The sequence below is a fragment of the Pan paniscus genome, chromosome 1 (assembly GCF_029289425.2).
Source record: "Pan paniscus chromosome 1, NHGRI_mPanPan1-v2.0_pri, whole genome shotgun sequence".
Classification (NCBI taxonomy): Eukaryota; Metazoa; Chordata; class Mammalia; order Primates; family Hominidae; genus Pan; species Pan paniscus.
The window spans coordinates 97,079,829-97,151,917 of NC_073249.2; the positions used below are offsets into that span (position 1 = coordinate 97,079,829).

At 42.0% G+C, this 72,089-nt stretch overlaps 4 protein-coding genes across 4 annotated transcripts; all 4 read right to left on the minus strand.

The window, feature by feature from the left end:
• Positions 1-2,786: 2,786 nt before the first annotated feature.
• Positions 2,787-6,818, minus strand: KPRP (keratinocyte proline rich protein). The gene is made up of 2 exons (XM_003817208.5): positions 6,784-6,818; positions 2,787-5,282 (listed from the first exon to the last, which is right to left on the minus strand). Exon 2 carries the CDS (start codon positions 5,252-5,254, stop codon positions 3,515-3,517), a length of 1,740 nt encoding a protein of 579 aa, XP_003817256.1. The 5' UTR covers positions 5,255-5,282; positions 6,784-6,818; the 3' UTR covers positions 2,787-3,514.
• A 37,494-nt stretch (positions 6,819-44,312) lies between these two features.
• KPLCE (KPRP N-terminal and LCE C-terminal like protein) lies at positions 44,313-45,261 on the minus strand. Its single transcript, XM_003817209.6, has one exon. The coding sequence runs from the start codon at positions 45,259-45,261 to the stop codon at positions 44,509-44,511; it is 753 nt and encodes a 250-aa protein (XP_003817257.1). The 3' UTR covers positions 44,313-44,508.
• Positions 45,262-55,424: 10,163 nt separating this feature from the next.
• On the minus strand, positions 55,425-55,735 carry LCE4A (late cornified envelope 4A). The gene is given in 2 exon segments (XM_014347089.3): positions 55,425-55,630; positions 55,633-55,735. Coding segments are annotated over 2 exon segments (309 nt in total).
• A 9,955-nt stretch (positions 55,736-65,690) lies between these two features.
• LOC130541086 (late cornified envelope protein 2A) lies at positions 65,691-66,788 on the minus strand. The gene is made up of 2 exons (XM_057300903.1): positions 66,739-66,788; positions 65,691-66,251 (listed from the first exon to the last, which is right to left on the minus strand). The coding sequence occupies exon 2, from the start codon at positions 66,229-66,231 to the stop codon at positions 65,911-65,913; it is 321 nt and encodes a 106-aa protein (XP_057156886.1). The 5' UTR covers positions 66,232-66,251; positions 66,739-66,788; the 3' UTR covers positions 65,691-65,910.
• Positions 66,789-72,089: the final 5,301 nt, after the last annotated feature.

Here is a 72,089-nt window from a genome sequence, read left to right on the forward strand (position 1 = left end):
CCCTGCCCTCCTCACTCCCACCCAGAGGCCTGGGTGATGGAAACCTGGAGATGCTCTATGGGGCCAAATTCAGGCCCTGCCAAGCCCCTGGGGGATGTGCCACACAGCAAATTCAACTCTAGAGTAGCTTGGATTTTAAGAGAGGAGGCAGATGTGGAACTGAAATAACCCACTCAGTGATTGAGAGAACTCCAAGATTGTGTTAGGAAAATAATTGGGTTAAAACAGGAAAGATCTTTGGAAGAGGCAGGGACTGTGACTAAGATCAAAGGTTCCATGTGTGGTAGAAAACAGTGCAGACTGGGAGTCACGAGTGGCCCTATGGCTTGGGCAAGTGCTTAAACCCTGAGTGCTTAGGTTTTTAATTCTGCAAAAGGGCAAAATTATAATGCCTGCCTGACCAAATATTATGGGAATTAGAGGATGGATAGATATGTAGATATGTGTCTGTATACACACACACAGATATACACATACTATATATGTATATTAATATTCTATCTGCATATGGCATTTCACCAAACCAGTGATGACCAAATGTTCCTGGGCATCAGCAGCACTAGGAGAGCTGGTTAAAACACAGCTTGCTGGGCCTTGCTCTCAGTCTTTACTTCATTAGGTCTGGGGTGATGCATTTCATTTGCATTGCTAACAAGTTCCTAGGTGTTGCCGATGCTGCTGGTTCAGGTACCATATTTTGAGAACCAGTATACGAGGTTATGCACTGACAGTAAACAAGGTTATGTCTGTCTCTCTAACCAGGACCATCCTAGCAGACGAGCAATAAATATTGCCCAACAAATACATGAATGAATGGATTTCACATGAAGGGCCTCAGTTTTCCTTTATATGACACAGGGTTCTACTAGTTGGTTTCTGAAGTCTCCACCATCAGCCTGGCAGAACTAGATCCCTTGGGCAAGGGAGACACATACTCACAGCCAGGCCCTGGATCTGTTTCCCAACTATGGCTCTGTAGCTGTGAGGTCCTCTGGGTCATGGACTGTGAGGAGCAGGACAATGGATCAGACGTTCAGAAGCCCGGGCCAGAGCTGCCCTCCGCTGTCCTCCTAAGTGGAGCTTTTTCTTTCTCTCTCCCTGAGGGAGGTCCTGTCCTCCAGCACCCTCATCCTCCAGAGCCACATCCCCACCCAGCATTCATCTCACCTGCAAGGACTGAGAGGAGAGTCACTTCTGTCTCTTCTTCCCCTCCAGCCCTTACCTTCATGCTGCCAAGACCACCCATGCCTAATGGAATCTGGGAGCAGTTGAGGAATGCAGAGTCAGACTCAAATGCTTCCATAAAAGAAAACAGAAAGAAAAGTAAATAATTTAGTTCTTTTTTTTTTTTTGAGATGGAGTCTTGCTCTGTTGCCCAGGCTGGAGAGCAGTGGCATGATCCCGGCTCACTGCAACCTCTGCCTCCTGGGTTCAAGCAATTCTCTTGCCTCAACCTCCTGAGTAGCTGGGATTATAGGTGCACGTCACCACGCCCAGATAATTTTTGTATTTTTAATAGAGAGACGGGATTTCACCATGTTGGTCAGGCTGGACTCGAATTATTGACCTCAGGTGATCAGCCCTCCTCAGCCTCCCAAAGTGCTGGGATTACAGGCATGAGCCACCATGCCCGGCCTAGTTCTGGAAGAAGAGGAGTATCCCCAGAGAGCCTCCAGGTGCTTCATTCTTCCCTTCCTCTGGTTCCAGAGGCAACAGGCCTGTGACTGTGGCCCTAGAGCTGGGCAAAACCCAGTTAACCAAAGCCAGGCCTGAAGTCCTTTACTCCTAGACCAGGGGGCAGAGTTATTCTCCCTGTTCCCTCATCCCCTTGTCTTTTTCTTCATCCTTTCCATCTGGGGCCAAGGACACTGAGGGAAGATTGAAAACTCACAAGACAACCCACTTGGTCTAGGCTTAAAAAGCTCACACCATGGGTACAATAAACTAAAGAAGAAAGGTAATAAATTAAAATGAAAATTCATACTATGTCATATCCATCAAGATGGCTATTACAAAAACAAGACAATGAACAGAAAATAACACATGTTGACAAGGATGTGGAGAAATTAGGACTTGTACCCTGTTGGTGGGAATGTAAAATGATGTAGTCACTATGAAAGATAGTATAGCAGTTCCTCAAAAAACTAAAAATAAAATTACCTACGATCCAGTGATCCCACTTCCAGGTATCTATCCATAAGAATTGAAATCAGGGATTCACAGAAATATTTGTATACCCATGTTCATTGCAACACTATTTACTACAAGAAAAAAGGTGAAAGCAACCTAAGTGCCCATCCATCCACTGATGAATAAATAAACAAAATGTAGTATGTACATTCCATGGAATATCAGTCAGCCTTGAAGAGGAAGGAGATTATGGCACATGCTACAACTTGGATAAACCTTGAGAACATTATGCTAAGTGGAGTAAGCCAGTCATAAAAGGACAGATAATGTCTTTTTCTACTTATATGAGCTGCCTAGAATTGTCAAATTGATAGAGACAGAAATGGTGGTTGCTAGGGGCTAGAAGGAGCAAGGAATGAGGAGTTATTATTTAATGGATGAAGATTTAATTCAGCGAGATGAGTTCTGTGGACAGATGGTGGTGCTGGTAGCACAACAATGTGAATGTACTTAATGCCATTGAACTGAATGCTTAAATATGGTGAAGATGGTAAATTTTATGTTACATGTGTTTTACTATCATAATTAAAATAGCAACAATAAAAACCTCATCTCAGCAAATCAAGGAATAAAAGCAGGAATGACTCAGGACTCAGGCAGTGAGTACATAATGATCTTTATTGTCACGTGGCCTCCTCTCACCTCAGTTCCTGCAGTTGAGCATCAGGACAGAACATGGTTCAAGCTGCCAACCCACAAGCCTTGCTAAGCAACAGCCAGCCCCAGGATAGACACTGAGATTTAGAGATTCTCTGACTCCACTCAGTTGGGAGTTTACAACCTAGTTGGGCAGATAAGGAAGACATGCCTGCAAAGTGAAATAACAATTCAAGAGATGTCACCAGGCAGTTACCAAGTAGTGCGGAGGATGCAGTGAGTTCTAGGAAGTCGGCACAGGTTCTTGTGAGTGGGAACAAGCAAAGAAGGCTCCAAGGGAGAGGCACTGAAAGATGGGGTGGATTTCAGAAGCTGGGGAGGAGGAGAGAAGTGGTCCAGGCAGAGTGGGGAAGAGTGAGCAGAGGCTTGGAGGCAGGGACATCTAAAGTATGGCCTGGGGAACACCCAAGCTGTGCCCAGTGGCCAGACTGGTCTGGCTAGAGCTGAGGATGTGTACGGGCGAGGAGTGACACGTGAGGCTGGAGAGGCATCTGAGACCCAGGTGTGGATCTTTGGATGATAGGCAAAGGAGTTTGGACATCACCTTCATAATAGGGAGTCTCTGAATATCTTTGTAGAGATTCAAACAAGAGCGCACTGGAAATTGTGGAATAGGAGGAACAACATTTTCAGAGTAGGAGAGAGGGTTATCTCAGTCACCTTTCCTTTAAAAATAAGCACTCTTTGCTTCCCCTTTCACTCCAGCAAAGGCATTGCCTTGGTCTCCATGGCCATCCTGACCCCTCCGCTCTGGAAACACATCACCAGGCCCACAGCCAGCACCACTCTCTTGCCCCTGGTTATAACTGGATGGGCCACAGTAGGGAGCTTCGGTGTCTAGGCGGTGTGGACTAGACTCATGACAGCCTAGGTCTCCTGGGTATGGAACTGGATTTGGGCCCCAGCATGGACTGGGGCTGCGCCAAGGCTCCCTGCAGGGCTCCGGGCTTGGGCAGGGCGCCGGCAGGGGAATTGGCTCTGGTCGTGGACAAGGCTCTGGGTGCTCACAGGGCTGCAGGCGTGGACGTGGCTCTGGAATCTCACACTGCCCTGGGCGAGGAAGGGGAACTGGCAGCGGTGTTGGACGTGGTGCTGGAAGTGGTTCTGGATACAAACAAGGTTCTGAAAGTTGTCGTGGTAGAGGACGCGGGCGTGGTTCTAGACTTATGCATGGTTCTGGGCGCAGACGTGGACGTGGAGCAGGAGGTGGACATCGCTGCAGTGGTGACTCTGGACACTGGTCAAGACGCCGTGGTGGACAGAAGCTTGGGAGCGGACGTGGCTCTACGCGTGGCCTCAGCTCGGGGCCGGAGGCGCCCCAGGAGGGCTGCGGGCCACAGCTCTGGGAGCGGCGTCTGATGGGAGGAATCTCAACAGGACACCTCTGTGGGGGAACCTGCCTGGGGCAGCACGGGGAGGAAATCTCGATTCGGCACTTGGGGCCACGTCTCTGAGAGCAGCTTGAAATGGGGCGGCGAGGACAGCGACTGTTATATATGGGTTCAGAGCGGCGGGGTGGGGTGCAGTAGTTAGGGAAACCTTCAGAGGGTCTTAGTGGCAGGTAGCTGCTGGAGCAGGGCTCAAAACGTCTTGGTGGGGAACAGCTGCGGGGAAAAAGCTGCAGCCGCCGAGGAGGAGGAAGGCATCTGCTGGTGCTCCGAGAGCGGTGCTGTTCAGTGAAGCTCCCATAGGAGCCCTGGGTCTGGCACTGGGGCACACAGGGGCTAAATGAAGCCCGGGACCGATACCGAGGGAAACAGTTGCTGTAGGAAGGCCTCAACTGGAACTGGGGGGTGTAGTTGTTGCAGGTAGCCCTTGACTGAAACTGGGGGCCACAACTGCTATAGGAGCCTTGATACTGGCACTGGGTGGAGAATCTTCCCTGAGTCTGGCACACTGCAGGACGCCCTCTATACATCTGGACAGGCTGAGGAGCTGGACAGGGTACATAGTTCTGGACTGGGCATTCTACATAACAAGTTTCTGTATAACAAACTGGAGCACATTCTACGAAGCAAGTCTGAACAGGTTGTGAGGCTTCGCACTGCACGTAGGACACCTCAGATTGGCATGGAGCCTGGCTTTGAACAGAGGAAGTTTGAGATTGGGATGCAGCCTGGCCCTTCACCTGGGTGGTCTTAGACTGACATTGAGCCTGGCCCTTCACCTGCTTGGTCTTAGACTGGCACTTCACCTGTGTGGTCTGAGACTGGCATGGAGCCTGGTCTGACACCTGGCAAACCTGAACTGGGCATGATGCAGGGCAGTCCACAATTTGCATCTCACAAGGGGCTTGAACCACCACTTGGCTCTGGGCAAAGGGGGATTGAGAGGAGCAGAAGGAGGGACCCTTGACGCAGCACTGTTGGAGCGGCAGGCGGCACTGGATCTGCTGCTGGTCACACATGGTCCTGATGCAGCCAGTCAAGAGTGACCTGAGGGCAGAGAGACCAGGGTCAGGAGGGTGAGAGTTGGAGAGGGGGTGCCAGGACCTAGAGGAAGACACCCTGCATCTTCCCTAGCTTTTCTTCCTCCACCCTCAACTTTCATCCAAGTGTCCTGACTTAGTTCGACCCAGGATTAATCTGTTAGACCTGCCCTGGGTCTGTCAAAGGGCACATCCAGGGTTGCAGATGTCCAGGATCTCCCTGGGGGTGGACCTACCAATGCCCAGAAAAGAGGGCACTGATGACAAAAGGATTCTCCTTTCGTGTCCACACTTTCTCACATCCAATGTGGTCTGAGCAGCCCTACAGGAAGTAGAGATAACAACTTGCTCCTAAGGCTATAGCCCAAAGTGGAAACTCCATTCCCACAGGAGCTTGGATTTACTCACACATGTGCACTGGCAGTACACATAAATGTGCAAACATATAAGAACGTACATATGAGAATAAGCACTCAGCACCATCTGCATTCACAAAATGTCAAAGCATTCACTGGAAAGCGGGCAGCTCAAACCCAACATTAAATGTTTGTTTCTCTATATTCAATGTTTTTAGATAAATTCATTTAAACATGACACAATGTTTTGAAATAAATTCATTTAAACATGACACAATGTTTTGAAATAAATTCATTTAAACATGACACGTGCAAAGTGTGCCCATGCAAAACACACCAGCCTTGGAAAGACTCTGACCACCATGGCAACTTGCCCAGTCAGGTTGCTGTTGCTAATCACCTGAAGTGTGACAGTCTGCAGGCCTCAGAAATGTTTTTCCCCAGCTCTTCTTAGAGGCAAGGTGGAGTTACCTAAGATGGAGTAAACCAGAAAGTCCAAGGTTCTTAATCAGAAGATGGACATTCTGCCATACTTAAAAATCTACGCAGCTGGGGCATTGCAAACATAACGTGAGGGCTGTAGGCATACACCCTGACACCATGCTTAGCTGGGGAGAGCACAGGGCAGCCTCACTCGTCTGCTTGTGTCAGATCCACGTGTTTATGTGCAGGCAGCCCACTGACCAGCAAAACAAGATCATTTGACAACAGTCTCATCCAACAAACCGTCTTTCAATAAGCTCCCCAAATGCTCCTGATGAGGGTTCAAACCTTCTATTTTCAATTTATAGAGAATACCTACATATCTATTTCCCTGGGGAAGGTAACCCTTCCACACACAACTTTGCTCATAAGGTGTAAATTGCTAATGTGGCTTTTCCAGAAAGATCATGAGGGAAAATAGTGCCTGAGGATAAGGTCAGGGTTATCAAAGGCAAATACACTAGCTTCACAGCCCTAGCTCATCTCATAAACTCTGTAGCTATGCTTCTGTCTCCCAAAAGCTCACCAGACTTTTCTCCTCAGGTTAATGCACCCCTCGCCCTCCCTGGTGCCTAGCTTCTCCCTTCTTTGTGCCTCACCACTGTGAACCTGGGCTCTCTCCTTAACATCACACCCACCCCAATCCCAGGATCCAGTTCCTAGACTCACCCTCCTCACAGGTAAGCAGTCCTTCAGGCTGAGGCATCTGGGAAGAGGGCTGTCTTTATATAAAGGGTTCTGGGTCTGGCTTGGGCCATGAGACAGCTGGTTGGCATCTGCCTGGTGCATCAACCGGGCTGGCATTCCAGCAGCTGGTTCCCTCCCTGTGTGCCTGCCCTTGCCGTCACCTACAGAGTGTGGGAGTGTCTTGTCTTAGTGTTGAAGCCTCAGGACTATGAATAGCAGATTCTTATTTTCTTCCTCCTTCATTGCCCTAACAGTTTCTTCTCCATCCCTAGAAGACCTGATGGTTGGGAGATGAGGAGTGGCAAAGGTATCTTCTCTCCTAAAAGATGATTGTATCTGCCAACTTCCACTTTGCTTCAGATTCTTACCACAGTGACATAAAAGAGGAAGTGTTTTCTAACCTGAAGTAATTTAAGTTACTTCAAAGATAGAGGCAACTCTATAGAAGGATGAGTCCATGGGGCCAAAGGTGAGTGTAACATCCCAGGCCGTGTACTTATAGCTATGCAACCTTTATAAACAATCTGAGTATCAAATTACTCTTCTGCAAAATACAGATAATTAAATCTTCCTTCCTGATTGTTGTGAGGATTAAGGCAAAAAACCAAACACCGCGTGTTCTCACTCATAGGTGGGAATTGAACAATGAGAACACATGGACACAGGAAGGGGAACATCACACACTGGGGATGGTTGTGGGGTGGGGGGAGGGGGGAGGGATAGCATTAGGAGATATACCTAATGCTAAATGACGAGTTAATGGGTGCAGCACACCAACATGGCATGTGTATACATATGTAACAAACCTGCACGTTGTGCATATGTACCCTAAAACTTAAAGTATAATAAAAAAAATTCATCCAAGAATGATGTTTAAACTATCCCAAATCCGCTCAGGGTAAATGCTGGCCATAAGCCACAGGCACTGCTGAGTCATGGGTGCCTGCTGCCTCCCCATCCTGAGCTGAGCAAGTGGATGCCTGCACAACAGGTGCTCAGTCAATGCTGCAGAGCAGTATTTGAAGGCAGCACCAGGCAGGTAGTGCTGTGGAGTAGCCCTTAAAGGCAGCACAGTGCAGGGCAGAAATAATAATCTGGCACTCTGTGAGCCACATAGAGTCAAAATGGACAGCTCTTTATGTTTTCCCTCATAATACTGTCATTAATTGTTAGTATTTAAAAATAGGCAGATTTTATTAAAGATTCCAGAAATTCAGATTTTCTTCTGAAATAAAAAGATCTAGCATAGTTGAACATACCTTCCATTATCCTGATTAGCAGCTGCCCACCTTAGATAGGGCATTGCTATAGTTTGCGTGTTTATCCCTTCCAAACCTCATGCTGAAATTTGACCCCCAGTGTTGGAGATGGAGCCTAATAGCAGAAGTTTGGGTTATGGGGGAGGATACCGCATGAATAGATTAATGCTCTCTCTGGTAGGGGTGGGGGTTAAGGTCTCTCTCTATTTGTTCCTGCAAGAGCTGGTTGTTAAAAAGAGCCTGGCACCTCCCTCACCCCTCTCGTGCTTCTTCTCTCTTCATGTGATGTCTGCACAGCCTGCTCCCCTTCACTTTCTACCATGAGTGGAGGTGGCCTGAGTCCCTCACTAGAAGCCGATGCTGATGCCATGCTTCTTGTTCAGCCTACAGAAATGTGAGCCCAATAAGCCTCTTTTTTTTTTCTTTTCTAAATTATCCGGCCTCACATACTCCTTTATAGTGACACATTTGGACTACGACAGGTAAATATTTTGCCGTTCTATAATTTTCCATTATTCTTTTCTATATCTACAATGTAATTCAGTGTAAGTTTCCTTATGTTATTTTACTTGTGCTTTTATTTTCCTCTGGTAAAATTAAAAGTGAAATAATCCTTCTACCTGGATTATTTCACTTGTTTATATCACCCTTCAACCCCTTTCAATAGAATCTTAAAAGATTCTGACCAAGCTTATGAGCGGAGACTTTATTTGGATTTAGACATATTTTGGGTTGAATCTGAGCTCTAGTAACTTACTAATGGTATGAAAGCTACTTAGTCTCCATGAGCCTCAGATTCATTATCTACTTCTAAAATGGAAAGGAGGAGGAGGAGGAAGAAGAGGGGAGATAACAGCAGGAGAAGAGAAGGAATTAGAAAATATTTTCTCCTACACAGTGGGACAAAATCTTCACACTGGGGATCAAATATCAACATGAGGTCTGGAAGGCATAAACACCCAAACTATAGCAATGCCCTATTAAAGGTGGGCAGCTGCTGGCAAGGATGATGGAAGGTACGTTCAACTATGCTAGATTTTTTGATTTTAGAAGGAAAGCTGAATTTCTGGAATCTTAAATAAAATCTCCACATTTTTAAATGCTAATGATTAATGACAATATTGTGAAGGCAAAACATAAAGAGCTGTCCATCTTGACTCTATGTGGCTCACATAATGCTCATTTATTACTTCTGCCCTGCCCTGTGCTGCCTTTAAGGGCTACTCCACAGCACTACCTGCCTGGTGCTGTCTTCAAGCACTGCTCTGCAGCACTGGCTGAGCACCTGCTGTGCAGCCATCCACTCGCTCAGCTCAGGATGGAGAGGGAGCAGGCACCCATGACCCAGCTGTGCATGTGGCTTATGGCCTTAGGTTTGTTGTGTTAATTAAATGAGAAAACTAATCTAAAGTACTTAAAACTTAATTAGCCACTTCAGCAGAGTAAACAGACAACCCACAGAGTGGGAGAAAATCTTCACAACTTATATATCCGACAAAGGAATAATATCCAGAATCTATAAGGAACTCAAACAAATTAGCAAGAAAAAAAACAAACAATCCCATCAAAGACTTGGTTGAGGACATGAATAGACAATTCTCAAAAGAAGACATGCAAATGACCAGCATACATGAAAAAATGCTCAACATCACTAATGACCAGGGAAATGACCACAAAACCACAATGTGATACCACCTTACTCCTGCAAGAATGGCAATAATAAAAAAAAGCAAAAAATAATAGATGTTGGCATGGATGCGGTTAAAAGGGAACACTTCTACACTCCTGGTCGGAATGTAAACTAGTACAGCCACTATGGGAAACAGTGTGGAGATTCCTTAAAGAATTAAAAGTAGAACTACCATTTGATCCAGTAATCCCATTGTTGGGTAACTACCCAGAGGAAAAGAAGTCATTATACGAACAAGATACTTGCTCATGTGTGTTTATAGCAGCTCAATTTGCAACTGAAAAAATATGGAACCAACCCAAATGCCCATTCATCAACAAATGAATAAAGACTCTGTAGTATATGTATATGATGGAATACTACTCAGCCATAAAAAGGAATGAACTAATGGCATTCGCAGTAACCTGGAGGGAATTGGAGACTATTATTCTAGGTGAAGTAACTCAGGAATGTAAAACCGAACATTGTATGTTCTCAGCCATAAGTGGAAGCTAAGGTATGATGATGCAAAGGCATAAGAATGATACAATTGACTTTGGGGACTCAGGGGAAAGATGGGAAGGGGGTGGGGGATAAAAGACTACAACTTGGGTTCAATGTATACTGCTTGGGTGATGGGTGCACCAAAATCTCACATATCATCACTAAAGAACTTACTCATGTAATCAAATACTTCCTATTTCCCAAAAACGTATGGAAATAAAAAATTTAAAAAATATAATAAATAAATCTGACACCTCACAGTTAAAACAAACTTAATTAGCCACTTAGCTGTCTGGACTTTATTTTCCTCATATGACGATAAAAGTGATAATACTGACTTTACCAGGTTCCCACAAAGAAACAATCAGATAATGGGTATGAAGGTGCTTTGTAACTCACAGTACATATGCCAACTATGTGCATGGAATCTGTCCCAGGGGGATGTCTGCCCAACTCAACATGATTTTGGATTCCTAGTTCTGAATCCCGTCACTCATTCCAGAGGGGTCTCCAGATACCATTTAAAACTTGAGTAGGATCATAGATTTTCAGAATGTCATGGCAACAAGAACCCCCAGGAATTATCTGGCCCCACCTTGTCATTCTACAGATGAAGACTATAAATCTCAGAGAGAGGAACCTATCTAGGGACCTGAAGCTAATGGCTGCCTTGAAGGGACTAGATTTCAGGAAGCCCAAGTCCCAGATCAGGACTCTTTCGACTTCCAAAGTGATTTCTCTGATCACACACTTTGGCCAAGGTGCTATGAACTTGAATAGCCCTAGGACTATGTTCACTAAGAGGGTGGTCAGGAAAGCAGTGAACAACGAAAACTGAGAGCATAGATCAGCTGGCCTCAAGAGAATACAAATTATTGAATCCTAATGGCTATGTCTCTCTGTATCCTGACATATAAGCCTGTTGATGGATAGATAGATGAGTGGAAGGAAGGGTATAAAATTAGGCTTGGTTCATGTATCCTAAATCACCAGAGAATGACTTGGCATTGTCTCATCTAGAGATCAGAGTACTGCAACCCTTGTTACTTTTTGCTTCTTGCTTCTTATGAAGAGAAATAAAGGATAGGGGTGGGAGTAGAAAGAGCCTGAAAGTTAAGTCTTAGAGACGACAATGAGGTTAGCTCTTAGAGTTTTCAACAATATTTTAGAGACTGATTGTTAAGCTAGAAGCAAATGATTTGACTCCTGAAATTCTTCCTTCTCTTGTGTGTAAGGCTCTAGAATTAAAAAGTTGTCATTGCTTAAATAACTGGAACAAGTAATGAGATTGTCTAAAGGCAGGGTTAAATATGGCGTATTCTCTTTTTCTCCGGTGAAGTTTAGAACTCTTTTAAAGGGCATTCTAATTTGGTGATTTATTCAAACTAAATCATTTCTTTAGCTAGGCATCAGTGTGGTCTTTTAATCTCTGTGATTATGTATATATTTATAGGTGTTTCAATTTTGGCTCAACCAACTCAATGTGGACAAAAATAAGTTTTCATCTCCTCCTATACATTTTCTTTTTCCAAGGTCCAGTTTCTGACAATGATCCATTCACACCATTTTTCATTCACCCTGGATGCTGGTTCCACCTTAACTTAACATACAGTCACCACATTCTTCATTCTGCTTTGTACTTGCTTTCAAATACACCCCTACTCTTCCCCCCTCTGCCCCTGCTGCATCTCAGGTCTTCATGACTTCCTACATGGTGCAATGATCTCTTAACTGTTTTTTTCTGAGTCCAGTCTTTTCTTCTTTCGTTTAACTTACAAATAGCCACAAGAGTGATCATCCTAAAAATTAAATAAAATTAAAAACAAAGCTGATTATGTTATTCCCTTTGCTTCCCATTGTCTAGTGGAAAATGTTCAAACTCCTAAGCAAGACATACAAATCCTTTCATAAGCTGCCTCAGGTCTACCCTTCCAGCTTTACATCCTCTCATCATCACTACCTCCCAACCCCCCTACCACTCCAGAAAGCATCAAAGGTGGCATGCATAGTGGCTTTCATTCTCTATGCATGCCTTGATATTTCACTATGTCAGATCTTTGCAAACGCTGTTTCTTCTGCCTGAAATGCCCTTTCATCTCCTACCCACATGTGGAACTATTGCTCAACATCTGAGACAACTACAATGTCACTTCCTTTGCAGTGTTCTCTGTCCACTAAGCCATGACTCAACTCTGAGCTCCGGCAGCAATTCATACACACCCCTCATTGAAGTGATCATGTGTTTTGTGATTATTTACATTCCTGTCTTCTACACCATCTGTAAATTCCTCAGTGAAAATAAGTTTTGGTATGTAAATATTGTATCCCAAAAGAGGTGTTGTGCTAATGCTTTGCTCATTTTACCTTGTTGATTAAACATTTCATTTTCATTTTTACAAATATACACATACCCTTACACATGCTTATATGCATATAAGCCTAGTATATGTATATCTTATGTTGCATTTTATGGATTGATTCATTTTATTATCTATTGAAATACAAAAAACAAATACATGATAATATGCAAAGGTCATATTAAAAACCATAATGGTAGCAAAAGGATCAATGATGATATATATGGATGATATATTGTATATTGCTATATACAATATATATTATACACATAACCATAGATAAAAGGATGTACTAAAGGCAGAGACTATGTCCAGAAAGAAGTCATTAATTTTAAGGAAAGATATTGAGGCTATTTAGATAAATGGAGGTATTTAGAAATAATTAATATAGGTTGAAATACATGTGGCTAGAAATATAATAATATAAATCTAGGAATAAATGATAAGTATGTAGTGATTTATAACATTGGTATGAACTATCAGAAGAAAGCTGAATATAAAGATATCCATAAAATTATTAACATACAGTTAGAAACAATGGCATACAGGGCAAAAGATGAAGATGAAGTTACAAATTTAAATAAATACAGACGTGTAAGTGGAGCAAATTAGGAATGGGCAGATCACATGAAAGAGATCGTGAGGCACAGGAATAGCAGGATACGTTAATCAACAGAAAGGTGGAGGCAACTTGGAAAGCACACATAAATCTGGAGATAATTCACTGAGGACTTGTTCTATTACTGTCATTTAGCTAGGGAGCTGAATTATGTTAACTTAATTTTTCAAACAACTCTGCAGGGTACCTATCATTATCATTATTTATAAAAAATGAGAGAACAAAGGCTCAAAGATGAAGTAATTTGTTGTAGATAACAAGCTTGGAAACAGCAGAACCAGGATTTATAGCCAAATGATCTGGTGAGAGAGGCTTCTGAAAGTAGACATACAGTAAGGTGAAGTTATCTTGAGTTAGAGATACAGAGATGCACTCAATGTTTGATTAACCTATGAGATTATTTTCAGGAGTTATGAACCTTTGAGACCCTGGATTTTCATTTGAAGGAATTTAGTGATATCTTGATCCTGAGAGCTAGGACATCCATACTTGCCCTCTGCTCATTCAAGAATCTTTTCCCTTGTATCATTTCACAATCTTTCCATTTTAGTCTCCCTCCCATCACTGTAATAGACATATATGTCCTGGGACTCATCCCTGACAAGAAGGTGGTATTTGTCATCTGAGGTATCTTCCAATATTTCAGTATGAATGCTTAGTGCCTTGTGACTTCTACCTTCAAGCATTGAAGAAATCAGCGTTTTACCTGAGTGCTATTGAGCTTTCCTCCTTAAGCCCAGCTCTGGTAGATCAGACACATATCTAAACCGCATAGTACCTATGTGTCAAGTAGGGTAAAGGTGAAAAATAGTATCACAGGTTTTCATCATATGACTGTTAAGTAGATTAAGAGACAAGGACACCCAAGAGCTGTATCAGGAAGAACAAAGTTGACCAGCCATGGTTACTTGTGCCTGTAATCCCAGCATTTTGGGAGGCCAAGGTGGGGGGATTGCTTGAGCATAGGACTTCAAGACCAGCCTGGGCAATATTGGGAGACCCTCTTCTCTACAAAAAATAAAAACATTAGCCATGTGCAGTGATGCACGCCTGTAGTCCTGGCTACTTGAGAGGCTGAGGTGGGAGAATCGCTTGAGCCTAGGAGCTCAAGGCTTCAGTGAGCTGTGATCACACCATGGCATTTCAGCCTGGGTGACAAAAGTAGACTCTGTCTCAAAACCAACAACAAAAAAGTAAAATGAAACAAAAAACAAATAAATAAAATAAAGAAGAATAAAATTAATACTAAGCAGAGAGGAAGAGCTTCCCAATGCTGTCTGCAGCCACCTTTAACAGGGGCATTAAAAGATTGAAGAGAAAGCACAATAAGGATAGTGATAGAGAACACCAAATAGATGCATAGGGAGAGAGAAAGAGAGGCTGGAGCTGGGAATGTATAACCAGAGAATGTAGAGAAGCAAGGGAAGTAGAACTATATATCTACTTCAACCCTTCTTCACATTTTGCAAATTTGATGTTGTCTCAGTTCAATTAAAGGAAATATATGTATGTTTCATTGGCAGGATAAAAATGAGGGTAGGAAAGTTGTATTCCTGCTTGTACAGATAATTTAAGTTTCTATACAGCTCACTATCTTACAATGCTCATTTTACTTAGACAATAATAGTTTAAGCCTAATGTGAAGCTAAATCAACCACTTGTTGAAGTCATAGGAAACTCTCAGGCCATCATCACATTTGGTGAATGGAGAGCCTTGCTTAATCACATGTTGAGTCTCAAAGAATGTTAGCAGTATTGCTGGGTTATCAATATCCAATGATCTAGAAAACAACAAAGGGGGTTCAATTATTGGCAAGGATACACCAAATGCCAAGTAGTCTTTGGTTACTTGGAAGCCTTAACCTACATCTAACTCCTGAAAATTGCTCCCAATGTAGGTTGGTGCTTCATTCACTTCCATTTCTCAAAATTCTTTCCTTTGTTAAGAACACTGTCTCCTCACTCACCCCTATTCCCATTGTATGCCAAACTCCTGCCAATATTGTAGGACCTACTGGTATAGCATTTCTATGCTGATGTGTCTGTTTTCTACAGTAGATAATGAACCTCTTGATGGCAAAAGACTGTGCCCAGAAGAAAACTGGCTTCCTAAAAGTGCTCATTAAATGTTTGCTGAATGACATAATAAAATCAGTGATAAGCCCCAGAGGACAATGAAAATAATTGGTTATTTGATAGATAATAGGAATAACTTCAGCAGGTGTAAGTTGGCTAGAAAAAAGATGACTTTCATGCCTGTAATCCCAGCATTTTGGGAGGCTAAGGCAGGTGGATCACCTGAGGTCAGGAGTTTGAGACCAGCCTGACCAACATGGAGAAGCCCTGTCTCTACTAAAAATACAAAATTAGCTGGGCATGGTGGTACATGCCCGTAATCCCAGCTACTCAGGAGGCTGAGGTAGGAGAATCTCTTGAACCCGGGAGGCGGAGGTTTCAGTGGGCCGAGATTGTACCATTGCACTCCAGCCTGGGCAATGAGAGTGAAACTCCATCTCAAAAAAAAAAAAAAAAAAAAAAAAAAAGACATTTCAGTTGTTAAATAGAATGTAATGATACAGATTAACTTTTTATGTTTGAAGTATTTGTTTGCTGTGAGTTTCAAAGAAAAACTGACTTTCCATTTAGGATTTAACACTTTATTAAATATATTTTTGCCTAAAGTTAATTTATTATTATAAAACTTATTAATTGATGATAAATATATTTAATTACAATAAAGAATACATTAGAAGTTATCTGGCCTCCAGCAAAATCACTTAAATTATCTGGGAATCAGTTCATCTAAATAAATTCTAAAATTACTTCTGGTCCTAATATTAGGTTCAAATTAGAGAGACAAAAATTGAGTTAGAAAGAGAGAGAGAAAGAGAGAGGGAGAGAGAGAGAGAGAACTATAGATTGAGGAAGAACAATGAAAGAAATAGACATAAAGCAGTGAAAACACACTATCGTCATTAGACATGCATATAGAAAGATAAGAAGAGAAATTTGTGCAATAAGATTATATAGAGTTGCCTGTAAGAATATACAAATGAAATTAAGATAAAAAATATGTGATTCCTCACATCATACACAGAAAGTTACTCAAAATAGATTATATACCTAAATGTAAAAGCTAAAACTATAAAACTCTTAGAAGAAAACACAGGAGTAAATCTTCATGACATTGGGTTAAGCAGTAGTTTTTTAACTACAATACCAAAAACACAAATGACAAATAAAAAAATAGAAAAATTGAATTTAATAAAATTAAAAGCTTTCAAGTTGCAAATGATACCATTAAAAAATGAAAGGATGACCCACATAATAAGAGAAAATATTTGCAATTCATATATCTATAAAGTGCCTTTTATCTAGAATATGTAAAAACTCTTGAGATTCAATAATAAGAACATAATACAATTTAAAAATAGGCAATGGATGTGAATAGACAGTTCTCCAAAAAAGATATACAAACAGCCAACAAGCACACGAAAAGTTGCTCAACATCATCAGTCATTAAGGAAATACAAATTAAAACCACAATGACATACCACTTCATACCCACTAGCATTATTATAGTCAGAAAAAATAGACAAGAACAAGAGTTGGGGAGGATGTGGAGAAATTGGAACCATTAATACACTGCTGTGGGGATGGACATGGTGCAGTCACTGTGGAAAACAATTTGACAATTCCTCACATAGTTAAACATAGAGTACTATATGATTCATTAATCCCACTCCTAGCAAAAATGAAAATTCCACGCAAGCAAAATGAAAACGTATATCCACTTAAAAACTTGCACATGAATGTTTCAAAGCAGCATTATGCACAATAGCCAAAATGTGAAAACAACATATGCATCCATTAACTGATGAATGGATAAACACAACATGGTTAACCTATATGAGGGAATATTAATTAGCCATAAAGAAGAATAAAAATCTGATACACGCTCCAACGTGGTTGAACCTTGAAAATGTTATGCTCAGTGAAAGAAGTCAGTCACAAAATACCACATACTGTATGATCCCATTTATATAAAATATCCAGAACAGGCAAATTTGTAGAGATGGAAAATAGGACTTGGGGGAGTGGGGTGTGACTACTTTGGCTACAGGATTTCTTGGGGTGAGGAAAACATTCTAAAATTAGATTGTAGTGATGACAACACAGCTCTGAGAATACGCTAAAAACATTGAGTTGTATACTTTAAATAAACTGATATGTGAATTATCTCAATAAAGATTATATATGTGTGTATACATATGTGCATTTACATATATGTTGTATGCATAAGTACATATATATCTACACACATATATACACACATATATACACGTCTGTGAGACTATATCTATAAATCTTGGTGAAACCTAAATTACATTTATGAACCATAGAATCACAAACTCCTTGAGATCCAACCTCTCTGCCATACTAATTCCCTCTAAAAGATAGGATAAGCCTCTGTTTGAACCTCAGTTAGGTATCTTTCCCAAGTGTGCTGGGGATACTAATCACCTACATTGACATGTTCACAAGAGGTCAACCCATAATCCAGGAAAACTGTGTATTTCCTTTGGTGATTACTACATTTTAAAGGTCTTCCCTATTAATAGTCATTATCTCACACACTCTACCTGGAATAGAAAAGATCTTAGTTTATGAAGTGGAGCTTATTCAGTCTAGTTCACTCAACATATATTTACAGATCACCTACCAGCTTCCTCACATTGGATTAAGAATAGTCACCATCATTTAGTCCACAAGCACTCCCTGAGCATGTATTCACTGCATCTTCCCCAGGGATCCTACAGTCTAATAAGGAAAGCACAAAGATACACAGACGAGGCACTGCCTTCCAAAGACTTTAACATCCACTCTGGAGAAACAGCCACACATGTCAAGCAGTGAGTGAGAGGATGGGCTGTGAATCTCCAATTATGAAGTTGGGTAGCCAACAGCACAAAAAGGCCAATGTGTGGGGCAGGATTTCCAGATTTAGCAAATAAAAATACAAGATTCAGATAAATTTGAATTTTAGGTAGACTACAAAATTTTTTAGTATATATGTGCCCATGGGACACGAAGAGTTAAGAAAGATATTTCAATACTAACAATGATGAAAGGATGATGGTGATAATGGTGAGGATACTGATTCAATCATTCATTCATTCATGCAAGTATTCACTCAACAAATATTTATTAAGCATTTACTAAGTAAGAAGCACCATGCTATGCCCTGTGGAGACAGTGGTAAGATATGCAAACTATTAAATACAATTCCAGTGCTGAATGAGCTTTTGGTCAGCAGGACAAACCCAAGGGTCACAGAGACAAATAGCCAAGGATAACCTTGATTAATATTTGACAGGAGAGGTCCACAGAGCAGCAAAAGCTCCCTAGGGGTGGGTGCACAGGACAGGGGAGAGCTAACTGGGCCAGGGAGGGCTTTCCTGAATAAGTGGCTATGGGGCTGAGATCTGAAGGATAAGTAGAAGCAAAGGAGTGGGAAAAGCATGCTAGAAAGGGAACTCCATGTGCAAGAGGAGTGTGTGGGGGGCAGGAGGGATCATGGCACCTTCACAGAACTGAAAGCAGCCAGTGTGGTAACAGCGGGCAGAAGGGGCCAGTTGGTGCCTGGTTTTAAGAACCAGGTCTATGTCCTTAGACCGATAGCAACAGTTTTAGGTAGAGGCGTGATAGGACCAGTCTCCAGGTGCCCTGTGAGGAATGGTGTTGGGAAGTTGAGCGGAAGCAGAGAGACAGGGATGGAGACTATTTGTTTCAACACAGGAAATGAATCGTTGACCCTATACTAGCACTAGGCACCATCAGACATAATACTCTCTCGTTTGAATCTCAAGAAGCGAAAACCGCAGTTAGGAGGCTGAGTGGCCCAAGGAAACAGCAAAGTCTCCAAGTCAGACACATCTGCGCTTACCCTGTTGCTTCCCTCCAGCCAACTGTGTGTCACACCAAGTCACCTGCTCTCTCTCGGCCTTTTTAGTTTCATCATACATACAATGTAAACAATAGCTGCCTCATAGGTGGTTGTAAAGGCTAAAGAAAAGATATGTGAAGAGTCAAGCCATGAATAAGCCCTCAATAAAGGTAATTATCATTATTGCCATTATATTATTATTATTGCTTAATTGTAGCCATTTTTGTTACATCATGATGCCACCTAGTGGAAAAATAATCATTTCCGAAACAGCTTACAATGAGCCAGAATTATTTGGAGTATGAAATCACATAGGCTGATCATGTGACATGAGGTGTGATTGAAAAGGAAACCGATTGGAGCTTCAGGCTAAGGTTCCAGCTCTCATATGTACTCTCCACGTGGGCACTCCGCATCTCTGTCTTCATCTCTCAGTTCTGTTGGTTTTGTTTTTCTTGTTTATTTATCAAAGAATGCTATAAAAATAAAATGGAATAAATACTACAATTTTCTCTAAATTAATATGTCAACATAAGCATAGGAGTGTCTTCCCCTAGACACATGTGGCATTTCTAGTGCCTACCCCTGGGACTGGCAGAAGGGAAGCAGGTACTATTTCCAGATTACATGATGAGGTCACTCTGAGGTTGTCTGGACAAAGCAGTGTGTTTTCCGGGATGTCTGGAGACTGAGTTGGGCCACCTTTCCTGGAAAACACTAATCAGCTTGGAGGAGTGGGTTACTGGGGAGGCAGTGTGTGTGTATGTGTGTGAGGATCAAGAACAAGGAGCAGGTGGTACTGGAGGAAGAAATTTTATGTGATTTAGGATCTGATGTTCCACAGAGGGGTTTTGCAGGGGCATGGGGTTAGGAGCTTGGGGAGTTTGTACAGAACACAGGGTTGAGTCCTCTGAGAAGAGTTTGTCTTAACATCTCTAGCACCACAAGAGAAGAAAGAATGAGAGGCGAGGAAAGCTCAGAAAGGTAGGTCCATATTTAGTTGGGTCCTCCCATCACTGCTCCTCTGCAGAAAGGGCCCAGGTCAGCAGCAGCCCCTACAGCTGTGGCAGCAGCCAGAGCCCTTAGTGGACTCACACTCACAGCAGTCAGGGTTCTAGGTCTGGTGTCAGTGGAAGAGACGGCCTGTGGTGGCTCAGTCAGCAGCCACCAATCGGAGCTGCAGCAGCCCCCAGAGCTGGGGCCACAGCAATCCCCGGAGCTGACACTGCAGCAGAAAAAGACTGGAGGGACACATGGGGCTGGGCACTGGTGTGCCTCACTTAGAAGTGAGGCATTTGGAGGGCACTTGAAAAGGGGCTGGCACTGCTGCTGGTTTTAATGGCAAGACATGTTGGGAAAGGTTCAGTCAACCTGAAAGAAAAAAAAAAGAAATCAGTGCACAATATCAAGAACTATTATTTTTTTCTCCTGGATTTCATAGAAACCTACCCCCCAGCAAAAAGCTGGTTCATGAACCAACTTCTACAAAGGAATTTGGAAACTGACTTGGAGGAATGTAAGCCTAATAAATACCCTCCCTGTCTTCAGTCCACTTTGCCTCAGCTGAAGTATTCTGGCCTTCTCCCTCCATGCCCTTCAAAGTCAGCCCTACATAAGCCTTCTTGTCCCCAAGGGAAACAAGGTAGTTTAGTCATTTTCTGACTCCTAAACTCAGGGATTTCTGGTGGGAGGATGACATATCCAAGAACATTCATTTTCCAGTAAATAAATTGGAAGGAAGTACTACTAAAAACCACAATGCCTGTAGGTTTCAGCATCCTTCCCCTCCTCCCTGGCCCCCAGTGATGCCTTCGTCTTTGCCTGCCTTCTTCTGTCTCTCTTTTCACACAGTCCTATTAACCCTGGAGCCGTCTTTGCCAAGCACTCACATGGCTCAGTGGAGGATGCAGGAGCTGTCAGTAATAATTGACAAGGCTAAGGACTGAGAAGCCCTGCACTGGAGCCCTTCTATCCTGGGCCTGGTGTCTCCCTGGGAGTGAGGCACAGCCTGTGTATGCAGAACAGTCACTTTCACAACCTGGGAGCAGGATGACTCTTGTCACACTCCTAGCCCTGAGGCTCCAGGATCTCCCTGGACAGAGGCCAAGAGGAATCCCAGGAACCAGAGATGGCCCAGGTATCTGCTCCACAGGCCTGCTGCGAGCCAGCCATTCCACCTTCATGCATTCACTCATTCATTAATTCTGTAAATATGTATTATCTGTCTTGGGCTTTGGTTTTGTAAGATGCTCTTGTCATAAATATGAGCCAAGTTGCCTTGAGGACATAAATGTAAACAATGCACTGTGAAACATTCTATTATGTGCTGTAAGAGGGCAACATGACCCAGCGATGGGCTCCTAAAAACTTTTACACCAGGACAATGTCATGTCCATTTGTATGTCTTTCTGCTCTTCCACATGGATAGCATGTTGAAGGCAGAATCTGTACTAGACTTTATTCATCTTCATGTCTCTAGGAATAACCATAAACACAGAGGGTAGCCTTGAAGAATAAATGAGTTAAAGACTGACTGACTGAATAAAAGAACAAATGATTGGCTGCTTTATAGACACATGGGCAGAGGATGTGTCTTAGGATAACATTCTTTGGGCTTCAGAAGTGCCCTGAAGAACGGCACACACTAGGTTAAATGAGACATGACCCTTGGATGTGATTATCTGTCAATGCCTCCATTAACTGTTAATATTCCATTAACAGTCCTACAGGGATACCATTCAGATGGGACATGAGGATGTACAAGCAGGTCAAGAAAGGGAGTGAAGCTCAGGTCACTGATTAGGGAAGAAAATCCAAGGGGCAGTGAAGCAGGGACTAGGAGACAGCCTAAGGCATTATAGGGTCATGGTGGGTCAGTGCTATGAGAATCTGTGGGGGTGTAGAGGGGGAAGTAACAAATGCTGCCATTTGGTCACAGAAGAGTCCATTGGACTTTGCTTTAAGGGAGAGTACAAGGGTAGAGAATACTGTGATATGTGAAAATCCATATTCTTGCCTTATTGATACATCTGAAACTAGAGAAAAAATGACTTAAATTGGCAGATAGTTAATTTGTTCCACCTTGGCAGAGGCACTCTACTAAGTATTCAATATACAAGGATAATTATTCCTTTCCTGAAGGATTCACAGGCCAGTGTGGAAGACAGAGGAATACACAGGTAATTTCTGATAGATAAGCCCTGAGAGCCACTGGAGTGTGGAGGGTGCATAATTCTGCCTGGAGCATGACATAGGGACCTGGCTGATGCCAGGAGCAAGGAGGAGGGCACCACAGTCATTAGGACCAAAGAGGTCCCAGGACCCCAGGCTTTCATAGTTGGACAGCATGAACACTGCATAGAATGGTCAGCATTAGCCAAAGAGAAGGCAAATGTTAAGGAACAGTGGTGCGTTGTTATTAAAGATAGAGAAAATTCTATGAAGCAGATGATCCCCATTGTCAAATGTTCCAGTGAGCCCACTCCATTTGGCTGTTTGGACATTAATTGTGACCTCAGAGAGTCTGATTTCAGAGAAGTAGAGCAAAAGTCATGATTTAATCTTTCTGTCAATGAATGGGCTTGAGTGATACAAAATCAAGAGTTAGAAGACAACTTTATAAGGACTTAGAAAGGACAAATATGAGAAAGCCACCGCTGAGAATTAACAAAAATCTATTGGGACATAAAGCAGTATTCAACTGAGTGTCAAAAATGTGGAACTTACTGAAAGAATTTCAGATGTTTACAAAGGAAGTGAATAATAGGGCTGGACCAGTTAAGGGAGGTTTGCTCAAAGGATCAAGGTCACTGATGGGAGTGGCTGTGATCACAGTGACGATGTTCTTGTTAGTGATGAAGGTAAGTTTAACCATGATGGTGATGGCAAAAGAGGTTCACTGCATGAAATAAATGTATTCCTGAGGGCTTTGTGTTACAATGATGGCTGTGGTATTATAAAAAATATGTATTTGGACTTTGTCCCTAGTTCCTGACGCACAGCTCCTAAAACCCTTGGCAGTGAGACCCTTTTTGTTTCTCATAACAAGCCTCTTTAGGCCACACCTGAGTTTATGCTAATGAGACGACTTGTGATGGACCCCCTAGATAGCTTCAAGATTGAGGGTTGGTCACCAGAAAGGCCAAACACATGATTAGAGAGTAGGAACTTTCAGCCTCACCAATAGCTGGTGATTTACTCAATCATGCCTACATATGGGACCTCCATGAACACCCCTGAAGGATAGGTTCCATAAGCTTCTGGCTACCAACCTAGAACATACTAATTTTCTGGAAGGCTGGTGTGCCCAGAGAGGACTTAGAAGCTCTGTGCCTCATATCCACACATACATTGCCTTATGCATCCCTTCCATTTGACTGCTACTGAGGTTCATTTGTTTTATAATAAACCGGTAATCATAGATAAAGCACTTTTCTGAGTTCTGTGAGTCAGTCTAGCAAATTATTGAGCCTGAGGAGGGGGTCATGGGAACCTCTGAGTTTGTAGTCATTTGGAAACCCCACCTGCAGCTGGCATCTGAAGTGGGGGCACTCTTGTGAGACTGACTCCTTAACCTGGGGTGTCTGTGCTAGCTCTGGGAGTTAGTGTCAGAATTGATTTGAATTGTTGGACACTCAGTTGGTGTTGAAGAATGAAGAATTAGTGCAGAAAACAAACATGCATTTGATGTTGGAAGAAAACCATCCAGCTATCGTAAACCCATTTCATCCTCAAAACAGCCCTATGGTTAAGGCAACTATTTTAATCCTCTTTTTACAAAGTCTATACTAAAGCACAGAGAAGTTAATAACTTACTTCAAGGTCACACAACCAGAATTTTATTGAGATAATATATAGATTTCTAATTCATTTGTATCACCAATGAAAAATCATTCTCAATGATGTCATAAAACACTTAAAATGACCTGTGTAAGTAAAAATAATTATTCATTTATATGAAAATATTCTTAGGCAGTGGCCTGAGTGTCATTTGGTTTAGTGAAATTTCAGCCTCTTCTTGGCCTAAGCACCCCCACGGAGACAGAACTAACCATACAGAAGGATGCCCAAAGCACGGGCAGAGCCTGAAAAGTCCTGCAGTGAGGAGACACAGCTAGAATCACAGCCATACTGGCTACTGTTTGATATCACTTTATATCTCCCTTGCAATGCAAATAAAATCTCCTTCTGGAAGAGAAGCATGTGGTTATTTATTTGTTTATTAGGAAGCCTTAAGCAACGTTGCTCCCCGGGAGGAGAAGAGCTCTATCACCATGGGTCAAAGATTTTGTGTTTGTTAAGGACTGCAGGCTGCTATCCTATGTTTCTCCCACAGGGGCTTCTTGGCTCTCTCCTGGGACATCTTCATAAGGAGCTGACATATAAGCTGTGTATCTGGTGGTTGTCCCCTTCAGATATTCTCAGTTATGTCCAGTGGGACCTCTAAATCTCCAAGCGAGAGCATATAACACAGCACAGGACTTGATCACATTGTGGTCCCTAGGGATCCCAGTATTTCTCTGATTTTTTAATGAGAGGAATATGATTAAGTGGAAAAGTACTGAACTCCAAATATTCCCTGGGGAGCAGCAATGAGTCACAAAGAACATCCAGAGATCCTGACACTGGAGCAATGGAGGATGCAAGGTCTGAGACTGACGAGTTTAAACTTGTATTTCGGAAAGGTTATGAAGGTTGCATTGTGAAGAGCAGATTGGAACAATGTAGGACTAGGCCAGGACTAGGACAGTTAAGACTTGGACTCAGTAACAATGAAGATGGAGAAAAGTAGAGGGATGTAAGACATAGCTTCAGTAGGATTTGGTGTTTGATTGTTTAGATTAGGGATGGGTTACAAGACATTAAAAGAAATTAGGGTGTTTTTGAGTTCAAAAACAAGCAGATAATGACTCTATTTACTAAGTTGGAAATCAACAGAGAGGAGGTTTGTTGAATGGGGGGCTGGGTGTTGAATTTCATTTTGTGAGCTTTGAATTTGAGATTAGAATGGAATCTTTGATGAAATCTAATAGACAGCTAAATATATCAATCAGGAGCTCAGGAAACACACATGGACTTCATACGTTGACTTGGAAGTCACTCAGGCAAAAAATGGTTCTTGAGAATCCACAGTAAGCCCATTCTAGGTACTGGAAAAAACAGCAGCTGGCAAGAGGAGAGCAAGGTCCCTCATTTCATGAAGTTTATGTTAAAGTGGAGAGAGCTGAACAAAGGAAAAGTAAATAAATAAAAGACCATTTGTCAGTGATAAAGCCGAGTGAAGCGATTGAGAGTGACGCAGGGCTATTTTAATTTCAATGGTCACTGAGGCCTCTCTGAGAAGGGGCTCCTTGGCCATCAGCATGGTGATGTTAACTGTTGCCAGGGAGTAGAAGAGATTGCCCAGGAGAAAGAGGGAAAAGAGAAGACACGGGGCAGGTGGTGAAAGGCTCAGACGCTGACAGGGACCTAGTCTTGCTCTTACTGTGTGAACTTGGGGAAATTATTTAACTTCTGAATCTCAATTACCTAATCTATAAAATCAATAGAGGATCAAAATAATATATTTTAGAGAGTTGTGAGAATTAGCAAAGAAGACTTTGTATGTTAATGCATATGACACACTGTTTGAAGAAAAATAAGACCTTAGATGTATAGTATTGGAGAAATAAAAATATTTGGACCAGGACACATGGTTATCACTGCTCCAGGCATGATCTCCTTAATTGTTAAGTTGGTTGATCTACCAATATATGGATTCACTCATTCATTTGAAAATTTTAACAATATACAAAGAACAGAAATCCACCAAAATGAAAGCCAGGATCTTGACAATAACCTACCTCCAACCACATGGCCCAGCTCCCCCTCCCACCTCCTGCTGCTCTCTACCCAAAGGATGGGTGATTCTAAAACAAGGTTTCATCCATACCTTTTCTTTTCATACAGTTTATTTGTAACCATATATATACCAAGCCTAAAAGAATATGCTTTGCTGTTTTGAAATTTATGAATAGGCTATTATGTTGTAGATAATCTTTTTGGAATTTATTTTTTCATTTACTCATACGTTGTTTTGTGTTGATTTAGTTCATTCATTTTGAATTTAGAATCTCAGCACACTGAGTGAATATCTAATAATGAACCATGTACCTTTCATGTAGGAGGCAATTGGCTTGTCCCCAGATTTTACTATTTTGAGGAGTGCTAGCAGTTTTAAATTTTTCACTTCATATCAGCTGTTAGAAATATTATCATAGTTGTTATAATGAGAAAAGTATAGCAGAATAATCGATATAACACCAGAGAAAATGCACAGGCACCCAGAAGAGGATGGTCACCCCAACCGGCAACTAGAAAGCCAAACTGAATCTCTCTGAATGCGGGAAAGGTCAACCCAGGGTTTTCTACCACACCCTGTGAAGGGAGACTGGCCACATGACCCGCACTCTTGAGCCAGCTTTCTGTCCCCAGCCAGGACAGGGCTGGGCCCCACATAGCTAACATTGACCTATGGGGGGATGCAGCGAGATGCTGGTGAGGCTTAGTAGGGAAGAATTTATTATGTTGAAGAAGAGTGAGCCTGCCCATCTGGAGTAATATTTAGAACCTTCCTCATGAAGATTTCAGCATCTCAGAGTCCAGGACGAGGAAGACAAGAAAAGGAGGGAGGAGCAGCAGCAGGGCTGGGTAGGTCTTCCACATCTTACTTCCTCCAGTACTGCTTGTATGAGGTCTTCATGGCCCAGGTCAGCAGCAGCCCACAGAGCAGCAGCAGGAGCCCCCAGAGCTGTGGCAGCAGCCAGAGCCCCCAGACAGCTGGCCGCTGCCACTGCCACAGCAGTTAGAGCTCTGAGGTCAGAGTCAAAGGGGCCAGTGGGGCTTGTGGTGGCTCAAGCAGCAGCCACCACCCACAGAGCTGCAACAGCCCCCAGAGCTTGAAACACAGCAGCTCTTGGAGCTAACACTGCAGCAGGAACAGACTGGAGGTGGGCATGGGGCTGGGCACTTAGGGGGACATTTTGGGGGACACTTGGGAGGAAACTTAGGAGTACAGTTGGGAGGGCATTTGGGGATACACTTGGGAGGAGGCTGGCACTGCTGTTGGCTCTGCTGGCAGGACATTTAGAGAGGAAGTCAGGAAACCTAAGGAGAAATTTCATAAGCCATTAGCACAAATGTCAGGCAGATATGTATGTTGTAGACAATGAATTTCATTGAATCCTCACTCCCAAACAAGATATTTTGTGAAGATGATCCATAAATTGAATTTGGAAACTGATATGACATGAACTTGAGTGCAAGAAAAGCTTTCCACCTTGTGTTTCTTTCTTTTTTTTCCCCAGTGAAAAATGCTGACCATCTTTCTACATGAGCTCCAAAATCAACCCCATAGAAGGCTTCCTAATTTGGAAACACAGCTGGCCATATGTTTAGAAACAATCCTTTAATGGATCAGTCATTCTTCTGCAGGTCAGATGGGTGTCTCTGAGAACATTTATTGGAAGAGGAGTAGAAGGAAAGAGATCAGAGGCGTAAACCTGAGCCCCTCAATTCCTGTGACTACTCTTGCTTTGTTCCTTCTCCTCTTCCTCTACCCCACTGCTCATGATGCATTGCTTCTTGTTACTCTCCTTCCCTAAGTTAGACATTCACAGCCCCATGGTCTGCTTCTGGCATATATTTAGCAAACCAAGAGAAGTGGAGGGAGGTTGTCACTAACAAGGATACATAAAAACAAGCCCAGACCTAGGTCAACTGCAGGTTGAAGAATTCTCACACTTGTCCCTCCAAACCCAAGTGACTTCTTCCTCTCTGCCTGCCTTTTTCTGCCCTCTCTCCATGCAGTTCTGTCTGGCACCCATGAATCACCATCCAGAGCCTTCTTTGCAAAGCACTGACCTGGTTAGTGGAGGAGCAAGGGCTGTCACTAACAAGGCTAAGGACTGAGGACCCTGGCACTGGAGGCCTTTTATCCTGGGACTGGTGTCTCCCTGGGAGTGAGGCACATCCTGTGTATGCAGAACAATCACTTTCATTGCCTTAGAGGAGGTTGAACTCTTCTCACACTTCCAGCCCCAGGGCTCCAGGATTTCCCTGGACAGGAGCCAAGAGGAATCCCACAGGCTAGAGACTACTCCATACATGCTCCATAGATCTGCTGCAAGCCAGCCGTTCCACCTTCATACAGTCACTCATTCATTATTCCAATAAATATGTATAATCTATCTTGGGCCCATAATTTTGCCAGATATCAATGACACAGATGATGTAGATTGCTCTGAGGATGTTATGGTCCCAGAGTACAAATGTGTAAACAATGATTTGTAAGTTTTTGTACCATGTGATCTTGAACTCTTGTTCAGGTTTCATACAGCATTTCCCCAAGGTGGTTTTACAGTCTTTGTACATGTCTGTCCAATCTATGAACAGTATGAAAGTACGGCATGTTTTGTTAGCCTCCATATCCCATGTGCTTTGTACAGTATCTGGCACAATAAACATAGGAAAAAGATTAAACAGCAGGAAAGAGGAAGGCAGATGTTTAGAAAGCACTGAGGCAGATACTCAGGCCATAATGGTGCAGCCTCTTGGCTCTTAGAATCTCTTGTATGAAGATAGATTCCCAGGAAGGTATAGTGTTATTTCACTAACACAGAATACTAATTCCTGAGAAATAAGTTATTTCAGAGCATAGCTCTGTGGAAATGAGACTAGTAGGTTGGCAGAAGGTGGACCTAGAAGAATCCATGTGAGCATGGAAGTAAAGGCTTTGGGGAGCCTAATGGCCCCTAGAGGGCAGTGGGCACATGCAGGGCTGGTGTTGCCATCAGAGGAGGGAGGGGGTTTGAAATGTGAATAAGTTAGAATAGAGACAGATATTATGCTGAACTTGGAAGTTCTAACAGACTTTTTATTGGGGGTTGAAGGTAAGGGCTGAAAGTGCTTGAGAATTAGAATAATTGCATTATTGAGTATGTCTATAGGTAGATACCTTACAGAGAAGGGAAATAAAATAAGACATAAGTGGATTTAAGTTGACATCGATTGCACCTACTAGTTAGTAAACACAGGGTTAAATTACTGTGAATAAGGAGTTAGCACTAACTTAAGGAGCTCCTATTGTAGTTAAGGAGCTCCTTAACTTTTTTTTTTTTTTAAATAGAACAGAGCGATCCTGTGATAGGGTTTTGCCAGGGCTCAATATAATAGGCAGATAGAGGAGAGTGTCACCTAACACAAACTGGATTGCCTCCTTGGTAATTAAGTAACCACCAAAGACACACAAGTGGAGAAGGTTACTAAAAAAGAGTATGCATGCTGAGAGAAAAAAAAAGACAAAAAAGAGATAGAACCAAGCACAGAACCTTAGGGGTATTCCAACTTTTAGTGGGTAGGAAAAGGAGATGTAAAAATTAAGGAGTCTAAGAAAGAAAGTTGAGGCACATAGCTGGAAAAATAAAGAGAAAATCATGGTATTTTGAAAAAAAAAAGGGAAAAGAAATTTCAATAAAGGACATTATCTTATATTATCAAATGCTAGGGAGACAGAATCCACAGCGACATTGGAAACAGTAGTTTCATAGTGAGGGCTAAAACTGCCTTATAATAATTTTGGAAAGAAACAGGAGAGATAAGCAGAGATCACTATTTCAAAGAGTTTAAGAGATAGATAAACAATGAATTTTTTAAAGATGGAGAAATCACAATTTCTATATGTAGAAGTAAGGTCACAATGGCAAATTGTCCATGTGATGTGTGATGTTGACTTAAAGAACTACAGCAGTTCAGAGAGATTGGTTTTTAAGAAAAATCATTGAATTTTTAAATAAAAAGCTCTAATTTTAAGGGCAGGGGGTTTTAAAGAAAGAGCTACTTAAAAGCCAATGACAATTGATGAAAGTGATGATGATACTGACCCTAATTATACCTCTGGTCAAGAGAAGCTTGAGCTGACATTAGAGACACAGAAGGTTGAAAGAAAAGAGGGAGCAGGGCACAGTATCTCACGCCTGTAATCCCAGCAGTTTAGGAGGCTGAGGTGGACAGATCACGAGGTCAGGAGTTCGAGACCAGCCTGGCCAACATGGTGAAACCCTGTCTCTACTAAAGATACAAAAATTAGCTGGGCATGGTGGCAGGTGCCTGTAATCCCAGCTGCTAGGGAGGAAGAAGCAGGATAACGGCTTGAACCCAGGAGGCAGAGGTTGCAGTGAGCTGAGATCATGCCACTGCACTCTAGCCTGGGTGACAGAGCAAGACTCCATCTCAAAAAAAAAAAAAAGAGAGAGAGAGAGAAAAGAAAAGAGGAAGGTGACTAAAACAAATGGGAGGTATTTCAGAGTATTCATATAAAAGGATAGTTTTGGGGTCCGTGAGACAGTGAGACTTAAGTTGGCATTCCTGCTTCTTGAGAAAGTTGTGCAAACTTAAGCAAGTTATGGTTAGGGTACAGTTTCATTGTCTTCAAAATAGTGATCATAGTTCTGCTCATTTGTAAGCATGAAGTGAAATATTACCTATAAAGCACGAGTACAGGACCATGCAGGTAGCTAGAACTCAAAAGGTGGTACCAACTTCTATGGCTACTATTCTTACTACTCTACTGATTATTATTCTTTCGCCTGCTTTGGTATTTTAATAGGCATTATTCTGCCTAGTAAGGCTCCTTTGTCACAAAGAAATGATATTACCTGATACAATTAGAACTGTTGATTTTGTTCTGTTTTTCTTATTGAACTCAACAAAGGCCATATGTGAATATTTATGAAGGTACATATGGCAAAAAAAAAATGAGGGTTAGGTGTGTCTCATTCTATGTCACTTATTAAACATATTTAATGTGCAAAGTATTGCAGCAGGTAATATGGAAGATTCAGAGAGACTTGGAAACCACACTTATCTTCAAAGATGTACTTATAAAGTTTACCATCTAGAAGACCAAACAGACAAGTACTCCACTATTCTCTACAAAATTAAGGTGTGACTCCAGATAGAATCTTAGCAATGAAAATAAACAGGTGAATGTAGAGATGTAGAGCTCTACACTGATAGCTGCAGTGTGCAAGAATGAGACACAGAGAGGTGAAAAATCAGAGGATTCTGGCAGGAAAAACTTCTCCATAACTGGAGAAATAATAATTTGAGAACAATGAAGAAGAGATGGTTGTTTAAGGTAATTCAGAAAGAGATATACATCTCCTTGCACTTAACATAGAACTAAAGGACCACACATTAGTCTGTAATTGAATCAATGATTCTAAATTTTGCAGAATTTCAGAAAATAAAGTTTTTCTTATGGGCTGAAAAAATTAAAAGTTGTTTTTAGCAGAATTATAACTACTGAATATTACAATAAGATTGATACCAGTGGTGGCTGCATGATCTTAATTCAGTGGACACAACCATTGACAATGACTAAGTCAAATAAATCTATTTTCACCTGAGTATTCCCCATTATTTCTTATAATACTAAGAACTACCTTCTTCCTAAACTATGTATTTGCCAACCTCACAATTAAAAGTAGAATAGTTTATCTAAAAGAGTGATTTTAAAAGTTAACTATGATAAAAATCTTCTAGTTATAATAAATGACTTTGGTTTTCTTTTACATAGTGAGGCCCAACTTACTCTTCTTAAGATTTTGAGCTTATGCCTATAATCTCAGCACTTTGGGAGGTGGAGGCAGGCAGATCACCTGAGGTTAAGAGTTCGAGACCAGGCTGACCAACATGGAGAAACCCCGTCTCTACTAAAAATACAAAATTAGCCAGGCGTGGTGGCACATGCCTGTAATCCCAGCTACTTGGGAGGCTGAGTCAAGAGAATCACTTGAACCCAGGAGACAGAGGTCCAGTGAGCCAAGATAGTGCCATTGCACTCAAGCCTTCCAGCCTGCTGGGTGACAAGAGTGAAACTCCATCTAAAAAAAAAAAAAGGCCGGGCGCGGTGGCTCACGCCTGTAATCCCAGCACCTTGGGAGGCCGAGGCAGGCGGATCACGAGGTCAGGAGATCGAGACCATCCTGGCTAACGCGGTGAAACCCCGTGTCTACCAAAAATATAAAAAAACTAGCCGGGCGTGGTGGCGGGTGCCTGTAGTCGCAGCTACTCCGGAGGTTGAGGCAGGAGAATGGCATGAACCCGGGAGGCAGAGCTTGCAGTGAGCAGAGATCACTCCACTGCACTCCAGCCTGGGTGACAGAACAAGACTCCACCTCAAAAAAAAAAAAAAAAAAAAAAAAAAAAAGATTTTGAGTATGTCCTAAAGAAGGGTTGAGAATTCTTCTCCTCACCTTGCTCTCTTTTCAAGATACCTGCAGGCATACGGATTTGTATTAGGGCATGGACATAAGGACTCAGGGGAATTAGGGAAGGGCACAGGGCAACATTTTTACTTTGTCCTTGTTCCAGAGGAAGATAGAGGTTTGTCCTTACTGAGGAGATATGGTCAGATATTTCCACCTAGAAATAAAGAATACAGAGTCCTTTTCCATAGATCTCTTCATTCATGGCCACACACTTTCCAGGAAATATGCAACACTTTCTGACCTGTTAGGGTAGGCAGCAAGTCTAAGAATTGACTTATAATAGGAAAGAACACAGCTCTATTCATACCTGCTTTGCAGAGAAGCTGGGTCTGAGAGAGAGGTGAACAGAGAGATAAATATGTTGAGGGTAAAGGTAGGTACTCAGTTACTTCTGAGCTCTTCTCCAATTCTTTATCCACATTGGACGACTGGATTGAAGGGACTCTTATCATTTTGTTCCAAAGGCCTGATCATTATTTTCCTCAGCTTTGGCAGTGATAATTAAAGATAATATCTAAGGAACATCTACTGTGCACTAGAGCCTCTATAATCATTTTATGTACCACATCTCATCTAGTCTCTATAGAAACCTATATACTAAATAGTGATAATAATTATTATCATCAGCTTTGTTTGCTTGCTTGTTTGTTTGTTTGTTTGCTGAGATGGGGGGTCTCACTCTGTTGCCCAGGCAGGAGTGCAGTGGCATAATTATAGCTTGTTGCAACCCCTGACTCCTGAACTCAAGAAGTCCTCCTGTATTAGCCTCCCAAGTAGCTGGGACAACAGGTGTGCATCACCATGCCCAGCTAATTTTTGTATATTTTGCAGAGATGGGATCTCACTATGATGCCCAGGCTGATCTCGAACTCCTGGGCTCAAGTGATCCTCCAATCTCAGCATCCCAAAGTGCTAGGATTACAGGCATAAACCACTGCATCCAGCCTATTATTCAGACTGGGGACATGCGAAGACTGAGGCAAAAAGAAGTTAAATAACTTGCCCAAAGTTTGAGAGTTATTAGTGGACTAGTGACTTAAACCCAGACATTCTAACTCCAAAACCGTAAAACAACATTACCACCCTGACTCTTTTCCTGAAGTTTCTCTTATTAGTTCATTTTCTGCTACTATAACGGAATATCTTAGACTTTGTGATTTATAAAGAACAGAAGTTTCTTTGGCTCTTATTTTTAGAGGCTAAGAAGTCCAAGAGTACAACATCAGCATCTGACAAGGGTCATCCCATGGTGGAAGATGGAAGGCAGAAGAGTGCACATGAGACAGAGTCACTAGGGGCTGGACCAGCTTGATTTTCATTTTGAGACAGGGTCTTGCTCTGTCACCCAGGCTGGAGTGCAGTGGCATAATCACAGCTCACTGCAGCCCTAATACCCTGGACTCAAGTGATCCTCCTGCCTCAGTCTCCCAAGTAGCTGGGACCACAGATGTACATCACCACACCTGGCTAATATTTTTAAATGTTTTGTACAGAAGAGGTTTCACTATGTTGCCCGGACAGGTCTCAAACAATCCTCCCACCTCGGCCTTTCAATGTGCTGGAATTACAGGCGTGAGCCACCACGCCTGGCCCAGATTCACTTTATAACAACCCACTCTCGAGATAATCAACCCACTCCCATGATAACAACATAATCCATTCATGAGGGCTCTGCCATTCATAAGCCCTCATGACCCAATTTCCTCTTATTAGGCCCTACCACTCAACACTGTTGCATTAGGGATTAAGTTTCCAATACACAAACTTTTTGGGAACACATTGAAATCATAGGGCCTTTCTTCAAAATTTGGCTTTAGGAAAGAAGACTGATTCACTAAAGACAACTGTTTTTCATAATGAAGTACATGGGCCCTTTGTATTCTGAAGGAATGTGCAGCCATCAGAGTGCTGTAGAAATCACACACAATATACAAGGCACAAAAACCCAAGAAATTCCCTTGAGAAGAGTTCCTGTGCTTCATGAAATGTAAATTAATTTCTATCTTTCTTCCTCCAACTCCCAGTCTCAGATACCTTAGTAAGCTCCTCTCCCCCAACTCCCCTCCCCTGTCACCACACAGCCTCTATTTTAATCTTCAAGTTGTGGAGTGAAGCTCACCTCACCCATAAAGCATATATATATATATATATATATATATATATATATATGCACACACACACACACACACACACAGACATACACTCCAGGAGAAGCACCACCCCGGGGCCCGCACCTGCAGAGCAGATGTCCTGACTGGTGATGGCCAAGGAATGGCCAGGGCATGGCAGGAAAAGCATGGGTATGAGAACAGAGAGCATCACCCCCACCCTGCAGAGCAGCAGGGCCACCCCAGCCGGTGCCCACTTCTAGGGTACTCCTCTCTAGTGAGCCTGGGACCCTAGGGACCTGGGGTAACAATGAGAACCTTGATAGGTCTGCATAGTTTGAGTCTTAGAATTCTGTGCTTCTTTTCTGACTGCTGACTCACTTTCATTTTTGTAGTGAGTTTAATGTATGGCACTCTCCAACAATACTCAGAGGCTAACGATAATGATGCACAAGTTAGACACATTGTGACATTTACTACATTTTTGAAACTTTTTCAAGAAAACATTATTTGAAACAATGTCCACAATAGCTCAGATAATCTACAAATATTAATGTCATTCAGTCCTTAAAATAACACTACAAGGCTGATAACAATATTTGTCTTTCACAAGTGAAGAAATTGAAACTCAAAGAAGTTAAAATATGTTGTCTTAGTGCAGTGAACAAGTAGGTGGTAGAAGTAAAGTTATAATTTAGAGGCATTTGACTCCAAAGCTTGTGCTCTTTTCACTCTGTCACACTGAGAATTTAGAAGGGTAAACTTTATACAATGTATCTTATACTACAAAGGGATTGGCATTAGGATTGCTGGCATTGGAAAGATATCTGTCAGTTGCCTTTTGTGGAGATGTTGATTATAATTGAGTTAAAAGGTGGGAAAGCATGTAGCCAATGTCCAACACATATTAGATCTTCAATGGTTTTTATGGGCATCTATGATAAACATCAATAAATATTCTCATAGGTGTGTCATGAGATGGCTCCATCAAACACCCAATGACCCAGAACTAGCCCAGGAATGTGGAACTGCATAATAATTAGAAGGGCATAGACACTGGAAATATGTAGATTCTTTTTCTTATCTCCATGAGAAAGTAGCTCAGATCTTTAAAGATACAGTACTTCCTGATGCCTACTTTCTTAATGATATGAAAGATGAAACTGCTGGAAATGGAAATGTTCTTTTTAAAAAATATACTCCATAGTTGGTGTATATATTTAATGTAGCATTTCTGTAAAACCAGCTCTTTTGTGTGTGTGCAATTGTCTATACGCATGTGTGTGTGCATTTACACACACTCACACTAGTTAGGAATAGGAATTACCAGGGAAAAACTAAAGAGAAAATGAGAGAAAATAGGAACTATGGAAGAGTAATTTGCTTTTGCTCTAAAGATAAAATCAACATAATCAGCCTTTCCTTTTGGTCACTTCGCTTGATGAGGACAGAAGTCAGAGCCCAGTCCCCTGGCGGTGTGTAAAATTGAATAGTAGACCACCCTGGAGTCAACTGGACTCACTCTCAGGGGAGGCTGATCCTGGAGAAACCAACTGCAAAGGCTTGCTGCCATGCTCCAGACACTCCCAGCTGTGGACTTTGTCACAGGTGGTCCTAGAAGAGGAGACCCTCTGGCCTCTGGCAAAAGCAAAAGCAAATCATACCTGGTGGGAGGTACTTGTGTCCTAGGCAAGTTGTTTCCACAAGCACATTTTCAGGTCAGTGACCCCTCACTGTCCTCTCTTTGGCTGAGGAGCTTCTAATCTCTTAAATGTCCTAATAGACTTGTCATAGGTTGTCCTGACCTCCCGCAGACATTGAACATCTTTCCTCTCTTTCGATAATGTCTGTTTTTGTTATCTGACATGCTGGTTCAGCCAGGAGACTGTGAGCTCCTCAAAGGCAGGGACCATGCCTTCTTCATGTTGGTGTTCCCCACACCCAGCACTGAGTTCAATACCTGTTACCAAGCAAATATATAAGCCCTTTCTGAGGGTCTGAGTGAGGAGTGGTCCTGTGTGTGAACAGGCAGGTAACTTCTGAGACGTGTGGCCACACCCACCTCAACCTGGGCTTTCCAGAGCCCTCTTGGCTTATCCCCAGAACCTAAGTCTCCAATCATGGGGATGATGCCTATCATGCCTTCAGGAAGTCTGTCATGGAGGGAGCAGCTTATTCTGAAGAGCTTTTGCAATATGCAAGGAGGAACACAAGGCTCCAGGGGGACAAGGAAGAGAAGGATGAGGAAAAGAGAGGGACGCAGTGGAACCAAGGGGCACCAGCTGTCGCAGACACAAGAATGGGATCTGTGTACAAAACTCCTGTTCTGGGTTTTGTCCCACCACACACTAGTCACCTGGATCAATTCACTGAACCTCTGTTTCCTCACCTATTATAATGGAGCAGTTATAAATATTTACCAGTGCATATGGCTGCTTTTTAAATGAAACAATGGATTTTAGATTCCTCTGTAATACAAAAAGAGCATGTGAAGTATATTTTACCTTGCAGTTTTTTTGTTTGTTTTTTGTTTGTTTGTTTGAGACGAAGTCTCGCTCTGTCGCTTAGGCTGGAGGGCAGTGGTGTGATCTCGGCTCAGTGCAACTTCTGCCTCCTGGGTTCAAGCGATTCTCCTGCCTCAGCCTTCCTAGTAGCTGAGACTACAGGTGCCCAACACCACACCTGGCTAATTTTTCATTTTTAGTAGAGATGGATTTTCACCGTGTTGGCCAGGCTGCTCTTGAACTCCTGACCTCAGGGGATCCGCCCGCCTCAGCCTCCAAAAGTGCTGGGATTACAGGCGTGAGCCACCTCACCTGGCCTACCCTGTAGTTTTTAGTTATCATTACGAGTAGTATTTAAAAGGAGACCTGGAAAAAAAAAGGATGCACAAAATGAAGAGAGGTTGAAGATAAAAGACTTTGTTCCTTTGATAGGAAGCGGATTCTCAAATGTCATGAAGGCACAGAAACCTTCCCTATGTGAAATTTACGTTCTAAAGTAGAGGGAAAAAACACACACTGGTTGAGAACTAAGGCTCTGAAGTAAGATTGGGTTAAAATCTGAGCAACAATTAGTGCGATTTTAGGCAAGTTAGTTAACCCTAGGAGGCTATCCTTAGCTATAAAATGAGATAAAGCTTATATTTACTTCTTGGATTATGAATGAGAATTAATCACTCTCCAATAAATATGCATTAACTATTTTATGTTAGATGTTATATTAATGCCAGACATTGCTCTTGGCATGAGGATACAAACAGTAAATAAGATACACAGGACCCTTGACTTCAAGTTGCTTCCATCCTAACAGGAAAGGAAAAACTATAAACAAATGAATATATAATGTAGTATCAGGCAGTAAAACAGTCTAGGAAGAAAAATAAAACAGGGTAGGGTGAGGAATTGGACCATGTACTCTCTGAGACAGGATGGTCAGAGGACTTGGCACTGTGACAGGCTCAATGAACAGTAGATAGTATTTAGTTGACATTTTCCAGGCTGAGAAATCCACAGAAGCCAAGCTCATGAGTCCTTTTTGATGCTCCCTGAGTAATTAGACTGGATTTACACAATACAGGAAATCTCCATAGGATAAACACATACACGGGGAAAATTTATTCCTTTATTTGACAGGAATATATTGAGTGCCATCCTGTGCTTGGCTCTGGGGACATCAAAGCAAACGAGGCAGGGTGCCCAGTCTAGTAGGTTAAGACAAACAGGTCTCCCAGCAGAACGTCCATGTAAGCTGAGCGGGAGCGCTGGCCATGAGGATCTCTGAGAATATTACTCACTGCCCGCCTTTCTCAGCCCTTTGGTGCCACACATACTACCCTGCCTCCTCTTTTTCTCCCGTGGCCCAGCCCACCCCAACACCCATTTGTTTCTCACAGCAGACATGCTAAATCGGGCCGTACACTGCCATCAGCTGGGTGGAGATCCTTACACAGATGACAAAGAAACATATCTGATCATGACATTTTCTCCAGCCAACTTCTGTTTGAGGACCTGGTAGAGATTTTCCTTTTTTTCTCAAGCTCTGGCTCCAATCCAGCAGCTATTATCTGCGTGCCCCACTTCTTATGCTCCATTATGGGGTGCAAGTGGTAATCTCTAAGACCACTGCCCCATTCCTAGTATCTTAGGGAGATACTCTCTCTGAACTTTGAGGAAGATTCAAAGAATGGGAGCTACAGAGTATTAGAGGTAGAAAAGGTTCTTAGTGATGGTTGCACCCAACTTCCCCATTTTACAGAGGAGGAAACTGAGGCCCAAATAGGTGAAGTGGCTTATTTAATGTTACAAAGAAATTTGTGGCAGAATTGGGATAAGAACGGAGGTAGGAGAAGCTGGGAGACAACAGTCACTTGTGATGTCAGGTTACACATTTTCATAACTTTGTCTGTAATGAAAACCTTCTCTCATTACATTTTACTATAGAACTAAAAATCCCAAACCATAAAAACCCCTTTAATACTTTTCATGTAATATGACTGTCACCCTCTTAGCCTCTAAGTTGCCTTTCATATTTACTGTCAGAGCCCCTCCAACCAGGAATAGGAAAATGGCTTAACACATTGTGCACCTACTATGTGGAAGGCATTATCTTAGGCAGTTTTAGCAGACACAATCTCTCTGAGCAGAGAGACTACTAACTTGTCTGGAGTTATAGGGTCAGTAAATACATGTGTCTGACTCAAAAATCCAGATCTTACCACAACACTGGCCTTCTCCCAAAACCTGCCAGCTAATTCAGATCAGTGTTCCCATCACTCAGATAAGGAAAACATCGCATGCAGAGTGACTAACACAGTGCCTGGCACACATAGTAGGCCCTCAATAAATAAAGGGCAATTCTCTGTCTTCCTTTAGGTGTCAAGAATAAATAGATTTGAGTCATTTTTCTTATGGGTCTTTACTAATATTGGCTGTACTTTCACAGTATATGTATAATACACGTGTAATTGGACACAGGGTAGGGAACATCACACACCGGGGCCTGTCGTGGGGTGGGGGGAGGGGGGTGGGATAGCATTAGGAGATATACCTAATGTAAATGACGAGTTAATGGGTGCAGCACACTAACATGGCACATGCATACATGTGTAACAAACCTGCACGTTGTGCAGATGTACCCTAGAACTTAAAGTATAATAAAAAAACTAAATCTTAAAAATATATAATAATAAAAATAATAAATACATGTAAGATATAAAATTTAGATGTGCATGACTATATTTTATTTCTTAATTTTGAGAAATATTACAAAGTCTCTCTGCAGGTATTAGCCTTACTTGTCGGGAAATTTGGCAGAAGTATTTTCCTGCAAGAGAAATCATCATAAAAACTATCTTACCCAGGCAAGTGGGGTTGGGATTCTACTCAGTAGACTTTTCTACTCCAGAAAAATTATGGGAAAGCAGATTCATAAGAGATCCCAGGATAGCAGCATCTCGGCCTGTTCAAGGAATCTCTGTCCAGTTTCCCCGGGGTTTCATTCCATGTTTTGGACTTGCCATTCTCTCTAAATCATTTATAGTCAAATCTCCAATAAATATTGTAAAGGTATTAAGAGCCAGGAAATTGGCCAGGAGCGGTGGTTCATGCCTGTAATCCCAGCACTTTGGGAGGCCGAGGCCGGCGGATCACGAGGTCAGGAGATCGAGACCATCCTGGCTAACATGGTGAAACCCCGTCTCTGCTAAAAATACAAAAAATTAGTCGGGCGTGGTGGTGGGCGCCTGTAGTCCCAGCTACTCAGGAGGCTGAAGCAGGAGACTGGCGTGAACCTGGGAGGTAGAGCTTGCAGTGAGCCGAGATCGCGCCACTGCACTCCAGGATGGGCGACAGAGCAAGACTCCATCTCAAAAAAAAAAAAAAAAAAAAAGAGCCAGGAAATTTAGATTATCTTACATTAGAAACAGTGGACCAAAATTTTTTAACTTATAAAAAAACAGAATATAGTAGAACTTTTGGTTAAACAAAAAATGTCTTGAAACTGAATATTCTGAAGGCCACATTTGTAACTCACCGGTTTTAAAATGAGACCCTGAAGTCCCTGTACCAGGGGGCAAAGATCACCTGATGCTGGTGCTGAAATGCACCCTACTCGTCTTATGGCCCAAGCTGCCATCTTACAGACATGAAAACCAGACCCAAAGAGGGGAGTTATGCATGGCAGGGCTAGGAGAGAACCAGGTACACTAATGCTATTGGGCAATTGTTTTAGATTCTCCTTTATATGCTCTACAAGTATATCTATTTTTTTTCTGCAGAGAAAATTAAACTTTAAAAGGCACAAATCACATGGCCTGCTTGCAACCTGTCAATGACTGCTGGGATGCCCCACACTGAGGTTGCCCTTAGCCCCCAGGCCCTTCTGCCCCTTTCTGCTTTAATTCTCACTGTCTCACCACCAGCCCCTTACACTTTTTGTTCTCCGCCCCTCCCCCTCCCCCCAACAGAGCCCTGCCTGCGCTCTTGCTTCTGCATGGAAAAGTCTTCCGTCACTGTTCTGTTATTAACTCCTACTCAACCTTGGGGTCAAGCTACACTTTCTCAGGGAAGTCTTTTCTGATCTTCCTGACCATGTAAAATGTGCATATTACAGATATTTGCAACACTTTCTTTATAACTCTAGTCCTAGATGCAGCTTACATTTGTTTATTGAATTACTTGATTTTTTAAAATTCTCCCTCTCTGCTGTAAACTCCAAAACAATAGAGATGGTGCCCAGAATGACATAGAAGTTCAATAACTATATATTAGATAAATGAATTATAATCTGACAAGAAAGTTGTTATAGAACCTTCACACCGGCCAGGTTACTGAGGGTTTCTCAAGCACTGGTATCAGGCTGCTCAGTGTCCTCTGCTCTGTGTAAGAGCAAGGTCACACTGCTGTGTGGTGGGGTCACTGGTAGATGCTCTCAGAACTCACCTGGATGTCTGAAGGACCTAGACCCCAGGGCGGATGCTTCTCTTTACATTGTCTTTTGTACATATCTACCTAACACACAATCAGGGCTCCTGAGAAGGTTTGGGATTATATAAAGCTATTTCTGCTCTAATCCATTTCATATCTCCAAATTCGGTCTCCTAGTTCATGGTAATCAGGGACTTTATTTGTTTTCAATATGACATTAGCTTTCTGGGGTCCAGATGGTGGTTATACACGTGTCTTTAGTGAGTAATACACTTCTAATTTGTATACGTTTCTAGAAGTGTGTTTCATCTCAATAGAAAATTTGAAAACATTTGAAAAAGGCCTTAACAGCAACTTGTATAGTAATAATAAGAGACAAACAGAGACAGGGAGAAAAAGAGAAGAGAAAAAGAGAAATCAAAAAGGGCAGTCTAAGGGGGTGGTTAGATAAATCATTGAGCAGCCACACTAAGGAAATATTAAAAACCAAACAACAAAAGGAAAGAAGATACAACTATATGCACTAACCAAAATTTATGTTCAACATTCACGTATTAAATGAAAACAGCTAGTCTTAGGGCAACATGTATTATGATCCTATATAATAAAACAGAAAAGTCTAAGATATGCAATCAATTGAGATGTATTAATGTGTAGGTTTTTGCTCCTTGACTTTTTCTTCCACTCATATGCTCTATTAAAGAAAATTATATTTTTGCCCTTTGAGCTTTATAATTCTGATACTGAACTAGATGTGTGCTGCCTGTGCACTGTAAGCCACGGCAGCCAACGGATCTCAAATCCACCCTTCCAAAGATATGGTTTCAGAGACATTTATGGGATAGAAGAGCAAGGTAGTTCAGGGCCTGGGGAAAGGCAGTTGGAGGCAAGGAACAGTGAGGCAAGTGGCTATTTGCACTTGCATAGTCAAGCTTCATTGCTCTTCATAAGAAGCATGTTCAGAAAATGGTGGTATTAGCATGCTCTGAGGGAGGAGCTTTTGACCCTCTGACATCAAAAGGTCACCTCTCAGGTATTCTTGCAGGCCCAGTTGAAGGGTCGGTGGTTTCAGCTTGAACTAGAAAACAGCCAACACCAAGTTCTTAAAAAAACAACAAGGAACCATCAGCATGGTAACTTATATGTCAGGGATGTTCTCTAAAAGGAAGCTAGCAGATTGCTTAGCTGTGTGACTTTTAGCTACATGGGTTTTAAGATTAACTAGAAGTAAGTGACTAAAAGCAAGCAAGGCAGGTTGAGTTTGGTGAGCTTCGTCAGGTTAGCTCTTGGTTTCAACTACTTTCCTCTCTCTTGTACAAAACCAATAGAGTGGGTTAGAGAAAGCATTAGAACAGCTGGAGAAAAGAGGAGAGGTTTTATTCCTAGGTTAATTCCTATGGAGCAGAGAATACTAAGATTGGGTAAGTATAGAGAAAATTAACAAGGGAGACAGAAAAACTCAAACCATCTACATAACCAGGACCAGAACCAGGTGGGATTGAGGAGGAAAGGAGAGTGAGCAAGGAGAGAAAGAGATGAAAGAAGCCACAACGTCTGGATGTTAGGAGCATTTGGGGTAGTTTAGTGAGAGACTGATAAAACAGCTATGGAATATGAAGGAATTGAAAAGGATAGAAATAGGATTTTTAGAAGTTTGCATTGGGTTTTAAAGAGGATTCCCTACAATATTTTCAGTGCTGAGTTGGGCTTTGCAGATACCATTCTCTAAAGAGACTAGACCACAGGGTCTAGTCTTTAGCACCCCATCCTCCAACATTGCAGGACCCAGTTGGTGGTACAAGAGGAAAGTGTGGCCCTGGCCAAGGCGGTTCCTTCCCTGAGTGGGTTTCCAGTGACTGGGCTGTAAGTTTAGGGAGTTTGGATGAAGGAATATTGTGCTGTTTGTGGAGATACAGGTGTTTAGACATTCAAAGGCAGCAGAGTAGTCAAGATGATCTTCTGCTAGTGTCCAGGGTTAGAAACAAACACATGATTCCCTTTTTCATTCATTCCTTTATGCATTCATTTATACATCACCAAACATTGTCTCCTATGCACCAGGCCTTGTGGGATTGTTTTGAACACTTGTTACTCCTCTATTTTTTTAATGTGTGTATTTGGAATCTCTAGTTACAAAAGTCCACCCCAAATTCTCTAGAGCTAGCTAAGCAATGGAGAAGAAAAAGCTAACTAGGGTGAGGGGCCCAGAAGGGGGCCCAGAAGCCCCTCGCACAAGATTCACCTTCCTTTGGAGATGGCTCACTTACTACCAGGACTGACCTGGTGAATACCTACCCACTTCAGGGGGCTCCTAGCCTTTTTCCTCAGGCCTTCAACCTATAGTTTCAACAGGGCAAGCCTGTCAGATGAGAAAATGTAATTCATAAAGTCCTGCATGGGTTCAAGCCCTCTGCACAGTGGTGGGGACATGGTCCAGTGATACTGACCATGACCAGTGATACGGGTCCATGAGCAGATACAATTTCACAATCTCTCCAACACCCAGGAAGATGAGGGTCTCATCATGGTCAACCCTGCTCTGAGGCTCATCAAAGGGCAGCACAGAAACAGCCCCAACCCTCAAATCTCCATTATCAGATGCTTCTAACTTGCGTGGGAAAGTTTATTCACAGCATTCTAGAAGGCGTGGGGCTCCCAGGCTGGGATTTCACCAGCTCAGTCTGCTTGTTCATGTTCGTGCAGATCTTTCCTCTAGCTGAGAAACAAGAGTAAGAAGAGAGGGATGCAGAAGAGTGCCTGATAGAAAAGCATAAATATGGACCAAACAAACAGACAGAAATTACCATGAATTGCATTCAGAGCTTTATTCATGACAAAGTTTGGGGACTGTACTAACTCTGGCAGGCTGCCTTGGTAGAGAAGCAAAGCACAGAGGCAAAGTGATGAGGTTCTACATCACTGGCACTAACAGAGAGGGGGCCAGAAGCTGGTGCATGTTCCAGAAGGGGTAGCGGGGCAGTGCATTCTGGAGTTGAGCTGTCGTATGTTTAGCAGCAGCAGTCATCCTCATGGTCACAGCATGCAGGACCTCGGGACCTCATGGGGATAATTCCCAAACAGCAGCACCCAGAGCTGCCACATCCACAGCTGCAGCCACAGCCCCCAGAACCACAGCATCCAGAGCTTCCCGAATTCTCACAGCAGCCAGACGATCCTGTGTTGCTGTTCTGGGGCCGCTGAATCCAGCGTCTCAGGGGACTCACCCCGAAGGTCCGGGGAGCCAGACAGCAGTAGCTGGTGGAATAGGGAGCAGAGCATGGGTCAGGGACACAGTACTGGGAGGTTGAGCCACTTGCAGGAGCTTGAACATAATAGCTCTGGCAAGGAGAAGCACCCTGGACATAGCACGTCTGGGTCTGGCAGGGAGCTGGACTTTTGATGTAGGTCATCTGGCAGGAAGCTGGGCACTTCACGTAGGTTTGGCAGGGAGTTGGGCATTTTACATAGGTTGTCTGGCAGGGAGCTGGGCACTTCACATAGGTTTGGCAGGGTGTTGGGTATTTCACATAGGTCCTCTGGCAGGGAGCTGGGCACTTCACGTAGGTTTGAGTCTGGCATGGAACTTGGTACTTCACATAAGTTTGAGTAGGGCATGGAGCAGGGCCTGTCACACAGACAGTTTGGGTCTGGCATGGAACTGGGCATTTCACAGAGGCACCATTGGTACCCTGCCCAGCCCCTAGTCCCGAACCTTTCACACAAGATGGAGGGAACTGTGGCTGCTTCTGCTGGTCACACATTGTTCTGTGGCTTTGCAAAATCTGAAAAGAAAGGTTTCATTAGAACTGTAAAACTAGGAAGGTTTCTAGGGGAAACCTTCAACATCCCCTTTGAATACAGTGATTTACAAGCAAGGCTTTCTTGAGAAGGTTGCAGACATCCAGAGGCTGTATACTTGGCAGGAGGTGGATTCAGAGCCAGGGACTCTCAGCTCAGCTTCTGTGCCTGTACCTGGCTATGTGGCTTGGTACAAGTCATCGCTTACCTCTGGGCCTCAGTCTCTATATTGGGAAATGGAGGCTTGAAATGGTGCTGCCTGTGTTTCTACCCAACTCTCCAAGCCTCCTCTCCTCTTTCTTCAGTGTCTGCATTGTGAATTACCCTTTGGAAATTGCTGCTCCCAGATGATTGACCCCTGCCACCAGTTCTCTCCAGGGTGACTTCCCTTCTTCCTTCTGCCCAGACAAGGAATACCCAGCAAAGACAAATTTATGTCCATGGACCCTGAGCCAACATGAGCCTCAAGCTGTGCCCGGTACTGAGCAAAGAACAAGGCTAAATTTGAGCAGGTTTCTACCATGTGCTCCTTGAACCAGCTGGACTAATCAGTTGGCCTCATTAGCACATAGACCCAAGAGAGGACTGCACAACTGCATTCAGATAAGGGGATGGGGAGCCAGTTCTCTAAAGTCCCTTCTTAAACAGGAATACCAGCTCATTGTGTCCCCCTCCCTCTCCTCTCATGCCCCAGGCTCCAAGTTTCCCACCAGCATTGCTTTCAGCCTCCTTCAGCAGATTTCCTAAGTATCTAGTCCTCACTCACCCTTCATCCCACAGCTCTCATCCCACCCCAGCTTCCCCAAAGCTCTGTTTCTCACCATGTCCTTATCCCGTATAGAGACTTACCCTCTTTGCTGATAGGAGCAAGACTGGAAGAAGCCAGTGATCTGAAAAACTAGCAGGTGGGGAGACCTTTTATAGGGCAGCAATGAGGCAATTTAATGGCATCTAAATGAAGCACCAGAGATCACAAGGAGAAGGGATGGTGTTGCATTGGCAAGATTCCTCCCCAGTATGCCTGGCTCCTCAGTCAGAGGCAGGGCATGTCTGTGCTTGACATTGGGTTTTCCCAAACACTAGATAAATGATTCCTGTTCCCTTCCTCAGGAAACAAGTCAGTCTCCTTTTCCTAGAAGTTATGAGTGATGCCTATGTGATCTGTCTCTAATGAAGCTGTTTCCAGGTCACTTGAGTCTTCAGGACTTATCCAAGGTATAGTTAGATTCTCAATTTTTCATACACTGTGCCAAAAGCTAAGTGTAGCTCAGAGAATCAAACTAAAATTGAGAATTTAATCTAAAGCTAAGTGTAGCTTTTGCACAGTGTATGAAAAATTGAGAATTTAACTATAGATTCACCTCACTTCACTCAGCCTAAATGAGTGTTCTGTGGGCTTCCAAGGTAACTTCTGCTGGTCTAGGTTGCTGAGCACAGTTTGGCCCAGTGGTCTCTGGCCCAATATGACACAAGACCTCCAAAAAACGGTTTGTTTCATGGAACATCAGGTTATTCTAGGTTCATTTGGAAACTGGGTGGGTGCTTAATGATCCTAGGCCCCAGGCTGGGGTCTAGACTGCCTCCCCTCAGCCTTCTTATGCCCCTTAGGCTCCCCCATTCTTACCTTTCAGGACCTCACTACCAGGCTTCAATTCCAAAGAACGCTGAGCAGGGAAAATTCCAGCCAGATGAGCACTGTGTGATAACAACAACAACAATAATAATAGAATCTAAAGTTTATTTGAATACTTTATATATAACAATTCATGAGGCAGTACATTTACAAATGGACACAACTGAGGCCCTGAAAGTTTAAGGGAGTTACCCTCATCACAAAGCAGGTAAGTAAGGAAGCCAGGCCTCAGATGCAGGAGTCTGCTTTCATAGATCATGATCTTTATTACTACAATATGTTGCCTTTTATTTCTGAACATGGCATTGTCCTTGAATCCCTGCCTGTTTTCTTTTCCACAATGCAGAAGATGTAGAAAGAGAGGTGGGAATATTATCTACTGAGCACTTACTATGTGGTGGATACTGTCCTAGGCTCTTTGCCTGTGTTATTTCATTTGATTTTGAAATAACTCTATGAGACAGGCTTCATTAGCCCCAATTTTACACAAGAGAAAACTGAGACCCAGAGGTCCACTTTGCCAAGGTCATCCCATCAGTAGGTAATGAAGTGACATTGCAACCCAAACCTATCCAGCTCCAGAGCCCATGCTACCCCCACTGAGTTGTACTGGGTCGCCCACTGAAGAAAGTTGTCTTGAGCCTAAGCCTAGCACTGGTCCAAATGTCAATTCCTTAGATAAACCAGTGCAGGCTCCACCGTGGCCCCTACGGCCTCTCAGGTAAATTGTTCTACTGTATTTGTACATAATAGATCCCCACATTTCCCAGGACCCATAAGCTTTAAGGCTTCTACATTTCCTAAACAAAGAGGATGCAAAGACCCACTAATCCACAGCCCCTCTCCCATGTCAAGCCAGGTCCTGCAAAGTCTTCCAACTTTAAATATCTTTAAATATCTCCCCAACCCCACCTACCAGCCACCCCAATCTCTCGTAACCAGCACTCTGCTCTCTATTTCTATGAGATCAACATTTCTAGATTCCACATATAAATTAGATCATGCAGTATGTCTATCTATGCCTGGCTTATTTTGCTTAGCATATCTTCCCGGTTCATTCATCTTCTCACAAATGACAGGATTTCCTTCTTTTTGTGACTGAATAGTATTCTTTGTGTATATATAGCATTTTTAAACATCCATTTATCCTTTGATTTACACTTAGGTTGATTCCTTTTATTGCCTATTGTGAATAGTGCTGCAATAAATGTGGGAATGCAGATATCTCTTCAATATTACTGACTTCAATATCTTTGGATATATACCTATTAGTGTGATTGATGGATTATATGCCAGTTCTATTTTTAATTTTTGAAGATCCTCCATACTGTTTTCCACATGGCTGTACTAAATTGCATTCCCACCAATGGTGTGTTAGATTTTATTTTCTCCACATCCTTGGCAACATGTTATCTTTTATCTTCCTAATTTCACTTAACATAATGACCTCCAGTTCCATCCATGTTGCTGGAAATGACAGGATTTCGTTCCTTTTTATGGCTGGATAGTATTCCATTGTGTGTTCATACTCCATTTTCTTTATTCATTTATTCACTGATGGACACTTAGGTTGATTCTGTATCTTTGCTATTTATTGTAAATAGCACTGCAATAAACATGGGAATACAGTTATCCCTTTGATATACTAATTTTCTTTCATTTGGACAAATACCTAGTAGTGAGATTGCTGGATAATGTGATAGTTCCATTTGCAGTTTCTTGAGACACCTCTATACTGTCTCTCATAATGGCTGCACTAACTTACATTTTCGCCAATGGTGTATAAGTTCCCTTTTCTCTACATCTTTGTCATTATTTTCATTTGTTTGTTTTTCGATAATAGCCATTATTACAGGAGTGAGGTGTTATTTCATTGCGGTTTTGATTTGCATTTCCCTGGTGATTAGTGATATTGAGCATTTTTTCTAGACATGTTGGCCATTTGTACGTCTTCTTTTGAGAAATGTATATTCAGATTCTCTGCCCATTTTTAATTGGGATATTTGTGTTCTTTCTATTGGGTTGTTTGAGTTCCTTATACATTTTGGATATTAACTCCTTATCAGATGTATAGTTTGCAAATGTTTTCTCATTTTGTAGGTTGTCTCTTTACTCTGTTGCTTATTTCCTTTCCTGTACAGAAGCATTTTAACTTGATTTAATCTTATTTGTCTGTTTCTGCTTTTGCTGTCTAAGTTTTTGAGGTCATATTCAAAAAATCCTTGCCCAGACCAGTGTCATGGAGCTTTTCCCCTGTTTTTTTCCTAGTAGTTTCATAGTTTTGAATCTTAAATTTACATTTTTAATTCATTTTTCAGTTGATGTTTGTATACAGTGTGAGATAAGCATCTTATTTCATTCTTCTTCATGAGGATACCCAGTTTTTTCAGTACCACGTATTCAAGAGACTTTCCTTTCCCTATTGTGTGTTCTTGGCACCTTTGTCAAAGATCAGTTGATAGCATATATATGGATTAATTTCTGGGTTCCCTATTCTGTTCCATTGGTCTACGTGTCTGTTTTTATGCCAGTACCATGCTGTTTCAGTTACTATAGCTTTGTAGTATATTTTAAAGTCAGGTAGTGTGATGCCTGTCTGCTCTTGAACATTTTGGAAGAAGCAAGATAGGAGACTCTGCCTCAGGCTTGGTGTCCTGGCTTGGAGTCCTCAGGCATGGTGTCCTGCTTCCTCCTGTCATTCCTGCCTCTGAAGGGCTTGTCTTACTGCACAGCTTCCACCATGAAGCCCATCAGTCAGTCCCTCTCCCCAAAGGGAGGGGTAAATGAGGAGGGATGTAGTTCCAGGCCATTCCACTTCTGCTCTCCTAAGTGTCCCTCCTCAGTGCATACCCAGACCTGATGTTTTATGGAGTAAAAGGAAAAGGAACCATCTCTTTTTGGGGTTAGACACCACACGGGGTAGCTCATCAAATTTGGTTCTCACGATAGTGTTCCAAACAAAAAATAACTTGTCCAAGCTCACACAGTTAGAAGTGATAGAGCCAGAATTTGAACCCAGGTAAAAGAGACTTCAAATTTTGTTTTTCTACCAAAGCATGTTGCTTCTGGTGTTACAATCCATGATGCTTCAGGAACCATACCTTTCAGTCACCCAACCTATAAGCAGTCATTAAGAAGCCTTCTGCATTATATGTAGGATGGGATATCCCCATTTTATAGAGAAGATAATGCCCTAGAAGACCAGCCATTTTAAGATGTGCCAACAAAACTGGAGACAGACATTTCAAGGCACAAATAGAAAGACCTGGACCCTTATCCTAATTGTGCCACCGCCCCACTCTGTGATTCCACAGTGCCCTGGTGTCTCTAGGCCTTTTCTCTTCCAATCTAAAGCAAAGAGGTTAGATGAGACCCCTTCTGGCTATGATATTCTGTGGTTGTAGGAGCCTGTTCTACAAGGGAAATGTATACTTCCACAACCTAGCCTTCCATGGAGTTATTCCCATGAGACTATGATTTTCAAGAATTGTTAACTGTGGACATATTCACCATATATCATCATAGGACCTGGGAAACATTGACTAAACAAATGAATGAGTGAATGAATGAATGGGGGTGCTTTACACTGACAGCATAGCCCAGACTGACCTCTTTCCTCCATGTGGTCAGTGCTGTTCTGTCATTAGCCAATCTGTGCATCTCATGCCATCTGTGAGCTCTGATTGGCTCACTTCCTGCTGTATGGAGTCAAGCTCTAACTAATGGGTTTGATATCTGCAAGCAGTACTAGCATACCTGGTGAGAGACACCTTATCTATGTGCCACCAAAACAGGTGGGTGGGTTGTGCCCCACCCACTGTATAGGCTGGGAAGGCAAGGCATGGAGAAGTCAGATAACTGGTGCAAGTGCCAGGATGACTCACAGGGTTATCCCAAAAATCTGCTCCCAGAAACTCCCTTACATTTATCTCTTTGGATGCAAGCTGATAGAATCAGAGACTTGTGGATTCATGGAAAACTAGTCCAGAGAAGTAGGTGGAGAGAATTATCTCCAAGGCAGAAAGTACTAAAATAGGTCATGGGGTCTGGCCCCTGCCAGAATGCAGTTGAATACCTGTGTCATACAGCCTAATGGGCTGTTATTCCTAGAAAGAGCTGCTAATCTTTAAAAGTTCTCTGTAAGGTAGGTACAGTGGCTCGTGTAATTCTAGTTACTCCAGAGGCTGAGGCAAGAAGATTGCTTGAGCCCATGAGTTCAAGGCTGCAGTGAGCTATGATCATGCCACTGCACTGGAGACCCTGTCTCTAGAAAATAAAATAAAATAAAATAATACAAGTCCTCTGTAGTGCCCCTGGTTAGCTTGTTTTGGGATTTACCATCAGGATAGTCAGGAACTGTATACTAGATTATCTCTCAGATCCCTTACAGCACCAACATCCATGAATCCTAACATTCACTATACATTTGAAGCTGGGCCCCTTAGTGTGGGAACCAGACTCAGATTTTAACCCAGATCAGGGGATTAAGCAGGGAAGTGCCCAAAAAGACATGTTGCTCTCCGACATCATGTTCTGGGTCTCCTCTCATCCTAGGAACTTTTCCTGATCAGGGACTGGGGATAATCTAAAGGCCAAATCTGGTTCCCTCCCCTTCTGGGGACAAGAAGTAGGAAGAAATGAGAAGCCACACACTGAAGAGAGGGAGGGCACAGGAATGTTGGTACGTGGTGAGAAATCTCTCTACTGTGTCTGAGATCAGTGATCTCCACTCTTAGATTTTATGTCTATGTATGTCTGTTTCAGGCCTAGCTCCAAGGCTTGCACCAGAGATCCCCTGCGATATTCCTGTGATAATTGGGGGTTCCTCCTAGACTATCAGGAGATTCTGTTGTAGAACCACAGAATGAAGGAGAGACGGCAGCCCCTATATTGTAACTGAGGCCCACAGAGAAGGGAAGAAACTTGTTTGAGGTCACACAGCCAGGCAGGAGCTGACTCTAGACAGGAATTTCTCAATCTGATCTAGGACATGTTCTGTAACCACACGTGGACACTAAGCTGGCTTGCTAGGGAGTTCCCTCACCTGTCTTCCTCCTTACCTCCATTCCCACACACCACTTCCACCCAGACTACCACAAGAAAAGCCAAGGAACATCTTGTAAAGGACATCCTCTATGGAGCAGAGAGGGTTTTCACATATGGAGGGGAAAAGTCATACAGGACTCCCACTGTGTGCACATGTGTGGGTCATCAAACTTGAGAATGCAAGCCCCACCTAGCTCAGAGTCACATGGGCTGTTTGTGCTGGGGACACGGCAAGACAGCACTGAAGCCCTCTTGATCACAGAGGTCAGTGAATATCAATGTCCAGATACTTCTCTTTCTCCTGGAATGGCCCACTAGTGCTGGTTTCCTGGAACGTCCACCACCCTTTCCCTAACCCATTTATTCCCTTATAACATATACCAGGTAACTAGTCCCTCAGATTTACTTACAGCGTTGTAGAACTGTTTCATTGCATTTGATCTTACAACCCCCTCCCGGATTTTCAATGGAAGTTGTCTCTCCATCTTTTCATTTCAAGATGTAAAGGGATACAGAAAACTTTTACAGATAGAACCCACTGGATTATGTCCCCTCTTCGACCCCTCTTAACTATTTTATCCATCCTCTCTGTGCAAATGGCCTGTTCTGACCTTTATTCCAACCTCTTCAAGACCTTCACCCAAAGAGCCAGCTGAACTTTTCACATCTCCTTTCAGACAGTCCCAGTCCTAGTCATAGCTCTGCCAATTCCTAGATATGTGACCTTAGATAATTAGCTGTACATTCTGAAGCTGTTTTCTCATCTATAAAAATGAAGACATTAATAGTCAGAGCATGTCATTCCTCTGCTCAGAAATATTCAAATGACTTCTCATTCTGCTCATGGTAAAAGCCAAAGTCCTTACAAAGGTTTTCAAAAGGGATGCACAGACTGGACCCTACACTCTGTACTTCACTGATCTCATGTCCTATCCTTTCCCCTCACTCTGACCCTACACCAGTCTGCTTGCAGTTTGTCTGATACTCAGGCACACTCCCACTGCAGGCCCTTTGCTGTTGCTTTTTCTCTACCCACAGTGTTTCCCCAGATGCCCATGTGGCTGACTTTCTCACTCTAGTCTTTGCTCAAATGTGGCTCTTGTGAAGGCTTCACTGGTGACCTCATTTAGCATTATAATCCATACCTACTTGCCCTCCCTGTCCCTCTTCCAAGCTTATTTCTCTCCTTAGAGTTTATCCTCATCTAATACTCATATATTTTATGTATGCATGTATTTTTCATTTTGTCCCATCAGAATATGAACCCTATTGGGTGAGAACTTTCATTGCTTTTGTTCACTGCTCTGTCCACAGTGCCTTACTATACATAGTGCTTGGTACACTCAAAACATATTTGTCGGTTGCGTGAATAATACATATTTTTCTTATTCATTTTGTTTGTCACCTGCTTTCTTTTCTTAGAATAAGTTTAATGAGGAAGAAATTTTTGGCTGTTTTGTTCACAAGTCTATTCTTAAAACTGCACTTGATACATAGTAGGCACTTAATAAATATCTTTAGAATAAACAGTCCAAGCAAATGTTAATGTGAGATAAAGCATATGCCTAACTTGAGTAAATGCTAACTGAATATTGGTTAGTTTCGCTGGTGTTGCTATTTCTTATCCCCCATCAACCATATGTAGTCATTACAGTTGCATTTGGTTCTGAACAGCGACCAGAGCAGGGGAACAGGGTGAGGAACAGGGCTCTTCCTTCACTTCAGATGGGCTATGTCCCAGAAAGCCTGTGACCTGCCACACCAGCCCCTGACTTCCAAAGCCACCAGCCTCCACCCTTTCCCCCATCCTAATACATCATTCTGGGGACTAGTGAACCAGAATTTCAAAGAGTGATCTTGGAGCTGTCACACGTGGGTGCTCTCTGTGAGAGTACAGCAAGGATGACAGTTTTGTTTCCAGTGCTCTCCTGAGCCAGCACAGCCATTTGGCAAGTCCTACGTCCTGCCCCAAATTCTTCCAGATCTCTGGGTAATCCCTAAATACCACTTTTACTTATTCAGCCCCTCCAAGACTTTTCTAACAAATTCCCTGCATTAAATCTTTCTGTGTTTAAACTAGCTAGAATGTGGCTAGAATGGTCTCTGTTTTCATGACCAGACATTGACATCCTGAAGCACATACATTATATACATTACATATAATAAATAGTTTATAGTATAATCTTCTTCAGGGATAAGGTGAGAGGCATTTAACAATCAAAGAGAAATAAATATGTAATTTCAATTAGTAGTAAGTGCAAGAACAACAGCAGGAACAACAACAAACCAAGTTTATTTCAACAGCAATCTGCAAAGGCCCAAGGGTGCATGCTAGTGCCCACCTCAGTCTGCACTTTCTCCCAGTGAAATCGTTTGAACTTCCTGCATGACCACAAGGCTAAGACAGGTCTACAACTTGTGACCTACCATTACCAATGTGTCTGCCTCAGAGAAAGTCCTAAGTCAGCAGAGCTCTGTAACAAGAGGCTCCTTACCTTTGGGACACAGTGGAGAGGACAAGGGAAATAGTACTTCATTGAATTCCAATTCTGACTTTTGGATACTGTAAATAGGCTTCTTAAAGAAAGAAACCTGGGTTTCAATAGAACTTTATTTAACCAGACTCTTGCATGTGCATAGCACAATTAATAAGAACAGCTACAAAAATTAGTACACTTTTCTACATGGTTCCCAAGTGGATGTGATGCTATTCTGCTTTCTTAATATTAATCCTTTAAACACACACACACACACACACACACACACACACACACACAGAGAGAGAGAGAGAGAGAGACAGAGAGAGAGACAGAGAGAGAGACAGAGAGAAAGAGAATATTGCCTTAGAAAATGTATGGAGCAGTAAGTACATTTTTTTAACTTAAGTAAATTAGATTTTTCTGTCCAAATAACTTTACTGACTTGGCTATTTCACCACTATTTTTTTTTTAATTTAAGTTAGGTTTATCTTGGAATTCTAATCAATCCTTATTTATTGTTTTCACAAATACTGCAGAATTTTAGATTTTCGTGAAGGTATGTGTACACAAATAAGTAATTCATTAAAGTTTAATCGGTTGATTTTTCTCTATTCCAGTAAAAGCTATAAATCTATCTTTCTATCTAGGAAAAGGATTGGGATTTAGGTAAAAGTGAAGAAAAGTGGAATAAAAACCACCATCAAACTGGGACTTGAAAATTACTTGAAAGTAAATTTACTGTTGCAAAGCACATCAGAAAATTTTTCAATAATCTGAGAAATATAGATATTGACATAAAGCTAAAATAATGCAAATCCAAGGCCTGAAGTTGATGAGACGCAAACCTGCATGTTTATTCAATTGATGGGGCTACAGAAAGGAAAGGCAAGAAAGTGAAGGAGGTAAAACACCAGGCTGCAATGGGTCCTTCGCCCACTAATTCCTTCGGTGCTGCTCCTGGTCCAGGTCAGCAACACTCCCCTCCAGAGCAGCAGCCAGAACCCCCAGACTGCTGGCCACTGCCACTGCCATAGCAACTGGAGCTCTGGGGTCTGTGGCAGTGGGACCTATGGTGTCTGTGGTGGCTCAGGCAGCAGCCACCTCCCCCAGAGCTGCAGCAACCACAACCCCCAGAGCTACAGCAGCCCCCAGAGCTGGAGCCACAGCAGGAAGAGGTGGGCATGAGGATGCACACTTTGAGGGGCATTTTGGGGGATACTTGGGGATAGGACACTTGGGAGGGGGCTGGCACTGCTGCTGGTTCTGCTGGCAGGACATCTTGGTGGGATTTCGATAAACCTGAATGACAAAATAGAAACATATACAGAAACTTAATATCAAGAGCCATTACATTTTTTTTATTTCAAAATCCTCCCCCAAGGTGATGAAGAGGAATATCTAAAATATGGACATGTATAGAAACCTCTTTCAGACAAAGAGTATATCTTCATTACTTTTGTACCCCTAGAGCTTTCAAAAATTCTTAGTATTTGTTAGGTGGTTAATAAGTGACTTCTGAGCTAATAAAGCCAGCAAAATTTGAATGCCATCTCAAAGACATGTTAAATACATTGCAATTCTACCCACATGAATCTATCTAGAAATGGAATTCAGAAATTCGTAGAAAATCTGTTTAAAAAATAATAATAAATTTGAGATCTGCACGGTTAGAGAAAAGCTTCCTTCAGAGCAATGGGCTTAGGACCAGCAGGCCAACCATTGGTAGGGCTGTAGCAATCCCAGGTCATTCATCATCTCTCTGTCTGATCACAGGGATAATCCTTCCCAGGTTGGTTCCTGCTTTGTCCAGAGCCAACTACTACTTCTGGCCTTCTGGCCTTGTCCACCATGTCATCCTCCTCCTACTCCACGCTTCACTGTTCGCCTTCCAGAATTACTCTCCATCTCCATCTTCATCCCGCTAGCGCCCCCCTCTGGATTCCTATAGAAACACTCACCGTGGTTTCAGACGCAGCAACAGATACGTCCCTTAGGAAGCAGAGCAGATGAGGAGCCAGCAGCAGGAACACACTTTGTATGGATCCTGAGGCTGGGCCTCGGATGAGCCATGCTAATGGCAGGAGCAGGACGTGGCTGTTGCACAAGTGCAGGGTCATGCCTGACATTCTCCTGCCTCCTGGTTTCATCTCTTCCTGAGCTGGATGATGAGCTTCCCAGATAGCCTCTTCGGCACTAGTGGGAGAGAGGGTGACTATATGAGACTTTCTGTAAATCAGACCCTTTTCCCAGGCTAAGGTCTCAATGTACGGCAAGCAGAGGGGTTTAAGGCTATGGGTACTTACCTTTCAAGCCTCCCTCTGAACACGCTTTGCTCAGTCCCTCAGGAAGAACTTTGGCACCAAAGGCTCCAAGACTGCCCCAGATTTAGCCCCTAACATATTCCAGCCAAATTTCAGCCAGAGGCTCTGGGCCTTTCCCAGGTCAGTCAATCCTGAGAGGCTGGTTTGGTGCCATAGGCCTCCTTACTCTTTTAGAGAGTATCTCCCATGCTTTTAGACCAGGCCAAGTCCCCAGTCCTAACTGTGGAGAGAGATGCCCCTCGGTCAGCCACTCTTCTCTTTAGAATTTCTCTTCTACGAACCCTTCAGCCTGGAATTCAAAGGCTATCATATTTGACTACTTCTATTTGGGTTACCAAGGAATGTGTCACCATCAAGGGGCCTTTTGAGTAGGAGTTTCTGAGTTTTTCTGTTGTGTGTTGTGTATGTGATTCTGCTGCATTTAAGTAGCTCATGAGCACAGATCAGAGACTTGAGACTTCTACCAATTCAGGAAACTTTTGTGGAAGTATCTGTCTGTCAACTACACACACACACACACATACACAAGTTGCATTTATTGCAACTATTTTTTTAAAAAAGGACTGATTTTTTTTCTTCAACAAACATATAAGAAGATCATTATAAGGAAAATATTTTTCCCATCATAGAAAAAACTCTTCCCTTTTACCCATCAAAACACTCTAAACCAACAAGAAAAAGAAATTTGGTGTGTGTTGCTCTAATTCTCAAAAGGTTTATATAGGATACAACTCTTCATGCAAGCCATTAAGACTGATTTATTTCTCCTTATGTATATCATATATGATATACGTATATACACATATAATCACGAGGTACTTCTGGAAATACCTACTATGCAAAATAGATGTCTAACAATGACAAAAGTTAGCCGATATTAATGAACATGAAGACATTGATAATGATGACAAGGAAGATGACTAAATCCCCAGCCTATATTTCCTCTCTGTAAAGACAGAAATTACCTACTTTTATAGTAACTTCTGCTATTACTAACTCAGAAAATGAGTATTAGACAGCAGGAACGGAATTGTTGTGGAAGGCAGATTTTCTGGCAAGTATTATTGTAGGAAAGTCCTCCCATTTTCCATCTCTCTCCCAATCCAGTGCCCCATGTTAATGGTGTTTATGGCAAGCAAATCATCAGCTATAGAGGGATGTGGTAACAAGCAACAACCTACCACATTGAGCTCTTAATCTGTGACCAGCACTGCCTCAGTTATGTGAGAAATACAATGAATTAACCTTGTTCCTGTCCTCAGGACCTCACAGTAGAACTGGAGAGAGAAACAGAAACACCTGAGAAGTTAGATAGTGATGCTGAACCTCAACACAAGAGAAACACGGTGTGATTAAAGGAAAATTTCAGGGTTGACACCAGTGGTCCTAGTAGGCAGTCCTAAAACAAAAGATGCCAGGACTCAACTGTAGACAAATTAATTCAGAATTTCTGGGAATAGGGCCCCAGCATTGGTGTTTTTTAAAAGGTCACAAGTTGAATGTGTTGCACAAACAGAGATGAAAGCTATTGGTGTAGCCCTACTCTGCACAATACAGTAGCCACTAACCACATGAGATGATAAAGCCCTTGAAATATAACTTGTCTGAATTGAGATGTGCCATAGCATAACACTGAGTTTGAAGACATAAAATTGTTTTAAATGTAAAATATCTCACTAATATTTTAGATTGATTACATGCTGAAATGCAAAATTATGGATATACTAGCTTAAATAAAATATAGTATTAAAATTATTTTTACTTAAATGACCTATAAATCAAAGAGGAAATCATAAGAAAAACTAGAAAATAGTTTTATTTGAATAAAAATGAAAACACAGACCATCAAAGCTTGTGGGATGCAGCTAAAGCAGTGCTTCCATCACACTTAGAACAAAATCCATATCTTTACTGTGGTGTACAAGGCCCCATCCAATCCTACTTACATACTTGGACATTATTGCCTAATTCACTTTTTCTCAACCACTAGGCTCTGGCAGCTCTGCCCCACTTGCTAAACTTCTAATATACCAAGCGTACTTGTTACTCACAGCCTTTACACTTGTTCTTCCAGCTACCTGGAAGAATTCTCTTCATCTAAATAGTAAATTCGTCCACTCTCTCATTTCACTGAGCCCTCTGCTTAAATGCCACCTCTCAACCCACCTTGACTACAATAGAAAACAAAACATAAACACCATTATTCTCCATCTCTACTCTGTTTATTTACTTCATACCTGTCAACACATTGCAATTTATCTATTTGTAGTCGTCCTTTTCAAATAGAATGAAGACTCCATGAAAGCTGAGATTTAATCAGTTTTGGTCATTGCTCCACTCTCTTAATATGTTAATATAAAGAAATATATTTTCTAATGATAAACAAATCTTACATTCTTAGCTTAATCAGTAATTGGACAAAATATATTCTTTTTTTCATACTGCTGACCTAATTACTTAGCATTTAGTTTGTGACTTTCATGTATTTGTTTATAATTAATGTTGGTTTATCATTCTTTTGAGAAATTCGAGTTTAGATGTGGTATAAATGTTGTATCTTCCAATCATTTATATGTTTTGTAAGATTTTGTAAAGATAATTGATATGGTTTGGATATTTTTCCCCTCCAAATCTCATGTTGAAATGTGACTCCAAATTTTGGAAGTGGGGACTGGTGGGAGGTGATGGGTTATGGGGTCAGATCCCTCATCAATGGTGCTCTCTGCAAAGTAATGAATGATAATGAGATCTGGTTCATGGGATATCTGTTTTTTTAAAGAGTATGACAACCCTTGCCCACCTTGCTCCCCTCTCTCATCATGTGATATGCCAGCTTCCCCTTTGCCTTCCACCATGAGTGGGAGCTTTCTGAGACTTCACCAGGAGCAGATGCCAGCACCATGCTTCTTATGCAGCCTGCAAAACCGTGAGCCAAATAAACCTCTTTTCTCTATAAATTACCCAGCCTCAGGTATTCCTTTATATCAATGCAGAACAGGCTAACACAATGATAATTATTTGTTCATTGAGTTGGTATTAAAACTCTTAATTCCTCTTAGTTTGATAATTACTAAGGAATAACTTTTTAATTCTCTATTAATACAAAATGGAAATCAATAAAGAAAGAAAACAAAAAAATCTCTAAACATATGGAAATTAAATAATATACTCCTAGTCTATGAGTTAAAGAGGAAGTCTCAAAGAAAATTCTTAAAAATACTTAGAAATGAACAAAAACAAATATATAATATATAAATATGTGATTATGGACTGAATGTGTCCCTCACAAAAAAAGGTCACATATTGAAATTCTAGTCCCCAATGTGATGTTATTAAGAGGGGGACCTTTGGGAGGTGATTAGATTATGAGGGTGGAGCCTTCATGAATGGGATTAGTGCCCTTATAAGAAGAAGCAGGAGAGAATTCTTCCCTGGCCATGTGAATATACAATGAGAAGGTGGATATCTGCAAGCCGGAATGAGTGCCCTCACCAGACACTGGATCTGCTATCACTTTGATTATGAACTTCCTAGCCTCCAGCACTGTAAGAAATAAATGTTTGTTGTTTAAGCCGCCCAGTCTATGATCCGTTGCTATTGTAACCAAAACTAAGACAGAGAAACAGCCAAAGCAGTGTTAAGAGGGAAATTTTTAGCCCTAAGTGTTCACTAGAAACAAATACATTCCACAAAACAATAATCTAAGTCTCTGGCTCAAGATACAGGAAGAAGAGCAAAATACACCTGAAACAGGTAGAAGAAAAAGTAAAGATGAAACAAAAATCAGCCTCATTTTAAACTAGAAAATAAAAAAAGAAAGAAATTAATGCAATAAGGCTCATTAACCAAAAATAAAATTTATGAAACAGGAAGGTTCATAAAAATAAAAAGAGAGAAGACAAAAATCACCAATACCAGGAATATAAAGTTCAGTATCACTACAGATCCTGCAGTCATTAAAAAGTTAAGAGAATGCTACAAACACTTCTCTGCTCATAAATGAGACAGCTTAGAAAAAATGAGCCAATTTCTCTAAAACCACAAACTACCAAAACTTAGCTAAGATGAAATAAGTCATCTAGATAGTCCCACAGCCATTCAAGAAATTGAATTTATTACTTAAAAGCTCTTGAAAAAATGTGTAAGCCCAGATGGATTCACTGGGGAATTCTACCGAACATTTTTAAAAATTAACATTTCTTTTCCACACTTTCTTTCAGAAATGTCCACAATTTCTTTCAGAAAATAGAAGTAGGCAGAACATTCTCAACTCATATAATGAGGCCCATGATTTCTCTGATATTATAATCAGATAAATACAGTCCAAAACTAAAGAAAACTACAGTATGCCTTATAAACTTAGACACTAAAATCTTCAACAAAATACCAGCAAATCTAGTCCAACAATATGTAAAAATAATTATACATAATGATCAACTGGGATTTATTTCAGGTATGCAAAACAGGATCAATGTTTGAAAATTTATGAAATCCATTATATCAACAAGCTAAAACAGAAAAATCATGCAATCATATTAATTGGTGCAGTTAAACACTTGATAAAATTCATTACTCATTCATAATACAATCTCTTAGCAAGTTAAAAATAGAGGGGAATTAGCTCCAATCAATAAAGACTATCTACAAAAATTCTACAGCTAACATCATACTTAAATGTGAAAAACAATGCTTTCTCTCAAGATTGAAAACAAGGCAAAAATGTCAGGTGTTCACTATCTCCATTTGCTGATGGCATATCTCAAGAAGTCTAAGAAAAACCAAAAACTCTAGAACTAATAAATGAGTTTAAAAATGTTGCAAAGTACAAGATCAACAAAAGTAAACAAAGCACATTTCTACAGGTTAACAGTGAACATGCCAAAAGTCTAATACCATTTATAATCCTTCCAAAAATTTTAAATGCTTTGGTATATACTGAACAAAACATGGACAGAATTGGTATACTGAAAATCAGAAAACAATGATGAAAGAAATCAGAGAAGATCTAAATAAATGGAAAGATACACAGTGTTCAAGGATTGGAAGACAGCAATAAAGATGTCAGTTTTCATCAAATTGAGCTAAAGGTTTAATACAATTCCCAACAAAATCTCAGCAAAGTTTTTTTTTTCAAATTAAACTTGTTTAAAAATTTATATTAAAAGGCATAGGCCCTAAAGTAGATCAAATGGCCTTGCTAAATAAGAATAATTCTACCCAATATTAGGTCTACAGTAACCAAGATAGTATGGTACTGGTGTAGGAACAGACATAGAGATCAATGGAATGGAATAGAGAACTCATGAATAGACCTACACAAATATGTTCAATTCATCTTTGACAAAAGTGCAAAAGAAATTAAATGGAAGAATATCTTTTTCAACAAATGGTGTTGGAGCAATTGGACATCAACAGGTAAAAAGAAATTTTGAGCTAAACCCTACACTTTCTACAAATGAACTCAAGTGGAAATGTAATGGCATTAAATAACTAAAGTAATCACTGAGTGGCAAAAGATATTTGCATTACACATAACAAATAAAATCTGGTACCCAAAATACAGAAATAAAATGCCTACCCATCCTTACAAAATAGAAACACATAATAGAAATGTGAGCAAAGGGCTTGAAAATAAATCTAACAAAAGGGGAGGTTCAAATGGCCAATGAAAGGTGCTCAACTTCACAAATAATTTAGAAAATGCAAATTAAAAAGATAATAATAGATACTGACACTCACCCAATTAGCAAAATTAAAATGGTGTGCCAGTACCACTAATGGTGAGGATGCAGAGCAATAGAAATTATCATACAGTACTGGTCAGGATAAATATTAATGCAGTCCCTCTGGAAAACATTTTGTTGCCATCCAGATAGTTGAAAATATGTCTACCCAGTAATCGTACTTCTGGGGAAAAATAAAAACCTCCCAGATATGTCCCAGAAGACATATATAAGAATTTTCATAACAGAATTAGAATTATTCATCAAAAACTAGACACAAACTAAATCATCATCATCAGTAGAATAGACAAATATGTTTTGGTATAATTGTAAAATGTAATATACTATTCAATAATGAAAATGAATAAAGTACAGATCAACATACAGTAGGGTTTACCTTCTCAACTGGACATTGAACAAAGAGAAAAAAATTATATAAAAATGTGACTCCTTGTTTATAAAGCTTAAAAACTCAACTGAGAAGCATACATCGATGGTAAAATTACAATGAAAATTAAAAATCGTGACATGCTTACCTTTGGTGGGGCTGGAGAAGCGTCTTGTGATTGGGCGACATGGGGCACCTCTGGAGTTCTAGCAGTCTTCTCTTTCTTATCCTCACTGTGGTTGGTATTATTTGTGTTTCTTTTTAAAGTACATAAATATATTTTATTTTTCTTTTGTATATAGGTTATATCTCATAATAAAAATGAATATACTAACAAATTAGGAAGTAAAACAGCAAGCAAATAAAACCTTAGCAGAAAGTCTTGAAGAGTATGTGTATAGTTTAAGAACATGAAAAAAACTCTTAACCGAGAAGTCTAAAACTTTCAAGATAAAAGAAAATTTAAAATGTCTTATAGCAAACAATGTTACTATAAGCCAATATGGCTCATTAAAATATAAGGAGGAAGGGGAGAAGTATGCTGGCTAATTTTATGGAGACTTGACTGGGCTATAAGGTGCCCAGACATTTGGTCAAACATTACTCAGGCTGTTTCTGTGAGGATGTTTTTGGATGAAATTAACATTTGAATTTGTAGACCGATTAAAGTAGATTACTCTTCCCTATGTGAGTGGGCTTCATCCAATCAATTGATGACCAGAATAGAACAATAGGGCTGAGTAAGAGGAAATTTCTTCTGCCTGACGGCTTTGTGCTGGGATATCGATCTTCTCATGTGCTCAGACTGCAATTTCCACCATCAGCTCTCCTGGTTCCCAGGCCTTCAGACTCAGACGAGAACTATCAGCTCTTCTAGGTTTCCAGTTTTCCAACTACAGATCTCGAGATTTCTCAGCCTTCATAATCATAAATCCATTTCCAATTTCTTATCATAAATTTGTATCTCTATCTATAGGTATATCTACCTGTAATTGTATCTCTACCTATATCTATACCTTACCTTACTCTTGGTAAGAGTGGAGTGTGAGAAAGAGGTATGCTGGAAGCAGTCTCTAGAGGGGCAATCCTGAAAGAGCAGCCTCACAGTAGGGCTCCTCAATGGGACTGCCTGTGTGCACTTGGAGACTGTGAGATGTGGACCCTCTCAGCCCAGGAAGGGACCTAAAGGGACTGACAGCCCCAGGGCTGAGCACTGCTGGCCATGTGCTGCTTGCTCAGTTTAACTCACCATGCTGAATGTAACTTATTTTCATTTTCTCTTCATGCCATGATGACAAAGCTAGATATCGGTTTCTGTCGAGACCGATATCTCCTATTGGTTCTGTTTCTTTGGAGAACCCTGGCTAATGCAGAGGGAAAATACTTAAGATAGACCAGAAAAAAAAACAACAACAAGGAGTATACTGAAAAATAAGGCAGAGTATATGAATATGTAGTTCGCAGAAAAACAAAAAAGAAAAAGTGTGGGCAATACATATATGAACATAGACTCAGAATTAGTACTATGAGAATTTCAAATTAAACTAACAATGACATATAATTACCTATAGGAGTTGCAATAATTACAAAAAGGAGCAAAGAAAGAAGCCTCAAGCATGATAGGGAGGGACTAGAGTGGAAGAACACAGGTGGAGATGTTAATTGGTACCCATCCGTGTCATGCAGAAGAAGGGACAGGATGCTTTATTAGCCCATTTTCAGCAGGGCCTTGCTCTAAACTGAGCCCATCATCTCACCACAAGCACCTCACAGTCTGCTGATAGACTGCTATTTTTAATTCACCTAGTGGTGCCCTCACTCTTCTTCACACTTCCTCCACAAGGCACAGAGCCCCAGTCATCCAGACGAGCTGCTTCTCTGTCCTAAAATTCTTTTAATATGAGTGCTGAGCTGAGGAGACCCGAACCTAAGGAGGGCTAGACCCAGGCTGGGCTACATGCAGCTTATTTTACAGCTACATAAGAGTGTTTTTTCTTTTTTTGTTTATTTTGGTTTATGTTTTGTTTCATATATATTGTTTGAGAGTGGTATTTCTCATAATTCTCCTTCACACCCTCCAGGCCTGATCCTTTGCAGTGAGGCAGGCGTAGCAATAAAAGTGGGACATGGCCCGGACCCCCGTTCCATACTCTGCCTCACTTAGCCATGGATTGAGTCACAGGAACTGAGCAGGCCCATACTGAGTTGTTCCTTCAGCCTTACACTGCTTAAATATTTATTTAACACTTGTTTCATGGAGAGGCTGGAACATGAAAGAAAGCAAGAACTGGACAGACTCTTCCTCCCTGGAGAGAAGTTAAGTGGCAATGAGTTGTCATTTAAACTTGCCCCTAAGGGTTCTGATTCTCATACCAAGCATTTTAAATCAGATGAAAAGAATTCTGTTAAATATACCTTTTTGCTTGGAGTACCAAAGATTTTTCTAGCTTTGTCATCATGGCATGAAGAGAAAATGAAAATAAGTTACATTCAGCATGGTGAGTTAAACTGAGCAAGCAGCACATGGCCAGTGGTGCTCAGCCCTGGGGCTGTCAGTCCCTTCAGGTCCCTGCCTGGGCTGAGAGGGTCCACATCTCACAGTCTCCAAGTGCACACAGGCAGTCCCATTGAGAAGCCCTACTGTGAGGCTGCTCTTTCAGGATTGCCCCTCTGGAGACTGCTTCCAGCATACCTCTTTCTCACACTCCACTGTTACCAAAGCATCCTTAAAAGTGTACAGCTGGGGCACTGGACTTTAAGGGATTTGAAAAGAATAGAAGAATTGACAATGGCCAGGGTACTTCATGAAGAGGCAAAAGAGCTTTATTGTTGTATGAGGTAAAGTGGGAAGGTAAGATCAGGATCCAGGATGGGCTCTTGGGCCATGACAACAGACAAAACACCTCACAAGGTGTGTCAGCCCAAGGAAAGGAGAAAAAGGGGCAGGAGAAGCATCACTCTGGGACAGGTCCTGGTTGCAAGTTTCTCCATAAGGGTTGCTCTGTGATGTTCGAGGTCTGGTCAGCAGCAGCCCCCAGAGCTGTGGCAGCAGCCAGAGCCCCCAGAAGGTTCACACTCACAACAATCGGGGCTCTGGTGCCGGTGCCGGTGGAAGAGACGGGGCCTGTGGTGGCTCAGGCAGCAGCCGCCACCCCCAGAGCTGCAGCAGCCCCCAGAGCTGGAGCCGCAGCAGCCCCCAGAGCTGGGACCACAGCAGGAAGAGACTGGAGGTGGGCATGGGGCTGGGCACTGAGGTCGGCACTTTGGAGGACACTTGGGTGGGCATTTTGGGGGGCACTTGGGAGGGGGCTGGCACTGCTGCTGGTTTTGCTGGCAGGACATCTCAGTGCGACTTTTTCAACCTGAAATTTGAAATAGTCAAACCCTTTAGCTGTGAAAAACCAAGGATGGCAATTTTATCTCTTCTAAAACTAAATCATATGGTGATGGTGAATAATATTCAGTGTGTGTATATATATACACATACACACATATATATCAACAAGTGAAAGAAAACAAATCCTGCTGAATGAAAATATATACTTGAAAATCAGATATAATAAGAAGCTTCTTATTCTTTTAGAAGATAGGCAGTATCTTCTAATCTTCATGAGCTTGAATAAAGTATTCATACCCAACAAAGTATCCATTTTTGAAATATAAGAATAAGCCCTTGATGGAACTGTCAGATACACATTTCTCACAGCCCAAGGCAAGATTTCCAGAAACTCAAGTCAGACTGTATCTCTTTTCTGCATATAATAGCACAGAATCAAAGAAATAACTCTCTGAAGCCTCCCTTAATCTTCCCATTCCCCTGTGCCCTCTGGCTCCCAGGTTGCCACTCACCCTGGTCACACACAGGAGCACAGACACGTCCTGGGAAAGTCAGAGCAGATGAGGTGCTGGAGCTGAATATGTCTTTTATAGGCTCAGGCTTGGCTCTGGGAAGAGCAGGAGGTGGCTCTTGCACAACCAGGCACGTGCTGGGTCATTCCTCACATTCCCCTGCCTCCTTGTCCCTACAATCCAAGGAAGCACTGGGAGCTCCCAAGACCTCCCTCTGGGAAGGGGGTCTAAAGGAGCTTTAACCAGTCACAGCCTCCCCCAGACTGGTCCCCGTGGAGCTGCCAGGGGATTCTTAAGGAGCTTGTGCCTGGACAAAGGCTCAAAGAATGACTTCTGAGAACACCAGAGATCCTTGCCATAGCTTCCCTGTGGAAGTATTCTATTCCAGCTTCTTCCCATCGCCAAGTATAGTTTTCCAAGCCCTGCTTCCACAGCTAGGCAGGTTTCTTTGTGGCATTGAGTCAAAGACCATTTCCTTCCTAGGATACACTCCTCCCCTTCTGCTCAGCCCTCATTCCTGACCCCATGTCGCTGTGTGGCCCGCAGAACCCTGCTAAGAGGATTAATAAGTGAATCAAGATGGTTTCCTCAGATTTGGTGGTGATGATCATTGTGACTAAACTTCTTCACTTAGAAATTAAAATGTCTACTGTGTAACAAGGCAGTTTTTAAAATAAGGCAATAGTTTTTTGAATTGGAATCAGAAGAGCTCTGTGTTTATGAGCCCAGTGACCTCAAAGACTATATATAGACAATCTAAATCCTCAACTGTAAAACAGGCCTATTAGCACCTTCCTCTCTGAATTGTTGGTTCCATCAAGTGAGGCTTTTGCACATGATAAGGCACAAGGAAGACACTTAAACAATGTCATTTTTTAAAAGAACGAGGGCAGTGTGTGAGACAGAAAAATGGACAATATTCAGTCCCTGTCTTTGAAAATTTTATTTAAAAATATAGGTAGGCTAGCGAAGGCTTTCTTAGGAATGTACAGTGTACATTCAGGATTTTGAGAAGTCTAATTATTTCTTGTCAAGAAGGTGATGGGAATCAAATGATTTATTTAATCTTGTTAGTGAATGACAGGAGAGTAAGGAATCTGATACAATTTTGGATTAGATACATTCATCCATTAATCAATTTATTTCATCCATCCATCCATCCAACATTTACTGAAAACCTACTGTATGGCATAAGTTAGAATACAGATTTTGAAAAAGATAGTCCCTTCTTTCATATACCCTTGGTCTAGAAGGTAGGAGTATATGGTCTTTACATTTCTGTCATACTAAGAGATGCCCCATCTCCAATAGTTTTATTTTCTAGTCTTAGATGTAGTTCCCTACCCTTGAGGGTGTTCAGGTGAAGAGTGAAAAATGTTGATATCCAAACATAGCAGTTAATCAAAAAGATACTGTTTTGTCAGCTCCTAGGTATTCAGTGATCTTCTATCCAAACAATTCTAGGAATTCACAATTCAGTGGATATTCTGAAGACCTCTGTGAAATTTATGTGCATACCAAATGAGTCTATTTTCCAATGAGATTGTTGGGACACTGGATCACCTGATAATGCCTGAGGGAATGTCATGCTAGGTTCCTCATTCTCCTTGACAAAGATGATAGTAACCATGAAGGAAGAGAATGGGATGGGCTGTGCCTTTATGAATGTGCGTGTATGTGTGTGTCGGCAGCATGGGCATGAAGGTGTGCTTGCAAGGCCAGGGACAAGCACAGCAGTGTGGCCAAGTGTTGGAGAGAAGACTCCAAAGCTGATATGTGCCTCGTTCACAGGAAGCCAGTCTCAGCAGACAAAATGTCCTTCCACATTTTTTATGATAAAATATGGTCAGTCACTGTTAGAGATCAGGCTCACAGCCTTTGACACCAGTAAGAATTCTAGATAATCTTGGCTCTATGTCCACAGATATTAAGTCACCAGAACATGAGCTCAGAATCAGGTCTTACCCATTGTTTCTTTTCCTGGGGAGTCTAGCAGTTGACCATAGACTATTGATTAGATGGATGAATGAATAAATTAAATGTTATTAGAAGAATTACCTGGGAGTTATTTAAAATACTTCCCTTAAGCCACCTCCGCTTTGCCTAGAAAGTCACTGACCTACAGTTTGATTCTGCCAAATGTCTTCTAAGAGGCAAATATTTTTGCTGTGACCTCAAACTAACTCTATCACAAAACCTCCTGATCTCCAAAACATGCTCTCTCTTTGTGGTATTTCCTCTCTTATTCACCAGGCATGGGACCTTACCAATGTCACTCATCCCTCTCCTTCAGCTTCTGCAAGCAGTAGGTTGATTATTTTATAGTTTCTTGTTGTAAAATGCATCTCTTAGCTCATTTCAACCTCTCCTTCCCTCTGAAAACAGATAACCCCAGTCCTAAGCCACCAGCTCATAGAGCAGACCTGGAGGTGAGGTGAGAACCAAGTTTCGTAACAAGAGTTGACTCCATAGTGACCTGGGTCCCTGAAACTATTGCCCAGTGGCTAGATTCCTGCTGAAGCCATTTATAACTTTTGAGCAGAAGAAACTGGTGGGGTATCCTGGAATCTCCCATGATTTTCCAAAGAGATAAAAGAGGAGAAAAGAATATCAAGAATATCTAGGCATGCACATTTAATGTGTAAGAATCACACCTGCTCCTCCCAGAGCCAGAATAAACCCTACAGCCTGCTCCAGGACCCTCTATATGAGGCATCCTTGGCCCTGGTCCTGGTCCCTCATCTGTTTTTACTTCTCAGGTACCTGTCCTCTTCTTGGTCTATCATTATTGTGAGTTTATCCAGAGAAGCCAAGGAAGGGGCCCTAATCAAGAGTGGGGCAGACAAATAGAGAGCCCCTTTGGGAAAATGGATCTTCAGAAAGGAGAGAAGGACATGGGGGGAGAGAAGGGCACGAGGAATAGAGGGTTATTTGTGCAGTGTGGGAACTAGCCCAGAAACATTAGTATGTCAGACAAGAAAATTAGGGAATATCTGCTTTAAGTCTAGCTTGTTGAGAAGAACTTACTATAAGCTGTGTGAATTTCACACAGTGAGTAGTGCAGGCCTTCCCAGTTTAACTCCAGAGAACTGCTTGAGATCACAGACTCTGTAACTAAATCACCTATATTTGGATTCTGAGAATCAGGTACTTGCTGTAGAACCTTAAAAATGTTCCCAGAATCATCTGTGACTCTGTTTTCTCATCTATGAAGTGTGTAAAATAACTGTAATTACCTAATAGCAATATTGTATAAATTAAAGAGTGCATATCTTATAACAAGTAAAAAAGTTCAGAATTACATACTTCTACGATTACTGTACATAGTTCTGAATTAGGTGTGAAGATGGAGCAATCCAACCAGGATGGTGGTTGACTAGGACTGAAATCTCACCTAGCAAGGCCAAAGATCAACCATGAAATAGGAACATGGGGAATATCTTTCTGAATATTAATGGTTTTGTCAGTTATTTACAAGCAGAGGGAGAATTGTTTAGAAATAGAAAAGCATCCTTATTCTAGGTTTACACATGTGTTCTGCTGAATTCACTTTCAGCTGAACTCACGTTGAGATATCCTGCCAACTGAGCCAGCAACAGTAAGAGTTCCTCCCAGGAGCCAGCCAATAAGCTCATCCCTCGGTCTCCTGAGTTCTTTTTAGCAGTGGGGGTAGTGTTGGTCCTGCTCTGGGAGCAGCTGCTTCTGAAGTTAGCACAGGTAAAACACAGTCAGCTGACCTTGGCTTCAGAGCTGCTGCAGCAGCAGTGACAGAATCTGGGGAGTCAGTGAGAGAGCAGCGTCGCAGCTCTCGGGCACTGCTGTGGATCTCAGAGGGTCTGAGCTGAGATAACCACACACACAAGAATCCATCCTGGCCCCAAACTCCTTTTCTATTCTCCCCTCTTCCTGGGCTGACCCTCTGGGGATAAAAGAGGGTGACCAGGTAGAATTTTCACTCGATGTGGAGGTAAATGTGCTCTCTGGGGATTCTTGCCCAGGTGAAAATCCATCGACCTTTTCCTTTTCACAATGTGTTCTGGTTACTGTTGACTCTCCTCACTTGGGTCATATTTCCAATAACCCAACACAGAGTTAATCATCTGCCATTTTCCCCTCTAGATATCTTTGAAAGAGATGAAGCCATAACACGAAATTAGTTTTCTGCTTGTACACTTCTTCTCAGAGCCTCACCCTCTTCCTGCCCTTGAGAGATGATCCAGACCCCTGGTCCTTGGCCCACCTCTGGGTGATGGGTGGATTAGAGGTGGGGAGACAGGCAGAAGTAACCTGGAGCCTCCCCTAGGCATCCATAAGCCAGGTCTTGTGCCTGTCTCCAGGGAGCTCCCCACAGCACTCTAGACCTCAACTGCAAATGGTGAATTCCCCTGCCTAATCAACCTTCCACGCAGGCTTGCCTCAGCACATACAGCAGAGCCCATGGAGGTGGAACTGTGGGTGGGACGTTCCTCAATGTGTTAAGAGGTAAGTGAAGTGCACCCAAAGAGTCTGTGTCACTATTTCCAGAAACCCAGCAATCCAGTTGGCTTTTCTCAGCATGTCAAACTATGTCAAGAACTACTTGATTGGGTGTGTGCCCAATATACATGCCCCCTTCATTCTTAACTTACATCTTCAAATTCTGCCCAGAACCAAACCAGGTCTAGATATTAAAATTTACACTTCTTCATCCTCCTTGTACATACAAGCAGCCAGTGAGATTTAGGAATCGTTGGGGCTTTAGGAAACTCAGGTAAGAGGCTTTACAGGGGTCAGGGCATTTTATCCACCCTTTCTCCTTCTTCCTAGCTGAAGCACAGCCTTGCAGAACAGAACTGTATCAGGCACCTAGAGATCAACTGCCTCCCAGGAAACAACCACTAAAAATGAAATAATGAGACAGAGGTGTATCCATCTCTGAAGACTCCGTGGAACCACCACAACAGCCATGGACTACCAACTTCTGACTTCATCATATATGAGTGGAAATAGGCTTCCTTCTTTTTTAAATTGCTGTAATTTTGAGTTCCTGTGATAGCAGAGGAAAACGACTTCTAACACACGTGCACACATGCCAAACACAAGGTAAGATGCAACGAAAAACAAATAGTTAGACTGGAATTATCCTGGGTATGGAAGGTTAGATAGAGAAAGAATTATGCTCACCATGAAAGGAGCACATGGAGGCCCGGATAGTAGGCCCACTGGGGATTGCTCCCACTTAAGGCAGAGGTCCCCGAAAGCAGACTTAATGCCCACCTCTCTGCAGGCCAGCCTTCACCTATCCCAGGCAACCTTAGGTCCCCTGCTTGATGTTCCATTTTATACTGTTTGGGCTTTTTTGTTTGTTTTGT

Excerpts from the sequence above, each read along its gene's own strand:
- LOC130541086 (XM_057300903.1), bottom strand. The coding sequence starts at position 66,231 with ATGTCCTGCCAGCAAAACCAGCAGCAGTGCCAGCCCCCTCCCAAGTGC.
- KPRP (XM_003817208.5), bottom strand. The coding sequence starts at position 5,254 with ATGTGTGACCAGCAGCAGATCCAGTGCCGCCTGCCGCTCCAACAGTGC.
- KPLCE (XM_003817209.6), bottom strand. The coding sequence starts at position 45,261 with ATGTGTGACCAGCAGAAGCAGCCACAGTTCCCTCCATCTTGTGTGAAA.